The 71,922-nt window shown below is 43.3% G+C and overlaps 3 protein-coding genes across 6 annotated transcripts in view; all 3 read left to right on the top strand.

Annotated features, from left to right (window-relative positions):
• The first annotated feature begins 18,257 nt into the window (after positions 1-18,257).
• On the top strand, positions 18,258-51,391 carry LOC139552178 (ceramide transfer protein-like). Of its 3 annotated transcripts, XM_071363626.1 has the most exons (16): positions 18,258-18,907; positions 21,808-21,942; positions 34,394-34,510; positions 37,412-37,493; positions 42,297-42,400; positions 42,486-42,621; positions 43,432-43,515; positions 43,738-43,988; positions 44,113-44,199; positions 44,322-44,414; positions 44,962-45,057; positions 45,229-45,361; positions 45,486-45,556; positions 45,685-45,813; positions 46,049-46,178; positions 49,207-51,391. In XM_071363626.1, the coding sequence occupies exons 1-16, from the start codon at positions 18,791-18,793 to the stop codon at positions 49,332-49,334; spliced, it is 1,893 nt and encodes a 630-aa protein (XP_071219727.1). In that variant the 5' UTR covers positions 18,258-18,790; the 3' UTR covers positions 49,335-51,391. The 3 variants fall into 3 exon arrangements, with proteins under 3 accessions (XP_071219727.1, XP_071219729.1, XP_071219730.1); XM_071363628.1 differs by lacking the exon at positions 37,412-37,493 and having other exon boundaries at positions 18,259-18,907; positions 42,293-42,400; XM_071363629.1 differs by lacking the exons at positions 18,258-18,907; positions 21,808-21,942 and adding an exon at positions 26,978-27,122.
• A 5,875-nt stretch (positions 51,392-57,266) lies between these two features.
• atp6v1g1 (ATPase H+ transporting V1 subunit G1) lies at positions 57,267-66,082 on the top strand. Its single transcript, XM_071363630.1, has 3 exons — positions 57,267-57,735; positions 64,351-64,451; positions 65,293-66,082. The coding sequence occupies exons 1-3, from the start codon at positions 57,654-57,656 to the stop codon at positions 65,464-65,466; spliced, it is 357 nt and encodes a 118-aa protein (XP_071219731.1). The 5' UTR covers positions 57,267-57,653; the 3' UTR covers positions 65,467-66,082.
• A 4,096-nt stretch (positions 66,083-70,178) lies between these two features.
• Positions 70,179-71,922, top strand: part of slc31a1 (solute carrier family 31 member 1) — a 13,358-nt gene continuing 11,614 nt past the window's right edge. Inside the window, exons 1-2 of one of the 2 annotated variants that reach the window (XM_071363631.1) lie at positions 70,189-70,391; positions 71,204-71,312. The gene's annotated coding sequence lies outside the window, so the exon portion shown is untranslated. Of the gene's footprint in view, positions 70,392-71,203; positions 71,313-71,922 lie in introns of both variants that reach the window. The other variant, XM_071363632.1, reaches the window with a different exon arrangement.

The following is a 71,922-nucleotide window of genomic DNA, read 5'->3' on the forward strand; positions in this document are numbered from 1 at the left end:
CTTACTGAGATCCAAAAATACACACACAAACAAACACACACGCTTTCAACTACAGTAAAAACAAAGCGCTGATAACCGAATGAGAACATCTCACACGGACGGAGAAGATGGACAGTAACGCTCACGTTCCTGCTCAAGGATGTGGACTCACTCACCATCAATGATTACATCAACAACAAAACAGCACCATCCCAGCAGTGTGAGAACTAAATAATATATCTTAGGAGTAAGGGGCATAAGAAGTGTCTGAGGAGGGTTGGTGTGAGGTTCTCCTCCATGCTGTGATTGTTTAGGCAGTGTTAAAGAACCCTGAACACCCGCTGGGTGTGAGTCATTGAGCAGGAGGAGTGTGTGAACACACACACACACACGTACACACTGGGCCCAACAGCCAGCAAATTAGGAATATGCAATAAGAGTGGGGGTGTGATTGAATCAACCTGCTGCCTTTTGGCTCCCAGCTCTTGACTCACAGCCCATAACTGAATAACAATGCCAGGGAGTCCAGGGTGATTTGCAACTCATGGTGATTGATTCAGATTCTTACTCTCATCCACTCTACTACTACTCAGCAGGTAATTTACGAGCGCTCCCATTGGCTATACTATCAGTATCAGTACTATCAGTATTATTCGATTTTGGGAGGTTTTTTAGTGGCACAAAAACTAGAGCTGACTTCAGAATTTGGAGAGGTGATGTGTCTCGCTCTTCTACCATGAACTCTGGCCTGAAAATAGTTTTTGGATTGCAAACATTCACTCTGGCTTGCACTGCTCCTTTCTTTCTCTCTCTCTCTCTCTCTCTCTCTCTCTCTCTCTCTCTCTCTCTCTCTCTCTCTCTCTCTCTCTGTCTTCCCCCCTCTCAATTCAATTCAAAGGGCTTTATTGGCTTGGGAAATATACATTATGTTTACATTGCCGAAGCAAGTGAAATACATAAACAAAAGTGAAATAAACTATTTAAAAAATGCACAGTAAACATAATACTCACAAAAATTCCAAAGGAATAGAGACATTGCAAATGTCATATTATGGCTATATACATACAGTGTTGTAATGATGTGCCAATAGTTTTGATTTAAATTTGATTTGATGTACAAAAGGTAAAATAAATAAGCATAAATATGGGATGTATTTACAATGGTGTTTGTTCTTCACTGGTTGCTTTTTTCTTGTGGCAACGGGTCACAAATCTTGCTGCTGTGATGGCACACTGGTATTTCACCCAATAGATATCAGTTTTCCAACATTTTATTTGTTTTCAAATTCTTTTTGGGTCTGTGTAATCTGAGGGAAATATCTGTCTCTAATATGGTTATACATTTGGCAGGAGGTTAGGAAGTGCAGCTCAGTTTCCACCTAATTTTGTAGGCATAGCCTGTCTTCTCTTGAGAGCCAAGTCTGCCCACGGTGGCCTCTCTCAATAGCAAGGCTATGCTCACTGAGTCTGTACCTAGTCAAAGCTTTCCTTAATTTTGGGTCACTCACAGTGGTCAGGTATTCTGCCACTGTGTACTCTCTGTTTAGGCCAAATAGCATTCTAGTTTTTGTTCATTCTTTCCAATGTGTCAAATAATTATATTGTAGTTTTCTCATTATTTGGTTGGGTCTAATTGTGTTTTTGTCCTGGGGCTCAGTGGGGTCTGTTTGTGTTTGTGAACAGAGCCCCAGGACTTGCTTAGGGGCTTGCTTAGGGGACTCTTCTCCAGGTTCATCTCTCTGTAGGTGATGGCTTTGTTATGGAAGGTTTGGGGATCACTTCCTTTTAGGTGGTTGTAGAATTTAACGGCTCTTTTCTAGATTTTGATCATTAGCAGGTATCGTCCTAATTTTGCTCTGCATGCATTAATTGGTCTTTTACGGTGTACACAGATTATATTTTTGCAAAATTCTGCATGCAGAGTCTCAATTTGGATCTCAGACCTCACAACCATGAAGGGCAATGGGTTCTATAACTGACTCAAGCATTTTTAGCCAGATCCTAATTGGCAGGTTGAATTTTATGTTCCTTTTGATGGCTTAGAAGGCCCTTCTTGCCTTGTCTCTCAGATCGTTTACAGCTTTGTGGAAGTTACCTGTGGCACTGATGTTTAGGCTGAGGTATGTATTGTTTTTTTTGTATGCTCTAGGGCAACAGTGTCTAGATGGAATTTGTATTTGTTGTCCTGGCAACTGGACCTTTTTTGGAACAGCATTAGCTTTGTCTTACTGAGATTTACTATCAGGGCTCAGGTCTGACAGAATCTGTGCGGAAGATCTCGGTGCTGCTGTAGGCCCTCCTTGGTTCGGGACGTAAGCACCAGATCATCAGAAAAGAGTAGACATTTGACTTCAGATTCTAGTAGGATGAGGCCGGGTGCTGCAGACTGTTATAGTGCCCTCGCCAATTTGTTGATGTATGCAGTGCATTCGGAATGTATTCAGAAATGGAATGTATACAACCGGTGTATAACTTACAGTGAAATGCTTACTTACAAGCCCCTGACCGACAATGAAGTTTCAAAGAAAAATGTATTATAATAAAATAAAAAATACATATAAGAATGAGATATGAAAGTAACAAGTAATTAAAGAGAAGTATTAAAATAACAATAGCAGAACTATATACAGGAGGGTACCAGTACAGAGTCAATGTGCAGGGGGCACCAGTAAGTTGAGGGAATATGTACATGTGGGTAGAGCTATTAAACTGACTATGCATAGATGACAACAACAGAGAATAGCAGCGGTGTAAAAGGGGGGGGGGGGCACTGCAAATAGTCTGGGTAGCCATTTGATTAGATGTTCAGGAGTCTTACGGCTTGTGGGTAGAAGCTGTTTAGAAGCCTCTTGGACCTAGAAGCCTCTTGGCGCTCCGGTATCGCTTGCCGTGCGATAGCAGAGAGAACAGTCTATGACTGGGGTGGCTGGAGTCTTTGACAATTTTTAGGGCCTTCCTCTGACACCGTCTGGTATAGAGGTCCTGGATGGCAGGAAGCTTTGCCCCTGTGATGTACTGGGCCGTAAGCACTACCCTCTGTAGTACCTTGCGGACGGAGGCCGAGCAGTTGCCAAACCAGACAGTGATGCAACCAGTCAGGATGCTCTCGATGGTGCAGCTGTAAAACCTTTTAAGGATCTGAGGACCCATGCCAAATCTCCTGAGGGGAATAGGTTTTGTCGTGCCCTCTTCACGACTGTCTTGGTGTGCTTGGACCATGTTAGTTTGTTGGTGATGTGGACACCAAGGAACTTGAAGCTCTCAACCTGCTCCACTACAGGCCCGTCGATGAGAATGGGGGAGTGCTCGGTCCTCTTTTTCCTGTAGTCCACAATCATCTCCTTTGTCTTGATCACATTGAGGGACAGGTTGTTGTCCTGGCACCACATGGCCACCTCCTCCCTATAGGCTGTCTCATCATTGTCGCTGATCAGGCCTACCACTGCTGTGTCATCGGCAAACTTAATGATGGTGTTGGAGTCGTGCCTAGCCATGCAGTCATGAGTGAACAGGGAGTACAGGAGGGGACTGAGCCCCTGTGTTGAGGATCAGCGTGGCGGATGTGTTGTTACCTACCCTTACCACCTGGGGGCGGCCCGTCGGGAAGTCCAGGATACAGTTACAGAGGGAGGTGTTTAGTCCCAGGGTCCTTAGCTTATTGATGAGCTTCGTGGGCACTACGGTGTTGAACGCTGAGCTGTAGTCAATGAATAGCATTCTCACATAGGTGTTCCTTTTGTCCAGGTGGGAAACGGCAGTGTGGAATAGAGATTGTGGATCTGTTGGGGCGGTATTCAAATTGGAGTGGGTCTAGGTTTTCTGGGATAATGGTGTTGATGTGAGCCACGACCAGCCTTTTAAAGCACGTCATGCCTACAGACGTGAGTGCTACGGGTCGGTAGTCATTTAGGCAGGTTACCTTAGTGTTTTTGTGCACAGGGACTATGGTGGTCTGCTTGAAACTTGGTATTACAGACTCGGATAGGGACAGGTTGAAAATGTCAGTGAAGACACTTGCCAGCTGGTCAGCGCATGCTCAGAGTACACGTCCTGGTTATCCGTCTGGCCCTGCGGCCTTTTGAATGTTGACATGTTTAACTTCTTGACGCTAGGAAGCAGAATTTTTATGTTTGGAAAAAGAACGTTCCCAATGTAAACGGCCTATTTCTCAGGCCCAGATGCTAGAATGTGCATATAATTGACAGATTAGGATAGAAAACACTCTAAAGTTTCCAAAACTATCAAAATATTGTCTGTGAGTATAACAGAACTGATTTTGCAGGCAAAAACCTGAGGATATCCAACCCGGAAGTGCCTCTTATTTTGAAAAATCCCTGTTCCATTGCCTGCCTATCCTCCATTTAAAGGGATATCAACCAGATTCCTTTTCCAATGGCTTCCACGGGTTGTGAACAGGCTTTAGACATAGTTTCAAGCTTTTATTCTGAAAAATTAGCGAGATTTATCAAATCGCGTCAGTGGATAGCCAGATGTCCTTTGATTAGTTCTTGCGCGCGAAAGTGGTAGCTCAATATTTTCTTTCTCTATTGTATTGAATAGTTTACCGTCCGGTTGAAATATTATCGATTATTAATGTTAAAAATAACCTGAAGATTGATTATTAAAACGTTTGACATGTTTCTATGAACTTTACAGATACTATTTGGAATTTTCGTCTGCCCTTCATGACCTGCCTGAGCCTGTGGATTTCTGAACATAACGCGCCAAACAAATGGAAGTTTTTTGATATAAAAATAATCTTTATCGAACAAAAGGAACATTTACTGTGTAACTGGGAGTCTCATGAGTGCAAACATCCGAAGATCATCAAAGGTAAGCGATTCATTTTATTGCTTTTCTGACTTTCGTGACCAATCTACATTGCTGCTAGGTGTTTGTAATGTTTTGTCTAGTGATCGATAAACTCACACAAACGCTTGGATTGCTTTCGCTGTAAAGCATATTGTCAAAATCTGACACGACAGGTGGATTAACAACAAGCTAAGCTGTGTTTTGCTATATTGCACTTGTGATTTCATGAAATTAAATATTTGTAATAATTTTTTTTGAATTTGGCGCTCTGCAATTCAGCGGTTGTTGATGAAAATGATCCCGCTAAAGGTACAGAGTGGCAGGCAGGCCACTCTGTACCTTACGGACTCTGCCCTGGACTACTGACCTTTGTCTGCCCTTGACCTGTCATTTGCCTGCCCCCTGTTTTATAAATAAACGTATGTTATTCAAACTGTAGGCATCTGGGTCTTACCCTGAGTCGTGATAATTATGGGGTATTGTGTGTAGATTGTTGAGGAAAACATTTATTTTGATCAATTTTAGAATAAGGCTGTAACGTAACAAAATGTGGCAAAAGAAAGGGGTCTGAATATTTTCCAAATGCGCTGTATGTTGAAGGTGGGGCTCAAGCTGCATTCCTGTCTCACCCAATGGCCCTTATTCACACACGCATAATAACATGGTGTCAGAAATGAACCCAAAGCCAAGCGTTACGGAATGCTTGGGTTGTGCCGTGGGGGAGATCTTCGTTGGCTATACTCGGCCTATACTCGGTGTTTTGCTATATTGCACTTGTGATTTCATGAAATTAAATATTTGTAATAATTTTTTTTGAATTTGGCGCTCTGCAATTCAGCGGTTGTTGATGAAAATGATCCCGCTAAAGGGATCCGTGCGCCAAGAGGCGCTCTCACATCGGCTGCGGAGAGCATGATCACACAGTCTTCTGGAACAGCTGATGCTCTCATGCATGTTCCAGTGTTATTTGCCTCGAAGCGAGCATAGAAGTAGTTTAGCTCGTCTGGTAGGCTCGTGTCACTGGGCAGCTCTCGGCTGGGCTTCCCTTTGTAGTCTGTAATGGTTTGCAAGCCCTGACACATCCGACGAGAGTCAGAGCCGGTGTAGTACGATTCGATCTTAGTCCTGCATTGACGCTTTGCCTGTTTGATGGTTTGTCGGAGGGCATAGCTGGATTTCTTATGAGCTTCTGGGTTAGAGTCCCGCTCCTTGAAAGCGGCAGCTCTAGCATTTAGCTCAGTGTGGATGTTGCCTGTGATCCATGGCTTCTGATTGGGGTATGTACGTACGGTCACTGTGGGTACGACGTCATCGATGCACTTATTGATGAAGCCAATGACTGATGTGGTGTACTCATCAATGCCATCGGAGGAATCCCGGAACATATTCTAGTCTGTGCTAGCAAACCAGTCCTGTAGCTTAGCATCTGCTTCATTTGACCACTTTTGGCAGCGATTACAACCTCGAGAGTTCTTGCGTATGACGCGACAAGCTTGGCATATCTGTATTTGGGAGTTTCTCCCATTCTCTGCAGATCCCCTCAAGCTCTATCAGGTTGGATGGGGAGCATCGCTGCATGGCTATTTTCAGATCTCTCCAGAGATGTTCGATCGGGTTGTGTTCGATCGGGTTCAATGTTCGATCGGCTCTGGCTGGGCCACTCAAGAACATTCAGAGACTTGTCCCGAAGCCACTCCTGTATTGTCTTGGCTGTGTGCTTAGGGGCGTTGTCCGGTTCGAAGGTGAACCTTTGCCCCAGTCTGGGGTCCTGAGTGCTCAGGAACAGGTTTTCATCAAGGATCTCTCTGTACTTTTCTCTGTTCATCTTTCCCTCGATTCTGACTAGTCTCCCAGTCCCTGCCGCTGAAAAACATCCCCACAGCCTAATGCTGCCACCACCATGCTTCACCGTAGGGATGATGCCAGGTTTCCTCCAGACATGACGCTTGGCATTCAGGCCTGAGAATTCAATCTTGGTTTCATCAGACGAGACAATCTTGTTTCTCATGGTCTGAGAGTCCTTTAGGTGCCTTTTGGTAAACTCCAAGCGGGTTGTCATGTGCCTTTTCCTGATTGCTCAGTTTGGCCGGGCGGCCAAATCTAGGAAGAGTCTTGGTGGACCCTGACGTCGCCGCGTTCGTCGCCGCCTGCACTATCTGTGCACAGAATAAGACTCCCCGGCAAACTCCGGCTGGCCTCCTTCAACCACTTCCTGTCCCTCACCGTCTCTGGTCACATATATCCGTGGACTTTGTCACTGGTCTCCCCCCGTCTGATGGCAACACCGTTATCCTTACAGTGGTGGACAGGTTTTCCAAAGCCGCCCATTTCATTCCTCTCCTCAAGCTACCCTCAGCCAAGGAGACGGCCCAGCTCATGGTGCAGCACGTCTTCCGGATCCATGGACTTCCAGTGGACATGGTCTCCAACCGGGGTCCTCAGTTCTCGTCACGGTTCTGGAAGGCGTTCTGAAAGCTCATTGGGTCGTCGGCCAGCCTCTCCTCTGGGTTCCACCGCCAGTCTAATGTCAAGTCGGAGAGAGCCAATCAGGACCTGGAGACTCTTTGTTGCGTTATCTCCACCAACCCCACCACCTGGACCCAGCCCTCATCGCTGAGTTCCACCGCCGGCACTACAGTCAACCAGGTATGCACCCAGGTAGGACACCAGATGGCTTCCCTTGAGGAGGGGGGTACTGTCACACCCTGATCTGTTTCACCTGTCTTTGTGCTTGTCTCCACCCCCCTCCAGGTGTTGCCCATCTTCCCCATTATCCGCTGTGCATTTATACCTGTGTTCTCTGTTTGTATCTTGCCAGTTCGTCTTGTCTTGTCAAGCATACCAGTGTGTTTTTTGTTCTCCTGTTTTCTTGAGCCCCTGTTTTCTAGTTATCCCAGTTTTTATCATTCTGCCTGCCCTGACCCTGAGCCTGCCTGCCGTTCTGTACCTTTTGACACTTCCCTGGATTACTGACCTCTGCCTGCCCTGATCCTGAGCCTGCCTGCCACTCTGTACCTTACGGACTCTGCCCTGGACTACTGACCTTTGTCTGCCCTTGACCTGTCATTTGCCTGCCCCCTGTTTTATAAATAAACGTATGTTATTCAAACTGTAGGCATCTGGGTCTTACCCTGAGTCGTGATAATTATGGGGTATTGTGTGTAGATTGTTGAGGAAAACATTTATTTTGATCAATTTTAGAATAAGGCTGTAACGTAACAAAATGTGGCAAAAGAAAGGGGTCTGAATATTTTCCAAATGCTCTGTATGTTGAAGGTGGGGCTCAAGCTGCATTCCTGTCTCACCCAATGGCCCTTATTCACACACGCATAATAACATGGTGTCAGAAATGAACCCAAAGCCAAGCGTTACGGAATGCTTGGGTTGTGCCGTGGGGGAGATCTTCGTGGGCTATACTCGGCCTTGTCTCAGGATGGTAAGTTGGTGGTTGGAGATATCCCTCTAGTGATTCTAAAAATTCTCTCCCTCTTTTTCTCTCTTTCTTTCTTTCTTCCTCTCTCTCGGAGGTCCTGAGTCCTAGGACCATGCCTCAGGACTACCTGGCCTGATGACTCCTTGCTGTCCCCAGTCCACCTGATCGTGCTGTTGCTCCAGTTTCAACTGTTCTGCCTGCGGCTATGGAACCCTGACCTGTTCACCGGACGTCCTACCTGTCCCAGACCTGTTGTTTTCAACTCTCTAGAGACCGCAGGAGCGGTAGAGATACTCTTAACGATCGGCTATGAAAAGCCAACTGACATTTACTCCTGAGGTGCTGACTTGCTGCACCCTCGACAACCACTGTGATTATTATTATTTGACCCTGCTGGTCATCTATGAACATTTGAACATCTTGGCCATGTTCTGTTATAATCTCCACCCGGCACAGCCAGAAGAGGACTGGCCACCCCTCAAAGCCTGGTTCCTCTCTAGGTTTCTTCCTAGGTTCTGGCCTTTCTAGGGCATTTTTCCTTGCCACTGTGCTTCTACACCTGCATTGCTTGCTGTTTGGGGTTTTAGGCCGGGTTTCTGTACAGCATTTTGTGACATCAGCTGATGTAAGAAGGGCTTTATAAATACATTTGATTGATTGATGTGGATAATGTAGTCGCTGTCAGATAAACGCAAACAAGTGGAACAAATGAGCGAGGACGAAGAGCCTGCAATGTCTCAGTCAAATTCCGGTGCCTAGAGCCATGGACATGCCTAGCGCCAGGTGAGCTCCACCTGGTGGTGGATGAGTCTGTTAGACCAGTTCAACAGCTTCTCCGCTGAATCCCCATTCCACTTAAGGAAAAGATACTAAAGGCTGTTGATTCAATGGAGGAGCAGGGTGTCATTATGAAGGTCACCAAACCTACTAAGTGGATAAGCTACATGGTTGTGGTGGAAAAGCCTGGCAAAATAAGAGTCTGCCTTGATCCAAGTGCCCTGAACAAAGCCTTATGTAGGGAACATTACCAAATGCCTACCAAGCATGGCAAAAGCAAAAATCTTTTCGGTTATAGATGCAAAAAATGGGTACTGGCAGGTACATTTGGATGAGGAGAGTAGTTACCTCACCACATTTTGGATCCCCAATGGTAGATACCAGTAGACGAGGTTACCTTTTGGAGTGAAACCAGCTGCAGAGGAATATCAGCTCAGGCAACATGATGCGCTTCAGGGACTGCCAGGAATAAGCAGCAAAGCTGATGACATCCTGGTGTACGGCTGTGGTGCTACAATGGAAGAAGCAGTGCAGGACCATGACCACAACCTGACTCAGGTATTACAAAGAGAAAGGGAGATGAATCTACAACAGTGGTAGGCTTGATTACCAACAACAACGAGACGGCCTATAGGGAGGAGGTGAGGTCCCTCGGTGTGTGGTGTCAGGAAAACAACCTCTCACTCAATGTCAGCAAAACAAAAGAGATGATCGTGGACTTCAGGAAACAGCAAAGGGAGCACCCCCCTACCCACATTGACGGGACAGCAGTGGAAAAGGTGGAAAGTTTTAAGTTCCTCTGTGTACATATCACCGACACACTGAAACGGTCCACGCACACAGACAGTGGGGCTGAAAAAATGTGGCTTGTCACCGAAAACCCTCACTAACTTTTACAGGTGCCCAATCAAGAGCATCCTGTCGGGCTGTATCACCACCTGGTACGGCAACTGCACCGCCCACAACCGCAGGGCTCTCCAGAGGGTGTTGCAGTCTGCACAACGCATCACTGGGGGCAAACTACCTGCCCTCCAGGACATCTACAACACCTGATGTCACAGGAAGGCAAAAAAGATCATCAAGGACAATAACCACCCAAGCCACTGCCTGTTCACCCCGCTTCCATCCAGAAGGCGAGATCAGTACAGGTGCATCAAAGCTGGGACAGAGACATTGAAAAACAGCTTCCATCTCAAGGCCATCAGATTATTAAACAGCCATCACTAGCACAGAGGCGGCTGCCTACCTACAGACTTGATATCATTGGCCACTTTAATAAGTGGAACACTAGTCACTTTAATAATGCCACTTTAATAATATTTACATATCTCGCATTACTTATCTCATGTATATACTGTATCCTACACTACCTATTGCATCTTAGCCACTCTGTCATTGCTCATCCGTATATTTTATATTTACAGTATATATTCTTATCCCATTCCTTTACTTGATTGTGTGTATTAGGTTTTGTTGGGGAATTTGTTAGATATTACCTGTTAGATACTGCTGCACTGTCAGATCTAGAAGCATAAGCATTCCGCTACACTCGCAATAACATCTGCTAACCATGTGTATGTGACCAATAAAATTTGATTTGATTTGAATAAAGACAAAGTTAACATCAGGCTCTCAAGTATTACATACATGGGACATCTTTTGACAGACCCCAAGAATGTGGAGGCAGTACAGCAAATGCGGCCACCTACAGATGCAAAAGCAGTGCAGCGACTGCTTGGTTTTGTAAATGACTTAGCGAAATTCTTACCTCATCTGTCTGATGTATGTGAGCCATTGCGTCGGCTGACCAATAAAGATGTGCTGTGGGCATGGCTTCCTCAACATGATGCTGCATTGGAGCAAATCAGGAAATTGGTGAGCAACCGACCAATACTGAGGTACTATGACCTCTGAGGAAGTGACCCTCAAATGTGATGCAAGTGACAAAGGCCTAGGTGCAGCGTTCCTGCAAAAGGAGCAGCCCGTTGCATTTGCTTCAAGGACATTGACACCCACGGAGAAAGGATATGCACAAATTGAAAAGGAGTGCCTAGTCATAGTGTTAACCTGTGACCGTTTTGATCAATACCTTCATGGTAGGGACTTTATCACGGTGCACACTGATCACAAGCCGCTTGAGGTTATCTTCAAAAAACCTCTTCTGTCTGCCCCGAAGTGACGTCAAAGGATGATGCTAAAGCAGAAAGGAATAGAGCTTCACATTGCAGATTTCTTGTCTAGAGCAGCACTACCAACAAGTCACCCGCAATATCGGACAAATTAGACGGTATATGCTGTACAAGCTGAGTTTGATGATGTGAACCATGCTACAGATCAAAACATCTCCCCGCAGACACGGGATGCTATCAAAGCTCATTCAGCAGAGGAGAAAGACTTCTCAAATGCATCAGTCTTTTATCCTAAGAGGCTGGCCGGACACAAGAAAGAGTACGCCCATCCTGGTGAGGGACTGTTGGACATACAGAGACGAACTCACAATGCAGGAAGAGGTCGTCTACAAAGGCGACAGGGTGGTAGTGCCAGAAACTCTACGCCCAATGATTCTGTCTCGTATCCATGCAGGGCACTCAGGGGTCGAAGCCAGTCTCAGGAAAGCCAGAGACTCAGTATTCTGGCCCAACATGACCCAAGAAATTAAACATTTTGTGGCAGTGTGCAGCATATGTAATGCTAATCTACCAAAGCAGCAAAAGGAAACGCTGCACCCACATGACGTACAGTACCAGCACGTCATTGGTCGAAAGAGGGAATAGATCTGTTCACAGTAAAGAATGTTCCTTTTCTGATTATAGTGGACTACTATTCAGATTTTTGGGAGGTGGAGAAAGTGATTGACACAACAGCCGCTTGCATCATCGACTGTTATAAGCAGCAGTTTAGCAGTAGATATGGCATACCTGACAGTGGTATAGTGACGGATAATGGGCCCCAGTTCACGAGTCAAGACTTTGCTTTGTTTATCAAAAGCCTGGGAGTTCCATCATGTGCCCTCTTCACCATACCACAGTCAGAGTAATGGTGAGGCGGAGGTCAGCAGTGAAAATAGCAAAGACTCATCACAAATGCCCCACCAGGGCAGTTCTCTGCCGACCGTGCCTCCACAATTTCAGGAGGCTGTGGAAGAGGAAGGAGAGGCCCTAAGGCTCCCAGAGGTGCCCAACATCCCAGAGGTGCACAATATGCTACTAGTGCGACACACTAGGACAAGGGTGAACATAAGACCGCCCCTTCGGTACGGGGACTATGTCCCTTAAGAGATAAAAAAAAAAAAAAATTGTTTTGGTTTTAATTAAGTGTTGATAAGGTAAATAGGTATTTTCAGTGTGTTATTAAAATGGTATGAAGTGCTCGAGCTAATTATACATGAAAAGGAAAATGTTAAGATAAATGGGCATAATGCCAACCCAGAGATGGCGCTATTGGGGCACCTATCTAAGATATATAAACAGGTGCATTATGAGTGTTTGATTAGGATGTCGTGACCTGTAACATGTAATACCTGAGTAAAGGATTATGCAGTGGTGTAAAGTACTCAAGTAAAAATACTTTCAAGTACTACTTAAGTCATTTTGTTTGGTATCTGCACTTTACTATTTTTACTTTTTACAACTTTTACTTTAATACATTCCTAAAGAAAATAATGTTTTTTTTACTCCATACATTTTCCCTGACCCCAAAAAGTACTTGTTACATTTTGAATGCTTAGCAGGACAGGAAAATGGTCAAATTCAAGCACTTAGAGAGAGAACATCCCTGATCATCCCTACTGCCTCATCTGGCAGACTCACTGCAAAAATGCTTTGTTTGTAAATTATGTCTGAGTGTTGGTGTGCCCCTGGCTAGCCATAATTTAATAAAGATAATGGTGCCATCTGGTTTGCTTAATATAAGGAATTTGAAATGATTTATACTTTCTTTTGATACTTAAGTATATTTAAAACAATACTTTGACTTTTACTCAAGTAGTATTTTACTGGGTGACTTTCACTTGAGTCATTTTCTATTCCAGTTTCTTTAATTTTTTTCAATTCAACTTTTTCAAAACTCGCCACAGTCTGCATTACCAACATGCATATTGGGGAAACAGTTAATCTCACATCCAAAACTCACTCAAACCACCAAAACTCGTCATACAAGTCTCAAAATAAGCTTGTTCGACCATAACGCTGACAACAATTCTCACTCATAAAACATGCATCACTCATATCACACTGACCTACAACACACTACATAAATGAACTTCTCATAGCATTACATAAATGAACTTCTCTTTGAAGTTTGAATGATTTTTCACATAAATCAGTAAAGTATATGTAACAAGAATGAATCAGAAATGCAGCAATTTGTTTCAATAGCCTTTATTTGTTCTATATCTTCGCAAATAGTAATTTACTTGTGAAAAATAAAAAGTAAAAAATAAAAAATCCTGAAATTCCAGGGCTGCAATAATTACAAAAAAAACATCAACATGTATAGTATAATCACTCATAGTGTACAGTACTGTGAGGGTTCTAGTTCTCATCAACATGTAGTATAATCACTCATACTGTACAGTACTGAGAGGGTTCTAGTTCTCATCAACATGTATAGTATAACACTCATAGTGTACAGTACTGTGAGGGTTCTAGTTCTCATCAACATGTAGAGTATAATCACTCATACTGTACAGTACTGTGAGGGTTCTAGTTCTCATCAACATGTATAGTATAACACTCATACTGTACAGTACTGTGAGGGTTCTAGTTATCATCAACATGTAGAGTATAATCACTCATACTGTACAGTACTGTGAGGGTTCTAGTTCTCATCAACATGTATAATATAATCACTCATACTGTACAGTACTGTGAGGGTTCTAGTTCTCATCAACATGTATAATATAATCACTCATACTGTACAGTATTGTGAGGGTTCTAGTTCTCATCAACATGTATAATATAATCACTCATACTGTACAGTATTGTGAGGGTTCTAGTTCTCATCAACATGTATAATATAATCACTCATACTGTACAGTATTGTGAGGGTTCTAGTTCTCCCTCTCTCCTGCATTTGGCCACAAGTTCTCATCAACATTACATTGTTTGTCTTCTCTGGCGATGCATCTTTGAAAGTATCTTCTGGAATGTCTAATCCAACCCTGGCAGTCTTCAGGAGAAATGTCTTCACACCCCACATTCATGTCCAGTGAGGACATCTGGTCATGTGGATGGTGGTCATAAACCTTCCACCTCCACGCAGAGAAAAACTCCTCTATGGGGTTTAGGAAGGGGGGGTATGGAGGTAGGAATAGAACTGACATCCTGGGATGTGCAGCAAGCCAGTCTGACTGCAGCAGAGTGGTGGAATGCCACATTATCCCACACAGCAATGAAGGTAGGGGAGTTTCTTGCCCCTCTCTCCTCAGCTGGCACAAGTTGATTATGCAGGTCATCCAGAAAAGAAATGAGCCTCTCTGAATTGTAGGGGCCAATGAGTGGTTTGTGTAACAGCAAACGGTCATTGGACAGTGCTGCACACATGGTGATGTTAGCGCCTCTCTGGCCTGGGACATCCACATTTGCTCTCTGTCCAATCACATTTCTTACCCTGCGGCGTTTTTGCCAGGTTGAATCCAGCTTCATCCACAAAGATGGCAAACGGCAAACTGCACATACAGTCATCTCCATTACTCTCTAAAATACATTCATACCTTACATTATGCATAGCTGTGTATGTACCCTGTTTGGTTATTGAACAGACATCTTACCTGGACATATTGATACCGGACTTCTTTCACACGTTCACCGTTTCTCCCAAAGGGTTCAGTGTACAACTGCTTCATCCTTATTTTATGTTTCTCTGGGACTCTGGCAATTATCGTTGTGCTGACCGTATTCACATTCCCAAAAGTGATATTGTCTGCCTGCCAGCACTCTGTCCTGAATTTCCCACAGTTTTATTTTATTGTTGCCAATTACCATGTCAACAATGTCAATTTCCTGCGCATCTGATAATATTCTTCCTCTCCCTCCTGTGGGAGGCAACCTTTGGATCCTACTGAAAAACACAAAACAATCAATATATTTCAAAATGTCAGTACATGTACAAATGTGAACATACTGTATTGTACTGTAATATGTAGTTCAATTATCTTTGAAGGATGCACATCTCACCTGTTGTTTTGCCAGAAAATACTAACTTTTGACTGCTGCAGATTTGGTTGCACCCTTAAACCGGCCTCTCTCAAAGAGAGACCATGGTTTACAACATGGTCAATAATTGTGGCCCTTATCTCATCAGTGACCACCGCTCTTGGTCTTCCTCTCCTTTGTCCTCCACGCATTCTCCCTCTCCCTGCCACTCTTCTTTCCCCAACAACCTGTCTTCCTTGATCCATGTTTCCAAACTAAATCATTCCGAAGCCGTCCTCTTTTGTCTGTATGGTAATGAGACTTAAAACAGGACAGGTAAGGTTTTCAGCTGAAATTGCAATCAGCTGCGTTCGGAATGATTTTCTATATGTTTCAATCTGGTTACTGCAGAAATGCACGACATTTTCCATCATTCTGTTTTGAATGTGTTTTTAACAGTTTTGGAAACAGTGTGTTAGCGTTTGAAAACATGTGCTTCAAATATATAGTTTTGCAGTTTTGACCAATGCATCTTAGAAATTGAAATAAACTGTAACATATCTTTACTTTTACTCAAGTATGACAATTGGGTACTTTTACTACCACTGTGATTATGCTTGCATTTTACCAAACTCTCTGACGTGAGTTATCCACATAAGTATAATAACACTAACGTTGCTAATTTATGCTGAGCTTTGCCTGGAATCCACAGAGCTGGAGGTAATCTGCTGCTTCCTGTGAAGAGGGATGGTATTGTTGTTTGGCTAACAGAGGTGTGTGTGTGTGTGTGTGTGTGTGTGTGTGTGTGTGTGTGTGTGTGTGTGTGTGTGTGTGTGTGTGTGTGTGTGTGTGTGTGTGTGTGTGTGTGTGTGTGTGTGTGTGTGTGTGTGTGTGTTCAGCAAAGGGAGGTCTTGTGGTTTCCTCTCACGGGTCTCATGATCGCACTGAGCTCCAAGTCAGAGCCATGGAACCCATGACACAGTTACATGGTGACCTGCTAGTAGTGGAGAATGCCCTCAGGCTCAGAACTAGGATCAGTTCACCCTCTCTAAATGCCCATTTTAAATCCACAAAACTGACCCTAGATCAGTGTTTATGGCTAATTTAAACACAAACACGTACACACACTTGGCTGCATACCACTGTGATATACCACTGTGATATACATATGGTTCTAAGTAGAATAGAATCAGAGGGACCCATCTAGCTGAGCCATTCTGGAAATCATAGCATAGCATAGGCCATCTCATCTCAGACTGGAGGAGAGAATAAGGACAGGTATATCACTCAGGCATGTGTGTGTGTGACAGGGAGAGCAGCCCAGCCGAGCGAGCATGGATTGTCACATGACTGTGACTTATACTTAAAAATCTCCTTTGAGTCAGCTCATGTGTTCTTACTAATATGACTGGTGGAGTGAGGGAGGGACAGAGAGGGAGGGGGTGCGACAAGAAGATGAATGAAGTTGGGGCTTTGGGGATGTCATTGACGGTTAGAGGGGGGGCTTTAAGAATTGAGTAAGGGATGTTGTCGGTGGGTAGGCTATTTGTGTGTGTGTGTGTGTGTGTGTGTGTGTGTGTGTGTGTGTGTGTGTGTGTGTGTGTGTGTGTGTGTGTGTGTGTGTGTGTGTGTGTGTGTGTGTGTGTGTGTGTGTGTGTGTGTGTGTGTGTGCTTCTACATCTGCATTGCTTGCTGTTTGGGGTTTTAGGCTGGGTTTCTGTATAAGCACATTGTGACATCTGCTGATGTAAAAAAAAGCTTTATAAATAAATGTGACTGGTTGATTGATTACTAGGCCACATAAATCACTATTTTCCCACTTATATGACAACACAGATATTATACAGGTAGGTGTAAGTTTCCTCAGTGGGTCTGTTCTAATGGGTTGTTTCTGAAACACATACACACTAATCTACTGTCATCAACAAATAGTGGTGTACTGTTCCATTCACACCAGGACATACTGATCTCAAGTGACATTTTAATTTACAAAACCTGTTTGTTCATTGAGATGATAGCAAATAGCTAACTAGGGCTTGACCCTTGATCAGGGGACCCTCTGGGATAGTCATTCCCACCTGTGCCATGAAAATCCAGACCTCTTGGCAGATATGTTTGTTTGTCTGTCCTATAATAGACACATAAGATCAAAGGAGCATGGCATGTGAATGAGAAATAATGCATATATAGTCAATGACATGATATGCCATGCTATTTAGGCCATATCTATTGATCACTGCAGCTGTACATAGCCCATTGAGTGTCTGCTGCCAACACAATGACTCAACTCTAGCCACTTTAATAATGGAAAAATTGATGTAATAAATGTTTCACTAGCCACTTTAAACAATGCCACTTTCTATAATGTTTACATACCCTACATTACTCATCTCATATGTATATACTGTACTCTATACAGTCTACTGCATACCATCTACTGCATCTTGCCTATGCCGTTCGGCCATCACTCATCATATATTTTTATGTACATATTCTTATTCATTCCTTTACACTTGTGTGTATAAGGTAGTTGTTGTGAAATTGTTAGGTTAGATTACTTGTTAGATATTACTGCATGGTCGGAACTAGAAGCACAAGCATTTCGCTACACTCGCAATAACATCTGCTAACCATGTGTATGTGACAAATAACATTTGATTTGATTTGTAAATAGCCCTTCCAACTACCTACCTCATCCCCATATTGTTTTTATTTACTTTGTTCCTCTTTTGCACACCAGTATGTCTACTTGCACATCATCATCTGCACATCTATCATTCCAGTGTTGATTTGCTAAATTGTAATTACTTCGCTACTATGGCCTATTTATTATCCTTACACCATTTGCACACACTGTATATAGATTTTTCTATAGTGTAATTGACTGTACTTTTGTTGAGCCTGTGTTGTTGTTTTTTGTCGCACTGCTTTGCTTTATCTTGGCCAGGTCGCAGTTTTAAATGAGAATTTGTTCTCAACTGGCCTACCTGGTTAAATAAATGTGAGAAAAAATAAATAATAATAATAATTACTATATGTTGTACACGAAGGAGGGGCTTGCTTTATTTTTCGGGAATAGTTTAAGTGACGTCACCCCAGCAGCCAGCGCCCCTTCTACCCAAGCCCTAACACGCTCTCCACTCGAATTCTACAGGCGTGTGCATGGTGCTTGGTAGAGCTGTCAGCCGCAATATAAATACATATCTACTGGTATAGAGCGTTTTTTTGTCGTAGTAAAGTAGGGATTACATTACCAAATCAGTTAGAAGATCGACATTCTTTATTTAAACGAGCTACTCGTGTTTTGAATATTTCAAACTGGATCGTTTGCCGCTAGAAGAAGTAACATAAAGGGGCGGGTGCGATTCATTGCGAGCTCCAGTCCTGTGCAACACCTCAGCTAATCTGACGTTACAGTCTGGTGAGAAATACTGTCACTGAGCCTGCCAGGTGAAGAGCACATTTTGACGGAACACTAGCGGTGAAATAATTATTTAGGCCATTTTTATAGCTATATGTGTCTTTCCTAACACCGAGGTGTCACGCGGATGATATTGCGCTGTCATTATTTGACTTTCATTTTTTTGATATCTGTATTTATTCTATTGACTGTCAGATAACGTTAGCTTTGAGCAAGATAGCTAGTTAAACAACAATGTCGGATAACCAGAGCTGGAATTCTTCGGGTTCCGATGAAGATGTGGAGACGTCGGAATCGGGAGTCGGGCAGCCAGTTGTTGGTATCGCCGAGCTTGGTGGAATCATCAGCAAGGTAACTTTAACGTCTAAGCTGGTTTTTTGGCTCACTCCCACTCTTCATAAGATACAAAAATTAAACAGGTTGATAATTTGAGGGTACTTCGCCAGTACGGATGTGGGCTAGTTCAACGAAGCAGTGTTGGTTTCCCCCGCAGCTCAGAGCCAACTGTGGGCGAATGTAACCGCTGAAAGGTGTTACATGAAAGCTTTTCAATAGCTAACTAAGCTTTATAGAATCAGTTATTGCCTGATTGATCTAATTGAAAGCTGTGTGGGGTTGTCATTCTAAAGAGATTGTATGCCTGACCTACTAACCCAAGCATGTTGAGAGCATAAAAATGTAATTAATAAAACGCGTTTGGAATCTCGAATCCTGACATTTTGACTGATAAACTTATGGGTACACTTGCAATGGCTGCCTGGTATTTCCATGGTAATGTAGAATGTTCATTCAAATTATGCTAACTAATGTGGCTCATGCAATGGATTGTATACTGAACCAAAATATAAACGCGGCATGTAAAGTGTTGGTCCCATGTTTCATGAGTTGAAATAAAAGATCCCAGAAATGTTCCATACGCACAAAAGCTTATTTCAATGAAATGTTTTGCACAAATTTGTTTATATTCCTGTTAGTGAGCATTTCTCCGTTGCCAAGATAATCCATTCACCTGACAGGTGTGGTATGGTAATAAGCTGATTTAATAGCATGATCAATACACAGGTGCACCTTGTGCTGGGGGGCAATAAAAGGCCACTCTAAAATGTATAGTTTTGTCACACAACACAATGCCACAAGATGTCTCATGTTTTCAGGGAGTGTACAATTGGTATGCTGACTGCAGGAATGTCCACCAGATCTGTTGCCAGATAATTGAATGTTAATTTCTCAACCATAAGCTGCCTCCAACGTCATTTTAGAGAATTTGGCAGTACGTCCAACCGGCCTCACAACCACGGACCATGTATAACAACGCCAGCCCAAGACCTCCACATCCGGCTTCTTCACCTGCGGGATGGTCTGAGACCAGCCACCCAGACAGCTAATATAACTGTGGGTTTGCACAAACAAAGAATTACTGCACAAACTGTCAGACACAGTCTCAGGGAAGTTCATCTGGTTCTCGTCGTCCTCACCAGGGTCTTGACCTGACTGCAGTTCGGCGTCGTAACCAACTTCAGAGGGTAAATGCTCACCTTCGTTGGCCACTGGAGAAGTGTGCTCTTCACCAATGAATCCCAGTTTCAACTGTACCGGGCAGATGGCAGACAGCGTGTATGGCATCGTGTGGGCGAGCGGTTTGCTGATGTCAACATTGTGAACAGAGTGCCCCATGCTGGGGTTATGGTATGGGCAGGCATAAGCTACGGACAAGGAAAACAATTGCATTTTATCGATGGCAATTTGAATGCACAGAGATACTGTGACGAGATCCTGAGGCCCATTGTTGTGCCATTAATCCGCTGCCATCACCTCATGTTTTAGCGTGATAATGCACGGCCCATGTCGCAAGGATCTGTACACAATTCCTGGAAGCTGAAAATTGCCACGGTTCTTCCATGGCCTGCATACTCACCAGACATGTCACCCATGGAGCATGTTTGGGATGCTCTGGATTGACATGTACGACAGCGTGTTCCAGTTCCCGCTAATATCCAGTATCCATTGAGGAGGAGAGGGACAACATTCCACAGGCCACAATCAACAGTCTGATCAACTCTATGCGAAGGAGATGTGTCTTGCAGCATGAGGCAAATGGTGGTCACACTAGATACTGACTGGTTTTCTGATCGACACCCCTAACTTTTTTTAAAGGTGTATATATGACCAACAGATGCATATCTGTATTCCCAGTCGTCTGAAATCCATAGATTAGGGCGTAATGAATTTATTTCAATTGACTGATTTCCTTATGAACTGTAAAATCTTTGAAATTGTATTTTTATATTTTTGTATAGTGCATTTTATGTAGTTTGAGTTGCTTCAACAAATTACAGCTCAGAATGATGGGTGCACTTTCTGCTTTTACTTCCTGCTTTGCTCCTATGGGCTAGTTGAAAGATGACAATGGGATTCTAATATACCATAACTCTGCAAAACTGGTACCAGCGTTGCTAGTTAGCAACGTTGCTAGTAGTTATCAATAAAGGTCCAATAAATGTATTTATTTTCTAAAGCTGCTGCGTGGAATTATTACGTGGTCTTAATCTGTATATTTTAGACCTAGCCTAGTATCGGTGCACATAACAATGGCTGTCAGTCTTCCCATTATGCCATCATTGACTTGAATGGGGATGCCCGTTCTATTCATTCTATTTCTATGGCTTGGGAGATTATTGCACGTCGTCATGCTAAACTCACCTGCGCGGTCATAGTGAGCCCCTTACACATGATACATGAGTTTTAGATGGATGAACATTACATTCCTTATATTCTCTTGTTTTTATACAGCCGTGTGTGTGAGAGAAAGAGATTGTGCGTGAGTGCTTGCCACAGATTGTTACCTCAGATTGTTGCCACAGTAGAAGATTGCATCGAAACATTTTGTCAAGAATTGGATATGAATGTGGATGTTAGACTTAGCCAGTGAGCTCAAAGCACAGTAAGTTTACGGTTTGTGTGTCACACTGGCTATCCTAATCACGACTCTCCCTTCCTAGTGTTTCATCACCTACCCGTTGTGTGACTTGAAATGGTTGTTTTCATCCAATTCAAATGTCTCATTTAGTGTGTTTTTTCTTTTCAGATTGCTTGAATTGTCAGTGTTACTGTTGTAGCCAACTAATGTGTCCCAGACTATCGTGCGCATCCTCATTATCACTTTGTAAATCCCTCCCTCATAGTGAGGTAAATTCCTCCCTCATAGTGAGGTAACTTTTTTATTTTTATTTTACGTTCTCCTCTCCCTTCAGTGGACTAACTACATCCATGGCTGGCAGGATCGCTGGGTGGTCCTGAAGAACAACACTCTGAGCTACTACAAGTCTCAGGACGAGAGAGAGTTCGGCTGCAGAGGGTCCCTGTGTCTCAGCAAGGCTGTAATCACTGTGAGTATGCTACCCTGTTCTATAGACCAGTGATTCCCAAACTGAGGCGGGCCCCCTAGCAGGGTTCTACGCTGACCTTTTAAAAAAACTGTCCGATGACAGAGACAGTTTGCCTGTAGAGGTTCCCTCTGCCTCAACAAGGCTTTTGTCCCTGAGTACATATAATAGGTAATACTGTACCACGTTACTATTCATGGTTTCTGATATACACTGTTACGAAGAGAGCAATAGGGAACAGCTGTAGAGGGTCCCTGTATGTCAGCAAGGCTGTCCTCCTTGTGAGTAGATGTCCGAGCTCAAACCTACAAGACAAATTCTGTCGTTTTATGGCATAACAACATTCTGAGGAATGGTCTGGCTTTGGGACATTGGCCAACAGATCTGGACCTGGCTAGCACAAAATGGCAATGTTCCAAGGTGTAGGGATGGAGCAAGCCGAGCAAAGATTAGGGGCACAGTGGTATCTCCTGACTCAAGCTGCCTGCCAAGTCAACACACACACAGCAGGGCACAGTGCGGCGTGTGGAAGTGTGTTTGGGTCAGAGAATGACCTGACATGCAAGATCACAATTCAGCACATACTTCTGAGCTCTTGTTGATTTCTGACTCCAGTTGAATTAGTGGGTATGTGAATGATCTGGAAGTGGTATTTTATGGACAGTGTAACAAGCTAGTGAGGGATCAGCTATGGACAACGGCATACATTTGACATGGAATCTGAGATGTGCCTTGGATCCAAAATGTGCCCTCCTAATCAACTGAGAGAAACTAGCTACCAAAAGCATCTTATGGCTCAAGTTCATTGTTAGAATCATATGGTTCTAAAGATTAACTTCAACTTAAGATGCCCTTGGGGAACCGGGCGCAGAGCTATAGCTGAGTGTATGACTGAACAGAAGAAACTGTTTTCATTTAAAAACAAAAACAACACACAACTCCTGATTGCGACTTAGTGCTGGAGGGTAAGTAGCTTGTCAGGTGACTGCTGGTTTCAACACAACACTCTGAGCTGGGATAAACTTAAGCCCTACTCAGACCTACTCAGATCCTTTCACAATGCATCCTTCCTTCCTCCCTTCCTTGAAGTAATCACTGATCTAAGGCCTAGATTCAATCAGATCGAGCGTTAACCGGATATAGCCGACACGAGCATAGCTGATGTTTTGGTAGTGTCGGAGGTTTAACTGCGTTGGAGCTGTCAAATTGATGAGCAGCTGCTCTTGTGATTGTCACGAAGCTACACCCGTCCCACTTGCCTCAGAAGTTAAGAACGAGAAAGTGACGACTATAGGCCTATAGAAATAATGATGCGAAGATTGAAAATCGTTCAACGAAATAATGAGGATTTTCTATCAGTCTAATTGAGGTGTAGATTACATCTCACATTCCAGTGTTCGGACTTGTAAACGAGGGGAAATGGGATTTCTCTTAATGCAACCCCGTGCAGCCAATGGCAATGTCCACTTTAGGTATAACACCGGGAGCCACTTGTGGATCTGACAGCTCTAACGCAGTTCCACCTCCGACACCGGCAAAACAACCACTCTGCGGGTGTCGTCTAGAGTAGATCTAACACTATTTGATCAAGGCAAGGGGGAAAGCTATCATAGCTTTTACCAATCCGGTCATGTCATCCACTGACCATAGCAGGATGATGACACGAATGAGAAAAAAGGGTGGGTTCAAAGGTCAGGTTGTCATGGTAACTGATGAACGTTGAAGACTGATTCCTCAGGGCTTTGAACCCTGTGAACCGTCACTGTCCTGTAACTGGCAGCTCAGTGGTTTGCCAAGCACATTATCATATCCCACCACCGTGTGTACACACACACACACACACACACACAGCAGGATGAATGAGTGACTGTTCCCGGGCTGGTCAGAGTGGTCAATCCATTCAGTCGGTATTTATTCAGCTTCATCCATTCTCTACCACTGTAAATATTAACTTCCACTGTGTGTGTCATTTAGTCCATGTTCCAGACCTGGGGAGCAAACTTTCCATAACGGAAGCTTCCATTTGATCATAAGAAATCAACAATGGAAACAAACAAAACAAAATATGCCCCCTGGCTCAGACACAATATGATTAGAATGTAAAATGTTTGTGTGAGTGTGTGAGAGAGACACTCGCCAGTAGGGCTGTCCCCGACAAAAAATGTTTAACCTTATTTTTCCCATATAGACAGACAGACCCAATGTGTTTGAATAAAATCAACTACATATGTATGCACTGAGCTTGTCTGATGCTTTAAGCATACTGAGATATTAAATAACTAAGATGCACAAATGACTCAAGAAAGAGCCCGATAGTCACACTGTTAAAAAGAAAATGACAGCGAGGGCCTGTGTGGTTGGCGCACGTTGTCTCGCTCTCCTCCTTACTGCATCAAAAAAGCACCACAGCAAGTGTTTGTGCTGGAGCTCAACATTTCAGTCATTTAGTTTCTTACTTGTTTCTGACTGAAAGGTTATGTTACCAAAATCCGTCATTTGTTTAGGAAAACCATTCCCTCAACCCTTGCTCTCTTCACGTGATATGTATGCCTCGCATGCATGTGACCAATAGGGCCTTGACGTATAGCCTATCATAATCACATCAATAAATTGGTTATAACCAAACTCCGAACACAGTAACAAGTGACAGCAAAATGGATGTAGAAGACGTGAAAGAAACTCAAAGCGGGCGATGTTTACTGGTTGCTCAGGAGGGAAAGGGGACGTCAGATGTGTGAGACGTTTTACTTAGTTGTGGTACTACTGGGGATCAAGAAAAAGGAGGGTATAGGAGCAAGCGTTGCGTGAGTATTGTGTGCCAAACAGTTGCTGTTAGATTACAATATATATTTTTTTTAATTCTGACCATTTGTAACAGTGTAAACTGCACTAAATAAATAAGTGTAGGAGAGAGTCTGTTCTAACGAAACTAAAAATGATAACACCTTTATTACAGCAGACTAAAAACGATTGCATTCATGAATTTCTGTTTATTAATTGTTTAGGCTAATTATTCAAAGCTCTCTTTATTTAATTTTGAAACTAAAATGCCTGATTGCATTTCGAAGCATGAAGGTCTTGTATGCTGTGTGACGGCATGAACGAATGATTGATTGATACAGTAGCCTATATATTGAAATATAGGCCTAAGTAAGTTATGGTATTAAGACTAAACAGGCCTACAGCTCGATGGTGGTTATACAAGGATACTATACCAAGCCTACTAATGATAACGACATCACTGATGATTATAATGAATATCATTATAATAATTGTAATAATAGAAATAAGGAGGTCAAGAAAAAGGAGGGTATAGGAGCGAGAGCTGTGTGCATATTATGTGACAAACAGGTGCTGTTAGATTAAAAAAAAAATCTTTATGTAATACTGAAATATCACATTTACATAAGTATTCAGACTAATGCACCGATATGACATTTTTGGCCGATATCTGATATTTTCCTTGACAAAAAGAAACGGTACCGATATACATTTTTTTTTGCAGCCTTTTAAGCATTCTAGTACAGTTAAATAGTTAACACATGGATGCAGCGGTCTAAGGCGCACTGCATCTCAGTGCTAGAGGCGTCACTACAGACACCTTGGTTCGAATCCAGGCTTTATCACAACTGGCCGTGATTGGGAGTCCCATAGGGCGGCGCACAATTGGCCCAGCGTCGTCCGGGTTTGACCGGAGTAGGCCGTCATTGTAAATAAAAATTTGTTCATAACTGACTTGCCTTGTTAAATAAATACAAATTAAACGCAGGAGAAATCAATTTAGTTATAAAATGATATTAGATCATTTCAGTGTCACATCTTACATGCTGACCAGACCACTCGCTCGTGTGTGTCATCGCGAGCATGTGGGTTTTGTCCACCCACACCAGACCCAACTGATCAGGACATGCAGGTTGAAATATCAAAACAAACTCCGAACCAACTATATTAATTTGGGGACAGATTGAAAAGCATTAAACAGTTATGGTAATTTATCCAACTAGCTTGCTGTTGCTAGCTAATTTGTCCTGGGATATAAAAGGTCCTCTTCTCTGACAATTAATCCACAGATAAAACGGTAAACCAAGTTTGTTTTCTAGTAATCTTTCCTCCAGGCTTCTTCTTTTTTGGACTTTATATGGGGGTTGACAACCAACTTTAAGATGCATTACCACCACCAACTGGACTGGAGTGTGGACCTCAGTTCATCTTTCAATCACCCACGTGGGTATATCCTCCTAAAAACCTATGGGAGAAGCGGGACTTGCAGAGCCTCGAGCATCACAAATAGAACCAAGTTCTATTTTACCGCCTGGCTACGCGGATGCTCGCGAGCATTGTGGGTGCAATGAAAAAAAAACTGTGCACCATGGGGAGAAAAATAATAATAATAATTGCGACTGCTCGACTAAAGAAATCTCGGTCGACCATAACGTTTTTAACCAGTCGACTAAATGGGCTGAGCCCTACTCGCCAGCTAGGCAGTGGAGGACGATTGGCAGTCAGGACAATTGGGTTCCCAGTTATTGTGACCTGGATCGAATACGATCTACTGCTCTCAGCTCTATTCAATTGAACTGATTCCATTTAGTCTGGAATACACCGGGTTTTTCTCGCTCGGGCCTCCCTGTATGCATGTCCCTTTCTATATACGTCTCTCCTTTATGTGTATATAATATCAGCCCTTGCTACTCTGCATGTGGCTCTGGCGTACTCCCCTTGCCTTGAAATCACTGAGTGACTCCCAAAGAAGGTCCACACTCTCCTGTTACACAGTGTGTCTGTGTCTCTGTCACGCTCACTGAAGTGGAAGATGTCTGCTGGTTCGGCAGGCAAAATATATATATACACACACACACACACACATTGTCATTCTCCAGTGCTCAGTGATTGTCACCAGTCAGGTTAGGACATGCAGAAATGTGGCTTTACTTCCCTGTCAGTGTTAATAGACGTGTTATCATGTCACAAAGACACTGAGGTAGATGTGTGTGTGAGAGAGAGAGGTCACAGGGTTCCGCTTCAGATGACATCGCATCGTGCAGTGTGTGTCCGTTCCCTGAGGGAAGCAGAGAAAACAAAGAAGAAACGACCCAGGGAAAGAGGGAGAAAATCATAGAGGGGGCTGACAATGGGTCTGTCTGCTTTCTCCGCTGCTGCTCTGCACCGATTCAATGAGCCGTGTAAGCCTAGCTTTTTTATCCCCTCTCCGGTGTGTGTGTGGTAAATCAGAGATTTGAGCCAGTATATCGGTTGAGTGGTCAAGCAGCACAGATCCTTGTGGATCTGCAGCATGGGCAGTTGTCTAATTCTCGCTCTCGTCATTTTTTTTCTCTCTCATTCTTTTCACTCCCATTTTCTCTCTCTCTCTCTCCTATATTCCTCTCTCTCATTCAGTGGGGATTTAGACGTTCAGTTGAATGCTATTAAAACGTGACTGCTCATTGTCAGGCCACTGCTTAAGGTGTCTGCATGTATCATGATATTTCTTCTTGAGGCAAGCTGAAGTCGGTAGCCGAACCCTATGCCCATTCGTCTGTGATTAGTCAACAGTAAGAATTCTTCAGTAAAGTCTTTGTCGTTCATTTTCGTGCACATTTTACACCAAACGTCTTGTAAAATTGTCCAACTAAGATCTCGGCAAAACAACGTCAAAACTCAAGAAATCTGAAATTTGTCATTGACTATTTTGAGGAAGTTTGTACTGGCTACGGCGTCTCACAATAGACAAAACGTACTATTGCCTCTTTTTTTTCAGGTTTTTGAAGCGAATGTCTTTTAAGGGAGTATGCAAGCACTTTTGCTTGCATACTGAAGCATGCTGACTCCTTTAGCCAGTGCATACAAACGACTGAACAGAGCCAGTGTTTGTGTTGGTCAACCAGTTTCTGTTAGAACTGAAACCGGAGTTGCTCAAGCCCACTTTAGCCTGCTGTCTTGGCGCACACACACACACATTCCGTCCGTTCGACATTGAGGATAAATTTGAAGGAAAGCATCTTTTCTATTGTCACTCTCGCTTTTCATAGCCTTACTAGAAAAGCAAACGTGAAAATAGTATCCATGTAAATATTACAGCCATTCAACTAACATTGCATAATAATACCGTAATATGCAGCTACTGGCTGGATGTTCTGCGACTTTGGCCTATTTTATTTTTCATTTGAGTGGTCCAGGAATTAATAGGGTCCATTTGTTTTCTCAGGACAATGGGGAATACAATTTGTTTGTGTTTTAGGAGTTAGTTTACCCTGCTTAAGATAACAACAAAAGGACACTTTAGGTAGCCTTGCTTGAAGGAGCGTTGGGCCAGTAACCGAAAGGTTGCTGGATCGAATCCCCGAGCTGACAAGGTAAAAATGTAATTCTGCCCCTGAGCAAGGCAGTTAACCCACTGTTCCCCGGGCGCCGAAGACAAGGTTGTCGATTTTAAGGCAGCCCCCCGCACCTCTGATTCAGAGGGGTTGGGTTAAATGCGGAAGACACATTTCAGTTGAAGGAATTCACTTATCCAACTGACTAGGTATCCCCCTTTCCCTTTAAGGATCAATTCCTCAGTTCAAAAGGCTGGAGAGTAGCCTAGAGCCCTAAAGTAGTAGACCTGGCCTTTAGCCTCGCCACTCAAAGCCACTAGCATCCATTATTAGCTCCAGATTTAGCTTCAGCTCTCCTCTCTGCTCCCCTCAGGGGCTTGGAGACAGACCACACAACGGGGAGGGTCTGTTGATTGGTTCAATCTCTCTTTCTCTGGTTCTTTCTCTCTCGTTCCCTCGTTCGTTCTCTCTCTCTCTCGTTCTTTCTCTCTCTCTCGTATGTTCTTTGGTTCTCTTTCTCTCTCTTACGTTCTCTTCCTCTCACGTTCTTTCTTTCCTTCTCTCCCTCTTTCGCTATCTTCTCGTTCTTTCTATCGTGCTCATGTTCTTTCCTTCTCTTTCATTATTTTTTCGGACATAATTTTTCTATCATGTACTTTCTTTCCTTCTTTCTCGTTCTACCTCTCCACATCCTCTTTCTCTCGTTCTCTCATGTTCTTTTTCTTTCTCTCTCTTCTGCTTCGCACTCTACCTTTTTTTCCCTTCCCCCTCTCTCTATACATCCATCTCCCCCTTCTGACTCTCTCTGCATATTTGATCAAACCAAGGCCATTGGCAGTGATACTCTGAGGAAGGATGGCAAAGCAGAGGTCAAGAGAATTGAGAAATGTCAATGTGTGCAAATTCAGAAGTCATCTCTCTGCCCACCTCAAACCCTTCAGCCTATTTATGTTGCTATTGCAGAAGGAAGCTCTTTGATGGGTTTAATCTGTCCAATGAATGGCTGAATCTGTGGTTTATTCAGTGATATTGTAGTTTGAGGGAGATGGGGTGATGGGGAGGAATAGAAGGGGCAGGGGCAATCAGTGTTGATTTTCAAGGGTTTACTAAGAGAGATTGGAGGGTAGGATGGAAGAAAAGAGTGCGAGACAGAGAGCCGGAACAAAAGACAGGCTATAGGGGGAGGTGTTGAAAGTGTTAGAAAGTGTTAGTTGAAACAGGAAATTGGTCTCTTCCTCTGGTCTAGTTCGCATGACATCCTGTTGCTTGATATCACAGGAGACGAGTCGTCGTCTCTGGCCCGCTGTCCTATCCTGCTCTCTCCCGTCCTGCCCTGTCCTGCTCTCTCCCGTCCTGCCCTGTCCTGCTCTCTCCTGTCCTGCCCTATCCTGCTCTCTCCCGTCCTGCCCTGTCCTGCTCTCTCCCGTCCTATCCTGCTCTCTCCCGTCCTGCCCTGTCCTGCTCTCTCCCGTCCTGCCCTGTCCTGCTCTCTCCCGTCCTGCCCTGTCCTGCTCTCTCCTGTCCTGCCCTATCCTGCTCTCTCCCGTCCTGCCCTGTCCTGCTCTCTCCCGTCCTGTCCTGCTCTCTCCCGTCCTGTCCTGTCCTGCTCTCTCCCGTCCTGTCCTGCTCTCTCCCGTCCTGTCCTGCTCTCTCCCGTCCTGTCCTGCTCTCTCCCGTCCTGCCCTGTCCTGCTCTCTCCCGTCCTGCCCTGTCCTGCTCTCTCCCGTCCTGTCCTGCTCTCTCCCATCCTGTCCTATCCTGCTCTCTCCCGTCCTGTCCTATCCTGCTCCCTCTCATTCAACTAGATCAGTCTCTTCCATTATAGTCTCCTTTCCCCAGTGACCCCAACCATCTACCCTTTTAGGATTAGAGTTTTTGTACCAGAACACAGATTTATGCTCAGTGTTGTTGTATACGCCGCAGTAATACTGTCTGTGAAATGCTGGAAGTCTTGTTTATATATGTAGATATGTGGTGGGCTACAATTGTTTAGATTGGTTTCTCTTAGGGATGTTAACGGTTTACTGTTAATCAGTTAGACGCCAAAAAGACATTGCTTATTGGTCTATAGGATCATTTGCATAATTGAGTGGAATTGATGCGTTTTGTTAGTTTATCATGTAAATTCTTTATCACACGCGCACAGCATATGTTACAGAACCTAGTAGTCCGTGAGCTGAATAAGATCACCTGTCGGACAGTGCAGCTCTCAAACAGCTGGATGCTGCTGGAGTGAAAAGTGTTCTTATTCGAAGCCCAGTCATTGTGCAACAATTCTAAATGCAATCGCATGTTAAAAACAGGTTGGGCCGGCCGCTTCAAAAGCACAATGGGGAGTTTGTCTTGGGAAAGAGAGGCGTGAAAGAGGCCTCAGCCTAAAACCTGTCCTTTAGAAGTTTCTGGACTCCTCCCTACATGCTTCAGACAGAACTTTAAAGAGAACATTGGAGGAGAGTGGAACTAAGTATTCACTCGCGTGTGTATGTCCAAAGAGATCCACTCTTTGCCTCTCCAGAGGAATGGGTGTTTCTTTTAACCCTGTTTCCCAGTATACCCTCCCAGTTTACCCACGCCCGGCAGACCATTCCAAGGAGCCCTCTCACCATCGTCTCCCATTCCTAGCACCCTAGAGTAGGCTTGGGCAGAATATCGTCTTCCGGGATATTTGAAAATAGCCACGGGATGTTTTTTTTAATACCGTTGAAACTATTTTGTTGTTTTTCAGTACATTTTCATGTTTGTAGCTACTTTTTAAGTAAATACTTGCAGTCAACTTGTGCAATACGTTCGGCGATTGCGTTCTTCATTTCACCTGTCACATTAGTTTACATTATGAAGCTTACCGTAGTTCCCCAGAACAGTTGAGCCAGTCGCGTTTGTTTGTAAATAGCACAACGGGAAGAAGCAGGAGCAGATGAGTCCATCTGTGTATTGACAGGGGTCGCGTTTTATATTGAAAGTCAAGTGTTTTTTTGTTGTGTTTTTTTCCAATAGAGTGATCAGGGAAGTACAACTATAGTTTTCCTTCAGAAAATACATTAGTGCAACACATTTGGCTGGCAGCCACACAAGTAAATGAGCTTACAATTGAAAAAGTAGGGTCTTTTTTTTTCTTTTCAAAACGATGCATGGCCATCATATTTCTAATGTTTATCGTAGAAATAATGTAGACCAATATACATTTCCTAATGTTTTGCTTAAAGTTAATCTTGCTTAAGTCAGAGCGCTGTCTGCTGATATGCCTGTTCGTGAATTCTCATCCGAGTGGAGAAGTGCAACTGAGGCACAAAATCAGTCCGATGCCGAGCAGAAATTACAAGAAGCATTTTAGTTCTGTGTGTACAAAACGCTGGAGTACAAAACGCTTTACTTATGCTTTTTAAACTTTTTTTTCCTACGAGAAAAAACTAAGAATTCTGCCTTAACGCGACCCCTAAGTTTAACTTGCTAGTTATCTAAGCAAGTATCTGAATTATTAAGGGGACGTGGCATCATAATGTGTTAACTTTCATGTTTGAGAATTCGAAACCCTTTTGGATGAGTTATCGGTACAGCTGCCACTGCTATATTTTTGATTTCCTTACCCTCCTCCCCCGTCTTCTCCGAACAGAGCATGCAGGCTCCCGAGTGGCGCAGCGGTCTAAGGCACTGCATCGCGGTGCTAGAAGCGTCACTACAGACCCTGGTTCGATCCCGGGCTGTATCACAACCTGGCTGTGATCGGGAGTCCCATAGGGCGGCGCACAATTGGCCCAGCGTCGTCCTGGTTAGGGTTTGGCCGGTGTAGGCCGTCATTGTAAATAAGAATTTGTTCTTAACTGACTTGCCTAGTTAAATAAAGGTTGCCCTAGCGAGTCCAGACTCCAGAGCTAGTACTCTTCTTCCTTCAGATAAACACAATGTCTCTCGTTCACGTTCACTTGTAAATGTCCAAACTCACCAAAAATAACATTCGGTAGCTCTTATATATATAATAAGAGCTACCGATGCATATATATATATGCATAGTCACTTTAACCATATCTACATGTACATACTACCTCAATCAGCCTGACTAACCAGTGTCTGTATGTAGCCTCGCTACTTTTATAGCCTCGCTACTGTATATAGCCTGTCTTTTTACTGTTGTTTTATTTCTTTACTTACCTCTTGTTCACCTAATACCTTTTTTGCACTATTGGTTAGAGCCTGTAGGTAAGCATTTCACTGTAAGGTCTGTTGTACTCGGCGCACGTGACAAATACACTTTGATTTGATGTATAACTTTATGAGCTGGATTGCCTGTCTTTGCCATTTGTTTATTTTCATTTGCGCTCGTTAGCATATTTAGCTAGCAGCCTCCATGGAAATTCATTATTACTTGTGCCAATTTTGTTAACATTCTGGTAATAGATGGCCAATTGGCTTTTTTGTGTCTTTTGAGGCCCCATGTGTGCTAAACCGGTAATACCATAAATCCCGGGATGAGAGCAAGACGGTATGATGATGTGAAAATCTGGATACCACCCTAGCCTAGAGACCCCTTCTCCTCTCCCCTCAAACACACAGGCTAGTGGTAGATTATTAGTAAAAATAGAGAACAATAAAGGACCAAGACTGCTGCCTTGCAGAATACCACACTTTACATGTTTTACATTAGAGAAGCTTCCATTAAAGAAGACCCTCTGTGTTCTATTGGATAGATGGCTCTCAACCCATGATATGATAGAGGATGTAAGGCCATAACACTTAAGTTTTTCCAATAACAGACTATGGTCAATAATATCAACGGCTAACATTACAGCTCACACAATCTGATCAATTTTTTTCAGCCAATCATCAGTCATTTGTGTCAGTGCAGTACACGTTGAGTGCCCTTCTCTATAAGCATGCTGAAAGTCAAGATAAATTGTTCACAGACGAGGTTTGGCTAATAGTCAATCAGTCACTGAGTGTCAGTTGGTGTGTGACGTGGGGCTGAGGCTACTGAGCAACACGAAGACAGGAGATTGACGTTCTGCAGAAGTTAACTTCAGTAATGGACAGCAACATTGAACGTGTGTTTTGTATGCCATTTACTATTACGTTATTTCTCACCCAAACTGAGCATCTGGTCCTGTCCTCTCTCCCGTCCAGGTTTCAGCACAGCTAAATTAGACTCTTCCACTGAGCCCCCATTCTATAGAGCTGATGCTGGCTGGGCTAGAATGACTCTGCCAACTCACTAAAATAGTCCCGTTCTGCTGTGATGCACACACTCTCTCATTCCATTATATCTGCCAGTGTGAGGTGTGGTATTGGAAGTGGGGTGTTGTAAAATAAATTGACCATCTTACGAGGTACTAGTCTGGAGGGGCTTAACATTAGTTCACCCCCAAATAAATGTTTTTTGCCATAGCTCTCCAAGAATGTCTGAGCCTACTGTCAGTCTTTACAATTTATGTGGGATTGAGGCATGAAGATTTCTACTAATGAATGAATTACAGAACACGATTTATAAAACCACTTTTAATTAGCCTAATGTCTGACGTTCAGAATTTAGACAGGTTTTAGGGGTAAATGAAGGAGCCATCTTATGTTGTAGCTTGGTGATGTGGACATTTACCTTACACTCTATCGCTCGCTGTCCTAAACTGCCCTTGACCAAACCCCACCCCCACACACACACACCCAGTCCTCTGGCTGTGATTAGCCCTGGTTTGTGATTTAGCGTTTGGCTCCTAGACTCTCACTGCAGATGCGTCCTTCAGAGGGCCTGAAACGGCTCATAAACGCCACAGAGTGAGAGAGGCAGTGCCAGCACATCAGTTTCTCAGATTTGAGCAATAGGGAGAGGAAGGCCACTGGAGAGACATTAGGGGTCTGTTCACTTCTGCTGATCGGCTACTTCAAAAGCCCATTTGTCTCTCGCCTGCCTCATAAAATGGAGGATGTTCTGATTTTGAACTCTGATTTCTCTCTCTGCCTTTTTCCTCTTTCTTTCAATGGCCTGCTATATAAGCTACAAACCCGTACAGCTTCACTGTCCCGTGTGAATCGCAAAGAAGTATTCTTGCTGTTTTATGTTATTCCCAGTACTATGGCCTGTGCAATATTTAAGTGTTTTGTTGCTGTACATTTGACAGTTTTTCCCTCCCTTCGTATCTCTCTCACTCCCTCAGCCCCATGAGTTTGACGAGTGCAGGCTGGACGTCAGTGTTAACGACAGCGTGTGGTACCTGAGGGCCACAGACCCAGAACACAGACACCAATGGATCAACTCCATCGAACTACACAGGGTAAGACTTCTAATAATACACACACACTGGAGTGTTCAATGTCTTTGTTTTACCTTGGCTGCATGTTTCTTATCGTCACATCTAATGTCTACCTATGAGTGCCAGGTAATAAGATATCATGTAGGTCATGGTTGCACACAGTCCGATCAGGGATGTGGTACATATACTGAACAAAAATATAACCGCAACAATATTTCAAAGATTTTACTGAGTTACAGTTCATATGAGGAAATTAGTCAATTGAAATAAATTCATTAGGCCCTAATCTATGGATTTCACATGACTGGGAATACAGATATGCATCTGTTGGTCACAGAAACCTTAAAAATACATTTTGCTAAAGTAGGGGGGGGGTGGTCAGTATCTGGTGTGACCACCATTTACCTCATGCAGCACGACACACCTCCTTCACATAGAGTTGATCAGGCTGTTGATTGTGGAATGTTGTCCCACTCCTCTTCAATGGCTGTGCGAAGTAGCTGGATATTTGCGGAAACTGGAACACGCTGTCGTACACGTCAATCCAGAGCATCCCAAACATTATTAATGGGTGACATGTCTGGTGGTGAGTATGCAGGCTATGGAAGAACTGGGAGATTTTCAGCTTCCAGGAATTGTGTACAGATCCTTGTGTCATGGGCCTGCAGACCTGCCAACATGCACGCATTTTGCGTACCAACTACGCAATTCTCTGTACATATACGCAGGTATGAGATCCGAGTTAAAAGTACGCAGAAATGAATAAGGCCTGATTAGTTTTTTTAAAATGTAAAACATTTGAATAAAAAATAAATCCACTGAGTAAATCTGACATCCGATTCTCGAGTTGCAACACGCAGATGTACGGAGTTTGTGCCAACCGACATGGAGATTAGTACATAATTATTCAACGTAGCTACCCCGTGTCTGCCCTTCCTCCTGTTTGTTGTGTTGCTGAGTTTGCCGACTGTCAGCTGTACCTAAACACATGGACAAATCCCTTTTCGACTCTGTGTGTTGTGGTAAGGTATACACTAATTGTTTCAAGCTAACGTTAGCGAACATAAGATGGCCATTCGGTGGGCTCTAAAGTGCCAGCAGTTCACTCACATTTGCTAGTGAAAGAAATGAAATGCAAATAGGAAAATGAACTGTTCGCATCTGTGCGAGTGTGATGCATTTAATTCTGCATCCCATTAGTTGTATTTTCCACGTAACATTACGAAGATCACCCAACCTGATAGACTAACTAATTATGATCCACGTCACAAAAAGCATTATAAAAGTATTGTAATGAAACAGGCAGGGAGCAGGTCTCGAACCCTCGACCTTCTAGCCCCAATTGGGCTTCTAGCCCATGCAAAAGCATGTTCGTGCGGCAGAGTCGATATCCGCGGTTATAAACCCAGGGTCGTTACAGTATAATCTAAACATCTTGGCATTAAATGGAGTCTGGAGTTTAGAAGACTGCGCGATGAAGAGTGAATGAGTGTCCGGTATTAGCTATAGAGGCAATGCTTCTAAAATGCCTTTGCACCAGATTTGAGATTTTTTCAATTTCGAAAATCTGAAATGATGTTTGCGCTGCAAAGAAATCCAATAGGTACCTTTTACATCGGCTGAAACAGCGGACTCTTCTAGCGAACAGCGTTCAGATTCCCTTTGCAGTAGCCTACTTAAGCTTTGTGTAGCCAGTTTGCGGTCTGTGTCGACGCGATCATTTGTTTGTATGTTTTCAAAATGATTTGCTTTTAGTGTTGATTAGGAACCGTGTCTAAAAAGCCAATACTTGAGAACTGGCCCTGTTTGAGAGGTGACAAGCATTCTTCTACTATAGAGACGAAACTTGGGGGCATGTGCTAAGAAAAACGTTATAGAAAATTATCTCCTTTTCTATACTGTACATGTAATGGAATAAACATACAATCTGTGCTAATTCCACAACATTTATTTATTTTATATGTCCTGTACTTAGCAGTATGGATCTTTTATTTCTGTTTTGTAAATACCTTTTCAGAGGACTGAACTGAACCACGTGTGATCCATAATGTTTGTCTAAGCACATGAATCTCCAATTTGCCGCACACGTCTGGTACTCTAAAAAGTTGGACAGGGTTGTCAGGTCTGGGGCTGTGCATTATCGGGCTAAAACATGAGGCGATGGCAGCAGATGAATGGCACGACAACGGGCCTCAGGATCTCGTCACGGTATTTCTGTGCATTCAAATTGCCATCGATAAAATGCAATTGTGTTCGTTGTCTGTAGCTTATGCCTGCCTACACCATAGTGCCCATGGTGGCAGTGGGGTTATGTTCACAACGTTGACATCAGCAGACCGCTCACCCACGCCCACACGTCTCCATATACGTAGTCTGCGATGTGAGGCCGGTTGGAAGTACTGCCAAATTCTCTAAAACGATGTTGGAGGCGGCTTATGGTAGAGAAATTAACATTCAATTATCTGGCAACCGCTCTGGTGGACATTCCTGCATTCAGCATGCCATTTGCATGCCCCTTCAAAACATGAGACATTTGGCAATGTTTTGTGGCAAAACAGGAAACATTTTTGTGGCCTTTTATTGTCCCCAGCACAAGGTGCACCTGTGTAATGATCATGCTATTTAATCTGCTTCTTGATATGCCACACCTGTCAGGTGGATGGATTATCTTGGCAACGTAGAAATGCTCACTAACAGGGATGTAAACAAATTTGTGCACATTTTAGAGCAATGAGAAGCGTTTTGTGCGTATGGAGAACTTTTTATTTCAGCTCATGAAACATGAGACCAACACTTTTACATGTTGCGTTTATATTTTGGTTCAGTGTAGATGGTTTAGTTGGTTCATTCATTTCGTATCAACCTAGCACTCACTCCCTGTTACAGTTGTGTGTGTGTTTTACCTGTGTGTGTTTCTATCAGAGTCTAAGAGAGGGGAGGATAGACAGTGGAGTCATCCAGAGGACATCACTAGTCCCTCCAGCAGCAGTGTGTTTAATGGCAAGTTTACCTATACTAAACCAGATACTGTGTGTTCTACTACCATTTAGCACAGTGCCCTTAATCTAGTGTGTGTGTGTGTGTGTGTGTGTGCGCGCGCTTTATCCAGACTTGTCATTTTCTGTTCTCACCGTTGAAAGCAGGTCAGATAATGAGTGGCACCTATTGTTTACACTCCGGTGTTAAAGGATAAAGTTCCCAGGGAGGGGTTCTCACTGACACACACGCAGTAATAGGTTGTACAGGGCGCTGCATCACTGATCCAGTTTATAATTGTTTCCACAGACGCTCTGATCCTTCTGGAATTAGGTCCTGTTACTCATCAGGGAGGAGGAGGAGGGGGGAGAGAGCGAGGGGAGGAGGAAGAGGGAGGGCGAAAGAGGGAGTTGTGGATGGATTAGCATAGAGTGTAGGATAGAGAGGAGGGGTGGGGGAGAGGCAAGATGTGGAGGAGTGTACGAGTGGGAGGACAATAATAGACAGAATGGATTCCTCACTCTGACAGTCTGAGGCTATCTTCTAGGGAGGGATTTGCTTACGCAATGGTAAGGGTTGTGAAGGCTTTGGTGGGATTTACGGTATTACTGGCATAGCACACAAGGGGGTGCTAAAAATGCAATAAAAGCCCATTGTGCCTCGATTACCAGAATGCTAACAAAATGAGCACAAACTAATAGTGAAATCACATCCACTGTTAGCTAAATGCTAACAAGTGAAAACAAACAAACTAATTCCAAAGACAGGCAAATTCAGCTCAAAGTTATACAAGCTTAGCTAGTAGCTACCAAATGTCATTTTCGGCAAGTGTGGACATTTACAAGCGGAAGTGAACGAGAGAAATTGTGCAAGTGAACAAAGTTGTGATGCATGCTTTTCTGAAGGACGAGCAGCATGTGTACATGAAGCAGAGGGGAGAAGAACGGAGGAGGGGAAAAAACGCTAGTAGGAAGCACAGGGGAAAATGGCAACTCTACAGACAACTCATCCAGAGCTCTTTGGCAAAAAGCCATTTTAAGATATCTGATAGCAAACATTTTACTAGTGACTTGCATACAAGCGTAACTTCATCACCTCATGTGCACCGCTCAACAGAGACTCGCCGATAGATAGAACACTACGGACTCACCAGCTCCCGCAGTCTCCCGTTGTGCTATTTACAAACAAACACGTGACTGGCTTGACTGTTCTGGGGAACTACAGCAACCTTCATAATGTGACCAGTGAAATGAAGAAAGCAATATGTTTTTATCTCCTAACGTATTGCGCAAGTTGACTGCAGGTGTAAACTTTTTAAAAATTGCTACATATATTCACATTTTATTGAAAAACATCAAATAGTTTGGACGGTTTTGAAAAACCATCCCGTGGCTTTTTCTAAATACCCCGATTTACGGTATACCGCCCAAGCCTAGTTGTGAGGTTGCAGATAGTGTGAAGGAAAGGGTGTTTGTGAGAGCCCAGAACACAGCAGAACAAATAGTAGACCTTGTCCTATGAGCATGTAATGAACATATTTAAATAGTGAACATTGTGTTTGAATGTGGTGTCAGACACTAACGCTTCAGAACATAATGCTGAATTTGTCTTTGAAGGCAGAGTAGCCACTCCACCCTTAAAGGGATACTTGAGGATTTTGACAATGAGTCCAGTATAAAGGAAGTTGGAGGTAGTTTCGCCAGCCAAAGCCCGCACAATGACTGGAAGTCTATGGGTATCTGCTAGCGTGCTAACGCTAGTTAGCAGTTGCACTAGTGCTGGCTAGCGACTTCCTTCCAGCTGCACGCAAAGACATACAAATGGTATCCGCCGAGTTCGTCTGACTCTGGGGAAGAAGAAAAAAGGGCATCATTCTCAAAATCCCGAAGTATCCCTTTAAGGCATCCCCATGCTTCCCATCCGAAACAGGTTGCGTGTATATTATGACATTTTGTGACGTTTTGGTCTTCAAGGGTTTTTTTCAGCTGTTCGCGCACACATTTTGTGTCGAGGCATGCCGAAGTCGGTAGCCGAAGTCTATGCCCCTTCATCGGTGGTTGGTCAACCGTAGGGATTCTTCAATTAAGTGTTTGTCAATTAGAGACGAATGTTTTCATGCACATTTTTCCCCTTGAGAAATACTACACCAAACATCTTCATGTAAAATTGCGCAAAAATTTATGACAGATTTCTTGGATTATTTTAGATGAATTCAGACTATTTTGAGGAAGTGTATACTGGCTACAACATCTCAAGATGGAAAAATGAAACTTTTGTAGCTTTTTTTCTCGTTTTTCAAGCGAAGGTCTTAAGCGAGTATGCGAGCACACTCGTTGGGTTCGCCTAGGATGGGCGCCAGCTGAACCGAAGCATGCGGAAGGCTTTCTCCTCTCCCTCCCTCCTTTCCTCGCTCTCTCCTTTCCTCCTGACACATGTTAGTCATTCCTGGCAGTGGGTTTTGGGAAACCCCTCCGTGTCACACCCCCTTTCTCTTGTTCCTCCTAGCCGCAGGGTGACCCTCTGACTCAGCCAGAGCAGGAAGGAATGAGTCACACACACACACACACACACTACACCTTCTCCCCACAATGAGTCACCAGTCAAACTCTCGGCCTGTGAGGAGGCCCTTCTGTCCCCCTCTCTCGCAATCTCTGTTTCCCTCTGATCACTCTTCAGACTCACAGCAAAGTGTCAACTCTCACTAGAGAAAAATAATCTGGTGAGGGCTAAAATGTGGAAAAAAAAAAAAGATATAGTAAATAATATTATGTATTGCTCTTTGCTACATGAGTAAACATGGTCTGTGTGTGATTGTATGGAAAGTTCCACGTCTGTCCTGTAAAATATTCTTATCTGTTAGTACACCTAGAGAGACAGCTAGTTTCAAATAATCAGTCCACATCTCTCTCACACACTCTCACACACACTCAAACACTCTCACACACTCTCACTTACAGTCTCTCACTCTCTCTCTCACACCGACACACACACCGACACAGATGTTTAAGTACTTTAGCTATGTGTGTGTTTAAGTTATATTCAGACTCGGGGCATTGCATATTTACTCTTTCTCCCTCTCCCTTCCCCATCTTTCTTGGTTCTTGAGTGGCGCAGCGGTCTAGAGGCATCACTATAGACCCGGGTTCGATCCCGGGCTGTATCACAACCGGGAGTCCCATAGGGCGGCGCACAATTGGCCCAGCGTCGTCCGGGTTAGGGGAGGGTTTGGCGGTCATTGTAAAATAAGAACTGACTTGTCTAGTTAAATTTTAAAAAATGAAAATACAATTTCTGTTGAATGTGTTTGTATAGACTGATTACAAACACACCGCTTCTTTGATCCTGTGGGCGATTGTCTTTATCAACCAACCAGATAAGAAACTGCATTATATTCAATAGCAGCTCTTTGATTTGGCAGATAGCGGCTGTATTGAACGGTCATTGTTGTAATGGGTACAGAGGGCTGAGAGGGCGACAGTAGTATTGAAAGCCCTGGTGGAGGCAGGAAAATGGTTACTCCTGGTCATTGACCGATAGTAAGCTCTGGGTGGGTGATGCAGGGCCAGACAGTAGCCATGGGAACAGTCTGCCACCTGGTGGTGAGGAATGGAAGAACATGCCGTCTTCATCTTCGTTGGAAATACTTAACTAGGCTACACGCTCGGTTCCACTTGAACCCTTAACCCTGTGTTATGGCCCCACACAGTGTCTGTACTCTTTTCTGAGTGCTAATTCACACAGGGTGAATCACTATGTCCTCTCCAGACAGATCTTCCCTCTTTTCCCACCCCGCTCGCTCTCTCTATTTTAAGTATCGGGGTTAGGTAAGAAATCAGAGCTGCAGAGACCAGAGAGCTTCTATCCTCTGTTAGAGGATGTCACCCAATACTCCATTCTGTGACAGTGTTCCATGGTTGCCGTGGTCACTGTTGCCACGGTCCCACTGTGTTGCTGTGTCAGGGTCATAGAGAGAACTCTGTGTTGTTAGGGTGATGTTGTTGCACACACTCCTGAAACACAGGGGTGGTTGTGTAATGGTGAGAGAGGATGTGATTCTCATTTAACTTAAGACGTTGTTTTTAAGTAAAATATAGCGACGTTATAACACATCCTCTCATACAAGATGTATTAGCTAAACCTTGTTTACCACACCCGTAGAACCGTGGACATATGAAAAGACACGTGAATAACATGTACATTTACATTTACATTTAAGTCATTTAGCAGACGCTCTTATCCAGAGCGACTTACAAATTGGAAAGTTCATACATATTCATCCTGGTCCCCCCGTGGGGAATGAACCCACAACCCTGGCGTTGCAAGCGCCATGCTCTACCAACTGAGCCACACGGGACCGTGTACACAGAGGAAAGAGTCATGGGAAAATGTGTCTGCTACCATATCACAGAGGAAGTTACATTTGATTGATTCATGACTTGTCATAAACACAGGTAGTGATTGGGAGGGAAGGATAGAGGGAGGGATGGGACACACGGAGAAAAGAAATGGGGACGGAGAGTGTTTAACGTTCACCTCATACTCTGTCCCGGTGTGACAAGTACTTGAAGGATGTGAAGGTGCTTGGGGATCAGGAAGTTTACTGTCGGGAGTGTTTGACTGAATATACCGTGGGTCTGTCTGACTGTGTGACGGTGAGTTTAGATGTGGTAGATATAGTAGCGTGATACGCTGATTTGTATGTCACCTCCCCTTGCGGCTGCTGACGAAACGCTTAGGGCACTTCATGTTTGGCTAATGTGTTAAGTTGATAACGATGTGGATGTATACTTATCTGTTAACGTCACTCTCTTCCCTCCCTGTGTCTAGGCAGAGTCTGGGTATGGGTCAGAACCCAGTCTGAGGAGACATGGTTCCATGCTGTCTCTCACGTCTGCTACCAGCGGCTACTCTGCCACATCCACATCCTCCTTCAAGGTGAGACTTGACCTAACACATACACACACACACACACCCACAGAGTGTTTGCTGACCGTGCCGCTCCTCTGTTTGGGTCCGAAAGGGTCACAGCCTGAGAGAGAAGCTGGCGGAGATGGAGACGTTCAGAGACATCCTGTGCAGACAGGTGGACACGCTGCAGAAGTACTTTGACGGATGCTCCGACGCTGTCTCCAAGGACGAGCTGCAGAGAGACAAAGGTAAGACGATGAATTAATCGGTCAATCAGATGCTTATGTCAGACAATAAATTCTTAAGTGCTGGACAGCCACAGGTCTACGATCCTTTGTGTAACCGTGGAGGAAGATACTTCCACATGCACTCTGTGACAGCAAAACCAATACGTTCCTTCCTACTTATTGCTTAACTTGCAAATGAACAGAAAACACCGCAACAGCTACCTCAAAAAACAATGGCAAAGCGCCACAAGAATGCCTCTAAACATTATTTGGTGTTCCCAGCAGAAATGCTAAGCATGTGTGTGGATCGTGAAAATATTCAGCGCTTTGGGGAAACATTTGCAGAATCTTCAACGGAATGTGTTCCGTCATTTCACCCTCCCTCTCATTCTCTTCCTCCTCTCTCTCTCCCCTTCTCTCAACCTCTCCCCCCCTCTCTCTGTCTGCACCCAGAACATTTGCTCATGGTGGAGTTTGCGCTTTGTCACCGTGCCGAACGACGGCTCTGGATGACCACGAACAATCAAACCGTTCCTTTGTTACCCATCAAATCCCTTCCTCGTTCCCTCCTCTCATGCCCCCTCCCTCAGTCCGTCCATCCCTTACTCCTGAATAAGAGGCCAGGCCATTGTTGTGTTCTGAGGACAGTAGAGTTCTGTTAGCGTTCCGTGCTGGGTGGCTGCATAGGCGACTCTTGGCACTACTCGGGCTCTATTGATGACTCTTTGCAGGGGCTTTGTAGGGACTGGTGTACTACTGTTTGACGATTGCTGATCTCTCTCTCTTTCCCGCTCTCGTTCCCTCTTTTTCTCTCTCCCTCCTTCTCTCTAGTTGTTGAGGATGATGAGGATGATTTCCCCAACACTCGGTCAGACGGAGAGTTCATCCACAACAACAACGGCAGCAAGGAGAAGCGTGAGTACAGCAGAATCACTTCTATAGAAAGGTTACATAGCTTGCAGGTTCAACCTTTTTTGAGGCTATTTGTGCTTTTGAAAACTATTGTTGAAAATGAAAAACTATTTGTAGTCCATGTATGTAGTAAACATGAAAAACGATTAGTGTCCTGAAATAAATGTTTCAGAACACCTAGCTATGTTAAAACGTGTTTTTACACGCACATTCTTCTCTGTCCAGTGTTCCGATCTCTGAGCCCTAAGGGCATCAATGGAATAGACTTTAAGGGCGAGGCGATCACGTTCAAGGCCACCACAGCTGGGATTTTGTCCACCCTGTCCCACTGCATCGACCTGATGGTGAAGAGGGAGGACAGCTGGCAGAAGAGACTGGACAAGGAGACGGAGAAGAGGAGGAGGATAGAGGAGGGCTACCATTCCGCCCTCTCTGAGCTCAAGAAGAAGTCTCACTTTGGAGGTCCTGATTACGAGGTGAGACGACTGGGTCGGTGGGGGAAAAGACACCTGTCATTCCCGTTCTCAGTAGGTAATGAGCGCCGTGTTGCTCTTCCCTCTTCTTATCCTTCTATTCCTCCTCCCTCTCCTCTTCCTCCAGGAGGGGCCTAACAGCCTGATCAATGAGGATGAGTTTTTCGATGCCGTTGAAGCAGCTCTTGACAGACAAGACAAGATGGAGGAACAGGTACAGGAGCCAGGGCAAAACCCCACCGCCTCTATTGATAGAGATGAAATCCAATTCTATGATGATGATGATCAATCTTCGTATTACATTGAGTGTTTCATCCTGGCCGTGTGTGTCTCTAGTCTCACACCGAGAAGTCGAGGATACAGAGATCCAGTCCAGTTCCCCCGGGAGATGTCTACTCCACCATAGGATCACACAGATTCGCTGACAAGGTAATTAACAGTCACCATCACGCTATGCTCTCTCTCACTCTTCCTTTCCCCCTCATCTTTTTCTCCTTCCTTATCTCACTCTTCCCATTACCTCGCCCTCTTATGTTTGGTCGTGTTCTTTTGTTTTCCTTCCTCATCCCCCTCTTCTCATCCTCCCTGTAGCCCCCATAGTCACTGCCCCCTCCACTGCGCTTCGTGGCGGCGCAATAGCGCCCCCTTCACTACTGGCTGACTTACTGACCCCCCCCCCAAATCAGTGACACCAATCAGGCCCTCGAGGACTGGAATTGCCCACCCCTGCATTATATTATTGGTTGCCACCCTGAGTCACTACACTATATTTAGCTAGCATGCTTTTGTCTTCGTCTGCTAGTACAGAGATTGACTGGCCTTTGCAGTTTGCATGTCATAGCTGTTACCTCACCACAGTACAGTTGGTGGTTTGTCTTTCCTTTAACACGTTTGTGTTTGTCGGTGAGCTGTTATTTCCATCTGACATTTAACCCCATCTGTCCATCATGTTCCTCTTCCTGGTTGTTTTTAATAGGTGGAGGAGATGGTGCAGAATCACATGACCTACTCGCTGCAGGATATGGGCGGGGATGCCAACTGGCAGCTGGTGGTGGAGGAGGGGGAGATGAAGGTAGGGGGAGGGAGGAAAGAAGAGAGAGAGAGGAGTGATTTTGATTTATGCATGTGCCTTATGTGAAAGAAAGAACCTTTGTGTTGACAGCACTTCAACTAAGCCATTCTGTCTTCAATCCCATAGTTGAAGTAAAGTAGTAACCACAGTACCCCTCTCTGTTTTGTGTAGGTGTACAGGAGGGAGGTAGAGGAGAATGGTATTGTCCTGGACCCCCTGAAGGCCACCCATTCTGTGAAGGGAGTCACGGGACATGAGTTGTGTCACTACTTCTGGGACACGAACGTACGCAACGACTGGGAGAGTAAGTCTCATCTGAACAATGTAATATAGTGGAGCAGTATTTTAAATTCTGTCATTTCTTGCTATGTTCCTTATTTTTAGTGGACATGTTCTAATCTGTTTCTCTGTTCGTCTCATTCATTCAGCCACCATTGAGAACTTCAACGTTGTGGAGATGTTATCGGACAACGCTGTAATCGTCTATCAGACACACAAGGTAAGAGGGAACATGTAAAACACACACAATCTATGGGCTCTGAGAAAAGATTGGGTTTTTAAAGGAAGGAGTCAAAGCCAAAACCTGAAGACTTGTGATGTAAAACATACATGTGAACTGTATTGCAGAGGGTGTGGCCAGCATCCCAGAGAGACGTACTGTACTTGTCTGCTATGAGGAAGATCCTGGCTAACAACGAGAACGACCCAGACACCTGGCTGGTCTGCAACTTCTCTGTGGACCACGACAACGCCCAGGTCAATTGACCCATCCTACCACTTATGAGCTCAAAGATTTTTGGATGTTGTATTGATTACTTAAACTCTTATTCAGGTCTGTCTTTGGCCAGGTCTCTCTGGCAATAAATATTTTTGTCTCAATGAGACAACCCAAATAATGATTAAAAAAATGATGGTTAATTAAAATATTCAACTTGGTAAGAATCTCCTATGCTTGTAATTGATCTTCCTCCATGTCATTGTCGCCCTGCAGCCCACCACCAGGTGTGTTCGTGCCAAAATCAACATTGCCATGATATGCCAGACCCTGGTTAGCCCACCAGAGGGCGACAGAGAGATCAGCAGAGACAACCTTACCTGTAAAATCACCTACGTCGCCAATGGTGAGCTCACCTCTTTAACCGCTCAAATAGCCACTAGAGATGGCCATGCTGGAACGGACAAAATAAGCAGTATTACAATAGCCATGTAGTACATTGCCAGTAACTATGTATTCTTAAATTAGGATTTGAGTGACTTCCTTTTCGGAATACTAAGGTTAGGGTCCGGGTTAATGTTATAGGGTTAGTGAATGTTAGGCAAGCCAACAAGCGCCGAGGCAAGCTAGCTACTACTAGCTATTCCTGCCTCCCCGCGGTGGCGTTGCTTGGGGTAGCTCTCTTGTTTAGTATATGTAGCGTTAAGTCTCTTGGTTATTATAAATGGGCCGTGCTGCGGTCAGAGGCTAGCCAGCTTAGACCAAAGAGCCTCCTGGCTAACGTCCGCTAGCATGCACAACCTCCGGTGAATGAAGCTTATTAGCGTTCCCCCAGCGCTATGGCAACCCCATTCCTATTTTAAGGTCCTGGAGTTGGGGGGATTAGAGAGAGCAGGCTTTTGCGCGTAGCCCCCCGAGCAGCTGCACCGCTACACAAAAACATAGCTGTGATGACAGTGCCCCCCCCCCCCCCACACACACTTTTTATTACAGCAAACGGGGCACTGAGTCAGCCGGGCTTCATGCAGGCTACACAGTCTCACGGAAGCACAACGTGTTTTGGAAGTTTGTCCATGTTTAATTACCCTCTGGCACCCCGCATTCCATGGTGTTCACAGGGTTCATCAATCTCCCCAGCGTGGAAGTAATAAATTGGGCAATTTTGCTCTCTGTCCACAAGGAGGCATCCTACTCCATGGGTGGCTCATCACTGGGATTTATTGTGGATTCCTGCCTGTAGCTCTCCAGTCCGTATGAGGTGTCCAGGGGATGCAGGTTATGGGCCCTGTAGGCAATTGGTGGTTGGTAGCGGAGTTGAGGGAACGAGCAGGGTTGGACACGACGATGCTATTGTCCCACACGGTTTAGGTGGTTCATATGAACCCTGAAATGAGCAGTCTTTCTCCAGTTTAGCGCTTTTCATTCCTGGGAATTAGATTTGATTATGAATCACCCCTATATGTTACCATTCCAAGCTAGGTCGCCAGTACCTATGACTGGTCAGTAGGGTAACCTCTGTTTTTTTCACTGGGTCTATTTTTTTATTTTTACCGGAACGCATCTTACTAGTTTAGGCGGTAATCGGGGTACGTCACTGATCGCCGGAGCCCTTGTACCCAGACTGGGCCGAGCTTTAGGCAAACCTTGGTACATAAACTTCTTTTCAACCCCAAGTTCCATAGCGGTCACGTGACAAAAGTGTTCTCTCTCGCATGTGAGTTTGATGAAAAGTGTTCCTTATCCACGTTCAGACACACTTTTCGCAAGAGTGGTGGAAATGGAAGAATAAGCAATCTCTCCTAGTCCACAAGGTGGTGTCACACCCTTTCCGATGGCACTTCACGGGAGGCTCGCTGTCTGCTCCGACCAATGGCACGCATGCGCAGTGTCGCCCTGGATCATCTGAACAGTGACGTCAGGGTACAGGCTACAATTTGTTGTGGATCCCCCACGCTTCTGCAGCGTCACCACGTCGGCTGTTCCTGAGGCCTCGGCACCCGTTTTGTGGTAGGAAATGTCCTCCCGTCTCCAGAAGCAAGCAAACCAAATGGTTTCTCGAAGATCCAGGACGGCTGGTACAGACGGTATTTCCTGGTTCTGATAAGGGAAGGGACTTTGCGTCCCATTCTAGACCTACGTGCCCTCAGCAAGCACCTCAGTCTACAAACTCAGAAAGCTCACGAGCCGCCGGCTATTACAGCTGATTGGTTGGTGGTGGCAGAGTCGAGGGGGCATACGGTGTTATACGCATCTGTATTCAGTCTCTAGGCTTCATAAGAAACCAGAAAAAGAGCTGTCTGACTCCATCTCAGCACATCCTGTTTCTGGGTTTTGAGCTAGACTCACTTGTGGCTCCCCGTAACCCAGGCAGCCTTGGTTCGCTGAGATCATTCACCTTTTAGGTGAAGATCGTTGTGCCAGGAGCAAAAGCAGGTTTGGCAAGCGAGGCCGGAGATTTGGTTCCTACGGGCCTGGCCCCTGAGTGCCAATCTGATAGCTCGAGGTTTACCTCCGAATGTTATTGCTACCATTCAGTCTGCAAGGGCGGCCTCCACGAGAGGGCTGTATATGTACAAGTGACAAGCGTTTTGAGCTCTGGTGCCAAGATAAAGGACTTCCATTTCAGTGCTCTGAGGTTCATCCTTATGTTCCTACAGGAGCTTTTCGAGCAGGGACGGGCATTCTCCACGTTAAGTGTACATGGCTGCTATCTCAGTCCTGGTAATGCGGTTCCTGAAAGGTGTACGTCGTCTCAACCCGATCTCTAAACCTACATGGGACTTGGCACTGGTTTTGGAGGCACTGTGTGCGGTCCCTTTTGAGCCTCTGGAGTCGGTGGATCTGACGATCCTCTCCTGCAAAACCTCTCTGCTCATGGCTTTGGCCTCGACTAAACGTTTTGGAGACCTCCGCATTGTCAGGTACTCAAGTTCGCCCGGGGCGACTCTAAGGGGATGTTGCGTCCAAATGGGCAGGTTTGGCAAGTCATGGATATGTCCTACAGGTCCTTAGCTTTTGAGCTATAATTTTTTCACCTCCACCGTTTGCTTCTCAAGAACAACAGAGGTTACATGGCCTGTGTCCGTTGTGAGCTTTAGGCACGTAGATTGAACGGACCCAGGATATCTGGTTATGTGACCTGTTTTACTAATCCAACTCGCAGCATGGCGCTCCCTAAGCAGCGTCCCACTGGATTGTGGAGGCTCTCTCTAGTATATAGCAGCAAGGGTTACCTAGCGGTGTACGCACCCACTCCACCAAGGGTGACTATAGGAGATATTTGTACTGCGGCAAGTAGTTAACCACAGAAAACCATGTGATTAACTCGATTCTTTATCGTTTGACAGCCCTAATTAAATATGAAGGTGTTGTGAATTAAACTGTTCTCTGTGATATCCTGTGTAACGTGCATTTCCTCTTCCTGCCTGTCACAGTGAACCCGGGAGGCTGGGCTCCTGCCTCAGTTCTGAGGGCTGTGGCCAAGAGGGAGTACCCCAAGTTCCTCAAACGCTTCACCGGCTATGTCCAGGAGAAGACAGCCGGGAAACCTATCCTCTTCTGAGTCCCACAGGACTCACAGCACCCCTGTCCACCCAACAGACTGTTCCGAACATTGTGTACCATTTCAACCCAACTCTAGCTAGCCATCATGCTAAGTGCTAGGGTACAGCTAGGCCTTTTCAGACTAGCTTCCATGCGAGCTCTCTTGCTAGGTCTTCAGCTAGCTTCAATCTAAGGCCTCATGCTATCTTCAATGCTCGTATCCCATTCTATACCTCAAGCTAGTTCTTTATACTAGCTCGCTCCTCATGCTAGTTTCCTATGCCAGGTTTATGCTACGTCCTTTGCTAATTCTCATGCTAGTTCTTATGCTAGCTCCCATGCTAGTTTCATTAGCTAATGCAGAAAGACCTATAAGAAAATGTCAATTGTGTTCGCTTTTCTGGCAGAGATATATTAATATAATATATAAATGTACGTATGTGTTATAAGAAATGTATAAGAAAGCAGTTTAAGACTGGAAGACAAAACATTACTCTATTTTAGTCCTGCTTTTGTAGTTCTTTTTTAAGAGATGGAGTTTGTTCTGTTGATTTAGCTTTTTATAATAATCAGTGGTGTTACCGATTATTCTCACGCTGCTAATTTTCTTAGTGCAACAAAATCGGATCGCCTTTTTTCCAGAATGATCGTCTTGTTTGTAAGAAACAAAAAACGACAAAATTCCAGAGGGCTGTCATTGAACTATGACCCCTATGACATAAGACTTTTTTGTTCTGTCTCTCTGGTGAAAACACTACTTTGCTGGTGCTGATGGAGGGACGAGGCTAAAGGTTATTTTATTTTAAAATGTATTAAATCTTCACATTTCTTTTTTGGGGTTGTACTTGTGTTTCAATGTTATACTATAACACAATTTTGATTTGGGATTTTAGATATCTGGATTATAACTGTATATAATGTCAACCATTTCTGCTTCACAGCCAGCTGTAAAAATGTTTGCAAATGCTTTTTGTGACTGAATTGACTCTATGCCTTAGACTGGGTTAGATAATACAATACGTTTTGGGTAGGGGAGAGGGTGCTGATAGACAGTACACCCATATGAAATCACTAGAGACGTGCCAAGGGCCTAGTTCCAATACCTGATTATCGTCCCTTTCTCTCCTGCCATCCCTGATATGACTGAGTGGAAACCTGAAACTTGACCCTTACTTATCCAATCAGGATGATGTCAGGGCAGTTATTAGTAGGAAGGGAGGAAGTAAGGAGGTCCTTTTAAGCAAGGCATGGGTGGCAAACTCATTCCATGGAGGGCCTAGTGTCTGCAGGTTTTTGTTTTTTCCTTTCAAATAAGACCTAGAGGACCAGGTGAGGAGTTCTTTACTAATTAGTGACCTTAATGAATCAAGGGAGGAGCGAAAACCCCCAGACACTCTGCCCTCTGTTTAGACAGTTTCTACATTTTACAGCAGACTGAAGCTTTGTCGCCTGCTGGGTACTTCAGTGAAAACAATGATGGTCTCCACATAGTGAAGACTTGTCTTTAATTTCAGATAGACTACCTATTTATATGAAACTAAGGGGTTAATACGATGTCTAATTCATTTCATACCCCCTTTTAATTCAAACATTGTGATATTGCAATCAGCAGAAACTGATGTTCACCGAAAGGCCAGGTCATTGGAGGAGCTATATGCCACTATATGCCAGTCAACTTTTCTGTCCAATGGAGAGATTGGTTCAAATCCTTAGAGGATGATGGTGTGGCCTGTATGCTGGCTTTCATTCCAACTGATCCTTGATTTGGTCAAGTGATTTTACCTTTATGTTCACCCCTTTGTGAAGAAGTCCAATAAATTATTTCTAGACTAATGTATAAAGCCACGTGGAGAAATACCTGGTTAGAAATACATTTTAAAGGCTGGTTTCCCAGACTCAGATTGAGCTGACTTCTGAACTAAAAGCATGTTCTACATACACTTTAGTCCTGGAATCAGCATAATGTGGGTCTCGCAAACTGTCCCAATAAGTTGTCCCTCTCCTACGAATGAAGTTACATTTGCACTGAATGTAAAATGTTTGGAAAATCGTGTAAATAAAAGTGTTCACACTAAAGCTGTTGGGATTGACTTAACTGTACTGTGAAATTGTGGCACTTATTTAGTCCTGTTTAGAAAGAAATGTTTGCCATTTCTCCAGTTTGGTGTGCTTTGAATCATTGTTTTCCCTCTTCTCTCAGGTTCTAAAAACTCAGGATTTCACTAATTCTACAGAAAGCCAATCAGTCAAGGTTTTGATTGGAAACATATTGCATTGTTTGTGTTTGTGACAAAATACATTTGAGTAGAAAACCAGTTGACAGTGACGTGGATTCCAACACAAGCCATAAGACCAAGCGTCCCAACAATCGATTGAAGGCCACTAGCGAGCTACTTTACTTTGTAAAAAAAAAAAATTACAAACATGAAACCTTGTCATTTTTCAATAAAGTAAATGTCTATTGTTGGAGCCAATTTGGGTGTATCTTATAGTCTGGTAATATTCAGGCAATTACACTACAGACAAATGGTGGTAGTAAACACACATCAGGTGACGTGTGTGTGTGTGTGTGTGAGCTCACGGTTTTTACCGCCAGGGTGGCAACTCACTGGGGACATGTTCCCCCTCCCACATTCTGAAATTGCATTTTTGTTCCTTCCCAGTTCTATCATTGGAATGTGATCAAATCAAATGTATTTATATAGCCCTTCTTACATCAGCTGATATCTCAAAGTGCTGTACAGAAACCCAGCCTAAAACCCAAAACGGCAAGCAATGCAGGTGTAGAAGCACGGTGGCTAGGAAAAACTCCCTAGAAAGGCCAAAACCTAGGAAGAAACCTAGAGAGGAACCAGGCTATGATGGGTGGCCAGTCCTCTTCTGGCTGTGCCGGATGGAGATTATAACAGAACATGGCCAAGATGTTCAAATGACCAGCATGGTCAAATAATAATCACAGTAGTTGTCGAGGGTGCAGCAAGTCAGCACCTCAGGAGTAAATGTCAGTTGGCTTTTCATAGCCGATCATTAAAAGTTACTCTACCGCTCCTGCGGTCTCTAGAGAGTTGAAAACAGCAGGTCTGGGACAGGTAGGACGTCCGGTGAACAGGTCAGGGTTCCATAGTCGCAGGCAGAACAGTTGAAACGAGCAGCAGCACGACCAGGTGGACTGGGGACAGCAAGGAGTCATCATGCCAGGTAGTCCTGAGGCATGGTCCTAGGGCTCAGGTCCTCCGAGAGAGAGAAAGAGAGAATTAGAGAGAGCATACTTAAATTCACACAGGACACCGGATAAGACAGGAGAAGTACTCCAGATATAACAAACTGACCCTAGCCCCCCGACACATAAACTACTGCAGCATAAATACTGGAGGCTGAGACAGGAGGGGTCAGGAGACACTGTGGCCCCATCCGATGATACCCCCGGACAGGGCCAAACAGGAAGGATATAACCCCACCCACTTTGCCAAAGCACAGCCCCCACACTACTAGAGGGATATCTTTAACCACCAACTTACCATCTTGTGATCCAAAACAAGGCAACGGTGTACTTTAGGACCATGAGGACGCCACCGAGCGGTCGGGTAGACTGTTCGGAGTGTTATCCGACTGGATTTAGGACCACACGGACACCTGAAGGCAAAGCTTCTGGAAGGCTGGCTGGACCAGAACGGGAGAGTTGAGCATTCAGTGTATGCGCTGCACTTTTTCACGAGATGTAAAAAGAACAGAAACGGGCTACTCTGTAGTTGACTGATGTAGCTGGCAAGGTAACTGCTGTTTAACTTAACAGAAGAAACAAAACTGAACTAGTGTTTGCAGTGCTGAGCTACTATTGTAACTGACATGTAACTTTAGCTAATGTTTCATCCGCTCTTGACTGAGGTGAATGAATAAGCTATGCTAGTGAGAAGCAACCACAGCCAGGGCAGCTCTAGCCTCTAGTTATCTGTCAGATGGTGATTATTGCTGTCTAACAGCCGTTGTTTGTATGGACGTTTTGTAGCTTTTTTTTTCATGTTTCAGAATTAAATTAACTTGGCAAGCTTTCGCCAGTTGATGTACTGTTAGAGAAAGAGCTGGCCAAAAGTTGGCTTACATTTGCTATTATTTTTGCCTCAATCAAACTAGACCTGAATCAAACGATGAAACCATCAGCCAAACGATTGAAGATTTCATATTCTGATGTTTTTTCAGTGCAATATGAGTTGTATTACTCAGTATGCCAATGTAACGTTACTGATCTGTCAGTTTCCCCAGCTAATTCCCTACTTTTCACAGTGACACAGTAATAAACGGCTCTAACATTACAGGCTTCACTGTCATGGTGCACAGTAAAAGTCTGTGCAGGAAGATTTCTTCATCCTGCCCGCACCCGCTAGCTTTCTGTCCAACTCCCACTCGCTTCTGCAAGTACTGGTCCCAACTGTTGTCCAGCAATGTTATTTTAGGCATATTTGACACAGCTCACTTGCCAGCCATGGTCCCAGCAATTTTGTGCCCTATAAGCAATATCAAATGTGCAAAAATAACTTAAATAGGTTTGATTACCAGAGATTCTCACATGGCCCTTACATTGTATTACTGGGCAATATCATTCAATATGCTAGATGTAGTTTGAAGAGAGCAGAGTTGGAGAGACTTGCACTTTCTCTTTAGCTATTTTTATGACCTACCTTTTAGGAGTGGGAAGATTTCCAGACTGAGAAATATGGGTGAGCAATATTTAGGCCTATTTCTAGGCAATGTAGTAAACTATAGCCTAATAGGCCTATTTAGGAAGTATATTTCCGTGGAAAGATGACTGTCCCGTGATTCTCTGCCCATGTACAGTGCATTCGGAAAGTATTCAGACCCCTTGAGTTTTTCCACATTTTATGTTACATTCTAAAATGAATTGTTTTCCTCATCAATCTACACATAATACACTATGACAAAGCAAAAACAGGTTTTTAGAAATGTTTGAAAATGTATAACATTTTTAAAACAGAAATCTCGTATTCACATAAGTATGGTGAAGGTGCATCCTGTTTCCATTGATCATCCTTGAGCTGTTTCTACAACTTGGTTGGAGTCCACCTTTGGTAAATTCAATTGATTGGACATTATTTGGAAAGGCACACACCTGTCTATATAAGATTCCACAGTTGACAGTGCATGTCAGAGCAAAAACCAAGCCATGACTAAAGGAATTGTCCGATGAGCTCCGAGACAGGATTGTGTCGAGGCACAGATCTGGGGAAGGGTACCAAAATATTTCTACAGCATTGATGGTCCCCAAGAACACAATGGCCGCCATCATTCTTAAATTGAAGAAGTTTGGAACCCCCAAGACTCTTCCTATAGCTGGCCGCCCGGCCAAACTGTCAGAGAGGTAACCAAGAACCTGATGGTCACTCTGACAGAGCTCTAGAGTTCTTCTGTGAAGATGGGAGAACCTTCCAGAAGGACAACCATCTCTGCAGCACTCCAACAATTAGGCCTTTATGATAGAGTGGTCAGAAGGAAGCCACTCATCAGTAAAAGGCACATGACAGTCCGCTTGGAGTTTTCCAAAAGGCACCTAAAGACTCAGACCATGAGAAACAAGATTTTCTAGTCTGATGAAACCAAGATTCAACACTTTGGCCTGAATGCCAACCGTTACGTCTGGAGGAAACCTGGAACCATCCCTACAGTGAAGCATGGTGGTGGCACCATCATGCTGTGGGGATGTTTTTCAGCAGCAGGGACTAGGAGACTAGTCAGGAACGAGGCAAAGATGAACAGAGCAAAGTGCAGAGAGATCCTTGATGAAAACCTGCTCCAGAACGCTCACCTTCCAACAGGACAATGATCCTAAGCGCACAGCCAAGACAATGCAGGAGTAGCTTCGGGACAAGTCGCTGAATGTCCTTGAGTGGCCTAGCCAGAGCCCGGATTTGAACCCGATCGAACATCTCTGGAGAGACCTGAAAATAGCTGTGTAGTAACGCTCCCCAGAGCTTGAGGGGATCTGCAGAGAAGAAGGGGAGAAACTCCCCAAATACAGGTGTGCTAAGCTTGTAGCATCATACCTAAGAACACTCGAGGCTGTAATTGCTGCCAAAGGTCCTTCAACAAAGTACTGAGTAAAGCACAGGTGTCAAACTCATTCCACGGGGGGCCGAGTGTCTGCGGGTTTTCGCTCCTCCCTTGTACTTGATTGATGAATTAACATCACTAATTAGTTAGGAACTCCCCACACCTGGTTGTCTAGGGCTTTATTGAAAGGAAAAACCAAAAACCTGCAGACACTAGGCCCTCCGTGGAATGAGTTTGACACCCCTGGAGTAAAGGGTCTGAATACTTATGTAAATGTTATATTTCTGTTTTTTTTTTATATAAATTAGCAAACAATTCTAAACCTGGTTTTGCTTTGTCATTATGGGGTATTGTGTGTAGATTGTAGAATATTGACAATTTAATCAATATTAGAATAAGGCTGTAACCTAACAAAATGTGGAAAAAGTCAAGGGGTCTAAATACTTTACGAAGGCACTGTAGGTCAGATAATATGTCTATACTTAAAAGTATTTTAGGTGTGCTTGATATACATTGGAGTTTGCACTTTTGGGACTATTCCATTAGTTCCATTACACAGCTAAAATTATTGTTATTAATCAAAGAAATTGAAATAGTCAATTATGAAATAATTAAGTTAATACAGTCTCTACCAATGGGAATAGATCCCTTCGTTTCCGGGCTTGAGCACCTGTTTTTTCAGGCTTGTAATGATAAAGGCTATGATAATAAAAAAGAGTCACACACTATGCTCCCAGAAATGTATTGGGTGAACCACCAACATTTCAGCATCACATTGCCTACTTCAGGCTTAGAGTTCTTCACCCTCCCTGAAGAAAATGTGATGCCGAAACATTGGTGGTATACCCAATACATTTCTGGGAACTTATAAATAGTGTGCAACTCTCTTTATTTTTTATTGCCTACTGTTTATTCAGGCTGCAATAAGTTATGCATCCTCCAGGTGAGGCTGTTTCATATAATTTTACAATATTAGTCATTCTTTCAGTCTTTGGCTGTGCATACAATGTCCATAATGTGTTTGTTACAGTATAAACTGCATTCTGTTGACAGTTTAGATTACTGTGTACTCTATTTCAGAAATGGTTGTTTGTAGCCTATTCGAATGCATGCTGAATGAATGTACACAATGTGTGAAGAAACCCTATTTATTAAACAAACATTTTATGCTAAAGAAAGTCAAGGGAAACATTGTTGGAACAATGTGTGTTATGAGTGGGGGAAGCTACTACTGATACTCAGGCTAGATTTTTCTGCCCCAAACTGATGTAATATGGCACCTGCACCCACTGAAGGGATAAGTCAACAGTCTCCAGCTGCAGCCCCTTTCCGAGATTTCTTTACTCCTTTCATCACTCCATTTCTTTTCCTCCTTTCCTAGCTTCCTTTCCTCCTACCCTAACTTCCTTTCCTTCATCCTATACGTTCCTCTTTACTGGCCATGGTAAAGACCACATACATCCTACCACATACATCTGACCTCTTCCTTTTCTTTCCTTGATTCCTTTTCTCCTGTCCTAGATTAATTTCCTCCTTTCATAGATGCCTTTATTTTACTCCTTTCATCTCTCCCTTTCCTATCCTCCTTTCATAGCTTCCTTTCCTTCCCTACCTCAATTTCCTCTCCTTCCCCATCTTCCTTTCCTTCCCTACCTCCCTTTCGCGCCTCCTTCCCTATCTTTTATCTCCTTTCCTAGCTCCCTTTACTTGCTCCTTTTCCTCCTTTCCTTGCGCCCTTTCTTTTCCCCCTTTCCTAGGATTAACCACAGCCAGTAGAGAGGAAAGAAAGTTAAGAAATGAAGCTAGAAAGAAGGAAAAGAAAGGGAGCTAGGAAAGGAAAGGTAGTGAGGAAAGGAATCTAGTAAAGTCAAAGAGTTCATTATGTGGTATGTGGAAAGGAGGAAAGGAAGCTAGGAAAGGAAAGGCGGCGTTGAAAGGAAAGGAAGCTATGTAAGGAAAGGAAGGATGGAAAGGAATTTAGGAAAGAAAATGTAGTGTTCATATGTATGTGGTAGGGTTTAACCACTGTCAGTATATGGTTATAGTATTGGTTTTAGTGACAAGGCTAGATTTAGTCACAGGCTGCTGCGGGGTGCATCTCGGATACGCCGGGAGGCAAATCGACCGCACTCCCAGTCACGTGGTTTGAGCATGACAAAGGTATGATGCGTTGTCAGCTGACTGCAGTAAATTCACCGACCTTCTCTGCAAACACAGACCAGCAGCTGGAACCCCATCTTCTTGTCCATCTAGACCTCTCTCTCCTAACCGAATAATGGCTAGCCAGTCCCAAGGTATCCAGCAGCTACTGCAAGCTGAAAAACGAGCTGCAGAAAAGGTAGCAGAAGCCCGTAAACGTAAGTTAAAATCTGATATTCAACGGTTTAGGTAAGCTAAACTAGCTAGATAGATAGCAGTTAACTATCTGATTTTAGCTTGATTGGCTAACATTTTGCTGGAAGGTAACGTTAGCTAGCTAATGGCATAACAAACATTTTATCAATAGATAGCTACTCGAATATACCCCAGATTAGATAGGAATAAATTCATTGATTGGGTAACGGCAGAATGTGGAGATGGAAAGGCCTACAAAGCCTTGCTTCAATCCAAGCTAACTAGCTAGCAACATCTGATAGCTAAGTTAGCTACCAGCAGGTTAAAAAAACAACAACAAAATATACAAACTGGCTAACTGTTAAGGTCTCTGGTTTGTTTTTTAGCAAATTATTGCCACCTGCAGTAACTGTTAGCTACTGTTATTTCTAGTAAATGTCTATACTCAAGGATGTCGTGCACATGATGGATGCCAACCAAATGGGCCTGGTGCTGTGTTTTTTTTTACAATTGGCATTGGCTGGCTGTTCCATATCATACACAACTGAGCTAGTAAGATGTGAAATGTTCCATAGTGGTGGCAATTAAGCGACAACAATGGGTGTGTACGGTAACTAACCTATACTGTCCCCTTAGTAAATTATCTTGGGGAAAACACACCTAGCCTACATCTAGTGAAGATTCGTAGATATCATCTGATCTCACACTTACCGTAGGCCTAGCTCTCAAGAACCCGGCAAGAGGCCTGTCAGACCTAACGCTTTGATCACACCGACAGCGTCATTGCATTTTGGTACACCAGATCATGGACTACAGGAAAAGGTGCCATTTTTTTTTTTTTTTGCGTTTATTTAACCAGGTAGGCCAGTTGAGAACAAGTTCTCATTTACAACTGCGACCTGGCCAAGATAAAGCAAAGCAGTGCGACAAACAACACAGAGTTACACATGGAACAAACATACAGTCAATAACACAATAGAAAAGTCTATATACTGTGTGCAAATGAGGTACGATTAGGGAGGTAAGGCAATAAATAGGCCATAGTGGTGAAATAATTACAATTTAGCAATTAAACACAGGAGTGATAGATGTGCAAGTTAACCATTAACATCGACAGGGTTGTACTGGAGCGGGTCGAGAGTTTCAAGTTCCTTGGTGTCCACATCACCAAAGAACTATAATGGTCCAAACAAACCACGACAGTCGTGAAGAGGGCACGACAAAACCTTTAACCCCTCAGGAGACTGAAAAGATTTGGCATGGGTCCCCAGAAGGCCAGCATCCTGGAGTCGCCTCTTCACTGTTGACGTTGAGACTGGTGTTTTGCAGGTACTATGTAATGAAGCTGCCAGTTGAGGACTTGTAAGGTGTCTGTTTCTCAAACTAGACACTAATGTACTTGTCCTCTTGCTCAGTTATGCACCGGGGGCTCCCACTCTTTATATTCTGGTTAGAGCCCGTCTGCACTGTTCTGTAAAGGGAGTAGTACACAGCGTTGTACGAGATCTTCAGTTAATTGGCAATTTCTCACATGGAATAGCCATAATTTCTCAGAACAAGAATAGACTGATGAGTTTCAGAAGAAAGTTCTTTGTTTCTGGCCATGTTGAGCCTGTAATTGAACCCACAAATGCTGATGCTCCATTTACTCAACTAGTCTAAAGAAGGCCAGTTTTATTGCTTCTTTAATCAGAACAACAGTTTTCAGCTGTGCAAAAGGGTTTTCTAATGATCAATTAGCCTTTTAAAATGATAAACTAAGATTAGCTAACACAACGTGCCATTGGAACACAGGAGTGATGGTTGCTGATAATGGGCCTGTGTAGACATTGCATGAAAAAAAAAAAAAAAACAGCTGTTTCCAGCTACAATAGTCATTTACAACATTAACAACGTCTACACTGTATTTCTGATCAATTTGATGTTATTTTAATGGACAAATTTGCTTTTCTTTCAAAAACAAAGATGTTTCTAAATGTCCCCAAACTTTTGAACGGTGGTGTACATTTTTATTTATCATAATTGTCTGTGATTACACTAAAGACTTTTTATTCTCTCTTACTGCGGAGAACACTTGGTTCGGTCTTGAACAATTTTCTGTTGAGTTGAATTTTAAGAGCTGGATTAAAAACTAGCTCAGTTTATGGTATAAGCTATTTTCACATTAAGTTGACCAAAATGGTGCAGATCTCGGATCCTTAAAGCTTACATTCACTGCTCTTACGTTTTTGACTCATCCTGCAGTTTATACTTTTTTGTCTTTGTCTATAGTTTCTTTTAATACTAGGGCCTTACAAACAATGTGAAGCGCAAGGCCTTTTATTTGCTAAACAACTTAGAACAGATTTTTTTTCCCCCATAAGAGTCTCACTCAATTTTGGCTGATGCCAACTTCTGGAAGTCACAGTGGGGCAACGATATTTGGCTTTCTCGTGGCTCTGAACGCTCCGCTGGGGTCATTACAATGAAAAAGACCTTTGGTAATATTCTACACTTGGACTGTGACCCCTTTGGTCACTATTTGTCTTGTGATCAGTTACCATGACATTATGCTCATTACTGTCAACTTCTACGGGTACAACACCGAACATGAGAATGATGAGTTGCTTGAATCTTTAGAGAAAAAAACTTCATTGGTTTATCTAAATTTCCCAATTTGTTATCATTGATAGGAGAGCACTTTAATATTACTGTAGATAATTCAACTGATAGATGGCCCCCAGGTAGACCAACCAATCAGAATTTGGGTTTAATACTATTTATGGAAAAGTTTGATCTTTCTGATATATGGAGAGAGGTTTCCGGCCGACAGACCATTCACTTGGAGTAACAACAGGTTCCATACAGTCCATAATAGATTTGTCTTCTGTCGAAATGGATTGATGGTGAGTGTGTTGCTACAAATATTTGTCAAAATATTTACCCCTGATACTACCCTTGGTAGAGCATCCTACTGGAAGCTAAATAGCTCCTTATTAAATAATGATATAGTTAAGTTTGAGGTTAAAGATCTGCTCTCACACTTTTGGGAAAGAGCTTGTGGCGAGATCTTATTGCAAGAACTGGGAGCTCTTTACATTTGAAATGGCCAAATACCTTAGAAAATGTGGTACTAATCTTGCTAAGACCAGAAGAGCTGAGAAGGAAAAGGTGATCACTTAACTTCCCTTTTCTCAGAGGTCCCCAGCCAGCCTGTCGGGAAGAGGACATGTGAGTTAAAAAATAAACTGGATTTTATATATATAAAAGCAGAAGAAGCCTTTTATTAGATCTAGGGAAAAATGGCTTGAGGGAGAACAGAATCCATCCTATTTCTTTAGACTTGAGAAATGTCACTCTGCAAATAACACTATTCATAATTTGCGCCAGCAAGCGGTGTAGTCAGGGTATTAGGCATGCTGCAAGGAGGCATGAGGACTGCAGATGTGGCCAGGGCAATAAATTGCAATGTCCGTACTGTGAGACGCGTAAGACAGCGCTACAGGGAGACAGGACGGACAACTGATCGTTCTCGCAGTGGCAGACCACGTGTAACAACACCTGCACACGATCGGTACATCTGAACATCACACCTGTGGGACAGGTACAGGATGGCAACAACAACTGCCTGAGTTACACCACGAATGCACAATCCCTCCATCAGTGCTCAGACTGTCCGCAATAGGCTGAGAGAGGCTGGACTGAGGGCTTGTAAGGCAGGTCCTCACCATACATCACTGGCAACAACGTTGCCTATGGGCACAAACCCACCGTCGTTGGACCAGACAGGACTAGCAAAAAGTGCTCTTCACTGACTAGTTGCGGTTTTGTCTCACCAGGGTTGATGGTCAGATTTGCGTTTATCGTCGAAGGAATGAGTGTTACACCGAGGCCTGTACTCTGGAGCGGGATCGATTTGGAGGTGGAGGGTCCGTCATGGTCTGGGGCGGTGTGTCACAGCATCATCGGACTGAGCTTGTTGTCATTGCAGGCAATCTCAACGCTGTGCGTTACAGGGAAGACATCCTCCTCCCTCATGTGGTACCCTTCCTGCAGGCTCATCCTAACATGACCCTCCAGCATGACAATGCCACCAGCCATACTGCTCGTTCTGTGTGTGATTTCCTGCAAGACAGGAATGTCAGTGTTCTGCCATGGCCAGCGAAGAGCCAGGATCTCAATCCCATTGAGCACGTCTGGGACCTGTTGGATTGGAGGGTGAGGGCTAGGGCCATTTCCCCCCCACCCCCCCCACAGAAATCTCCGGAACTTGCAGGTGCCTTGGTGCAAATCTGGTGCAGTGCATGAGGAGGAGATGCACTGCAGTACTTAATGCAGCTGGTGGCCACACCAGATACTGACTGTTACTTTTGATTTTGACATCCCCCCCTTTTGTTCAGGGACACATTATTCCATTTATGTTAGTCACATCTGTTGTTGAATCTTGTTATGTTGATACAAATATTTACACATGTTAAGTTTGCTGAAAATAAACGCAGTTGACAGTGAGGACGTTTTTTTTTGAGTTTATATGGAATACGCTGGACATATTGTTTTAAATACTTCGTTTTTAGAATATTGGTGTCTTTTACTTAATTATAAGGAATTCTTATCATTTTACAAGATCCTAAAGATCTTGCAATTTATTTGGATGCCATTCCCTCAGGTGTTGCTTTATTGTTCAGGAACGTGTCAAGACCTGACCCTCAGAACATACCTACAATTAACCCTGTTGACTCATCAGATTTTGTTTTTATTTTAGTCCAATCAACAGAGCTATACAAGCCTCGTTTCAGCAGGATGTTGTATTTCTACCTTATGTCATGCCTTATTGGAAAGGTTTTATTGATAATATCTGTTGGGGGGGTGGGGAAATTGGATATTGCCACACACATACCTACTTAATAACAACATTTAAGGAAGATTATTTTTAAAGTTATTCATAAATACTATTCTGCCAACCACTATATGAAGTAGTAAAAAAAACATGAATTCAAGTTGTATCTTTGTGTAATGACCAACAAGAAACAGTGTTGCATCTTTCTTTTACATTGTATTCATGTAAGGAATCTGTGGCTAGACATCAGTAGATTTATAATTGAACATATTTATGAAGATTTACACTATTATGGAGAGATGTGCCGCTTGGATTTTTTACTTATGATAGAAATAAGTTGGAACAACTTCACTATTCCTTAGGCCAAATGTCATGTTCACAAATATACATTTACCAACAGAACACATGTTATTACCTTGCAAAAAGAAATTGAACTATTTTAAGAAAAATACTCTGAATTATAAATGTGTGTACGGTCCTTGTGATATTGTACCCCCTAGCCCAAATGTCCTTAGTATATTCTTTATATATTATGTTTTCCATGTACTTTTTGTATTGATTTGTTGTTAATAAGAAAAAGATGCCAAAAGTTCCCGGATGTTGTACTACATTCGCCAAAATACGAAGTGTACTAGCAGTGGACACTTTCTGTGCTTTTAGGGTCCTTAATGCAATTCTTCAGAAAATGGGCATGGCTTCGCATCATTTTCAGATTCTTCAGAAAATGGCAGAAAATATGCAGCCGATGTCCGAGTGCGGATACCAATTCATTGCTTTAACTAATTATGGCAAATGTTGAGCAATGTAATGACTTTTCAAATAAGTTACCTTATTTGACAATTTGTTAGCTACGCTATCCGTACGAACCACATACCATATCATTACAGCAGTATGTGGCGGTAGGTTAGCTCGCTACCTAACGTTAGTTGGCTACTAATACAAACTTGCCAGTATATGAACTATATGCGATCTAACTACCCAATGTTTGACTTGATTATTCGTGTCATTCTTAGTTTAGCAAAGTTGTATAGTTGAGTGTTCTCAATGGACATTTGGGTGCTTTTGTAAATTCGCTCTGGCTATCTGCTCTGATGTCAGAGCAGTCTTGTCTGACTGTACCAGAGCGCAGAATAACTGAATTTACAAACGCTCAACACCTGCTGAATATGGCCAGTGTCGGCAAAAAAAAGCGTAATTAAATTGTTGCCAGCAGCACAGTTAGTCACCAACCCTCTGGATAACATAACAGCCTAACCAGCTCTGCTAGAGCAAGTAAAATAGTCAGAGGTGTTCTCTCATTTGTGTCTGGAAGTAGCTAGCCAACGTTAGCTTGGGTGCTTGACTGCTGTTGTAAGGTCAGAACGCTCAAATCAACCCTACTCCTCAGCCAGAGCGTCCAGTGTGCGCTCCGAGATGAAACACCTTAAATTTGCAAACGGCCAATCTGACAATGCTCTGAATTTATAAACACCCAGAGCGCACTCTGGCACACGCAAAGTTGTAAAATGTCTAGCTAGTAATTTGTTATGCTAGCAAGATATTGCATAGCATCAACTTCCGGTAGACAGGCGAAGCGCTAGTACGCTCAACTGAAAGGATACAGTTTGTTTAGAGTATACTAAAATTAACTTGTAGTATGGGTATTCGACCACAGCGTAGGTCTCATTTCCCTAACAATAGGTTTTCCCACTTCCTCTTTTGCCAGGAAGCACACAACCAACTGCATAGTTATGGTAGACTTCATGGGACTGGGAATTCAGTGTCTGCTCCAATGCATTTGACTTACTAAGACTAAGTGCAGATTTGTTTGTGTTTTGATCAGGTAAGAACCGTCGGCTGAAGCAGGCCAAGGAGGAAGCCCAGGCAGAGATTGAGCAGTACCGTATGCAGAGGGAGAAGGAGTTTAAGACCAAGGAGGCTGCGGTGAGTCACTGGGGGGATGGTTTGAATTGGCAAAGGAGAAACGAGGCATATGCTTTCCTAGTCAAGGAACTGTAGTTGGTAGCGATCAGAGTGAGGGAAGTAGCAGATAAGCAAATTGTTTTTGCTACTTTATTAACCAGAGCTACGGAGAAAGGGAGAGGAGGCACAGAGCGAGCAGCTGTAGCTACTAAGGAGCAGGGGAAGAGGTTTGAATGTGTAAGACGCAGGAGGTTCAGATCACCGGAGGAAGAGGGAAAGCAACCAATTAACTTTCGCTAATAGACAAACTTCTTGCAAGTTATTTGTCGTCCCGTGCGATTACATAATATCTGTCGACAGGTATTTCCGTTCTCATTTTCCATTGATTAGAAATCTCCTGGCTTGCTTGCTACACAAGCATAGCAGCCATGCAATTCTCTGTGGGAAGAGCAAGGATCCGAGCACATGCCCTTTTGCAACTTTTTCCAAATCATTACTATTGAGTAGCATCATGCAGCCCATATGTTTTGATTTCTAAAACATTGTTCTATCACAACTAAAGTTACCAATTAACTCTGATTTAAGTGTAGCCTATAAGACCTGTTTCAAATTCTCATTTTTTTTTGTGATCGTGTATATTAAATGGATATGTTCCAAATGAACGCACCAGCAGCTTGTATACATAGACGCCTGGAGATGCTAAATGTGTGTTAATTTATGGTCAATGAACATTAGACTGCCAGTCATTTGCCTGAGTTACCTGTTGACTTTCATGACCGCCACCCCTACTTTATACTCACTGTATGTTTGTGAAGTGGTTTGTCTTGTAAGGTGGCCTTAATCGCTCTCATTCCTCCATTAGGCTCTTGGTTCTCATGGTAACTCTGCTGTGGAGGTGGACAAAGAGACGGTGGGAAAGATGGGCAGCATCCAGACTAGCTACCAGCGGAACCGCGAAGGGGTGCTGGGCAATCTGCTGAAGATGGTGTGTGACATCAAGCCAGAGATCCATGCCAATTACCGTTTTGCTGGCTAGACCCCCCCCCCCCCCATCCATCCATCCCTTAAACTAAGGAAGCACTGACACCCTCCCATTGCACTGCCATCAGTTTACATGCTTCATTGATACATTTACTATACCCAAGGAGCAAACTCCTTTCTCTGCCTGCTCACTTGAATGCTCTATTCATAAGTCTATGTTCTCTAGAAATTGAATCATCAGATGGGTATACGATTCAGATAGGTAGGCTATACATTTATCTAGTCTAATATAAAGCATTTTGACTCTCAATTGGTTAATCGAAGCAGGCAGAGTTTGTTGTGGTCTGATGCAGTGCAATGTCTCTGTGGTTCTGTCTTATTGGCTTCTAGTATCAATGTGTATCTGTGATGGTTAGTGTATATGTGTGTCTTGCAGTGTGACATTTATTTATATGGACTTATTTGTGGAGACCAATAAAGTACTTATTCCAATTAATAGAATTTTAGCCCAAAAATAAGCAATTCATTTTTGAAAATCAATCTGTTTTGTTTTAAATGTTTTCCTGCTATGAATATGAGATCCTGTGTGTGTGTATAGTGGACATTCTTCTGTTTAGACATTGTGACATTATGAAACTTTTAATAAAGTGTTCTGGTGACTTCAATCTCAATTGCTGAAATGACCATGTGTTTTCTTTCTTAATTTATACTCAACAAAAATATAAACTCAACAATTTCAACAACCAAATTCTCTAAAATGACGGAGAAATGAACATTCAAGGCAATAACATTCTCAGGCAATAGCTCTGGTGGACATTCCTAGAGTCAGAATGCCAATTGTATGCTTGCCAACTTGTGAAACTGCAGATTTTAGTGGTCTTTTGTACCCAGCACAAGGTGCACCTGTGTAATGATTATGCCACTACAGCTTCATATGCCACCTGTCAAGTGGATGGATTATCTTGGCAAAGGAGATGCTCACTAATGGATGTAAACAGATTTGATTTGTGCACACAATGAGAGAAATAAGCTTTTTGTGCATATGGAACATTTCTGGGATCTTTTATTTAATGGAAAAGAAAATGCTGCTGATGCTCCCAGGTGATATAACGTTTCCAACCTTAGGTCTTCTTTAGGCATCCATCTTTTATTTCAGCTCATGAAACATGGGACCAACACTTTCCGTGTTTATATTTTTGTTCAGTATGTTTCCTCAGGCTACCTTACTGGCTATTTGTTTCCTAGGTTACAGCTAATGTAGAATTAGCTAAAGGCTGTGTGATTTCTCCCTCCAAGTACCTTGATGTGGAACCAGCCAGAGGGGTAGCCTATGAAGCAGGTTTGAGGAGTTAGCGAGGTCATTTTCGCCAACTCGGGATAACCGGTAATACGAAAGTGGCTCACCTTTTAGCCAGGATAATTTCATAACTAACCTGCTACGGGGCGGGCTAACTCCACTTGGTCACTGTTATCCAGAATCCTTGGGACATATTTACCTTAATCCTTAACCATTTGAAATGTCAACTTCAATCAGGTATAGACCAACTCCATTTACCTTGAATTAAATGACTGAGCCACAAATTTGACTATTCCCTGCCTCTTGCAAAGATTTTCATCATCACCTTCATTTGAGGACTACAGATTTAAACATTTTATTAATCAAATGTTTTTTTGGTTAAATAGTAATGTTACTCACATTTAGTAATGACAGAATGCATTTTAAACTTCACGCAATGTAACACTTGTATGACTTAATTTTAAAAATCTATAGGATTGGGAAAATGTGCTTGTGCAAAGGCGGCATTAACGATAAAATAAAGACAGCACTTTTAAAAGCCTATTTCACACCATAGCCTCATTTCATTTGAAATAACTTTAATTTTTATTTGGGCACAAATTCTGTGGTGCTTAATTGCCCATGGATTGATGTTTCACTATTGTCTCAATGAAAATAGCTTGGCGTTCAACTAGCCACGTGTGATATGCACGTGCAGTTACAAACCTGGTAGGGTTAGCAGCAGGTGGATTAGCAATATCCACCGTCGTAGTACGAAGGAAGCCTGAGCTGGAATCTGAAGCTGGTTAGCTATAGAAAACCCTGAGTAGATCTAGCTTGCTTCGTACGATACCCCTCTAATTGCTGTGTTCACTGAAATAGAATGGTGAATGCAGTGATCAGGCTGCTTCCTCCAGGCTATTGTTCAGCAGCCCAATACAGGAACGGACCAAAGAAAGCAGAACTGCAGCCATGTCTGTGACTTGTTATGTACATCTAGGCAAACTCAATATCTGTCCCTGCTGAGGTTTACATGTCACTGTTGTTCTCAACTATTCAAGTACCCAAATTGTTCCTCCAGAGGTCACTACAACTTGCCTGACGACTCAAACTAAATTCTTCTACTGTTCTGTTTGTTACATATGTCAGTGAGACTGCCATCATTTAAGTCATTTGTTGTGGTGATGTCAAAAAGAGGGGTGTTGTACAAAACAAAGTCATCAGCGATTGGATCATCTCTAACCAATCAGAGTATCAAAGCCAATGACACATTTTCAAAACTCTGCTTTACCCACATGTGTTCTGGCCAAAACCATTGGTTTCAGGGACCAATCAGAACGGTTAGAATGTGTTTGCATTCTTGGGGAGGTACTCCGATCCAGACTCAACTGCGGAGAAGAAACTAAGGTCTGTGGTTGTGGCGTAGCGTTTGGCCGAAGCAAGTTTGGCCCGATATGTAGTTCTAACAAAGACAGTACAGGATGAAGATAGGCAGAAATCAAATAAAAATTGAATCAAAGAAACTGCTTCAATAGAAATCTCCAATAATGCTTGTAGGTGATGTCATGGCAACGTTGGCTAGCTAAGCCACAGAAACGTCATTGGCGTCGATGCATATGCGTTTTGTTTTGCCGGACGTTTAGCCTGCATTTTCCATACTTGACGCACATGTGCTTCGCTTTTCAACTAGCTAAACCCTAGCTAATTGGAGTCTGTGTGTACTTCCGTTTGTACCACTGCACTGTATTTTAAGGGCTTAATCTGTGTCTGGGAAACCGGCCCTTAATGAGCAAGTACCCCAGACACCAGTCGTGGGGTCAATACCAAGTGCATTTGACTGCTTGGCATATTGTTTCACAGTAAATTATGTGAACTGATGTATAGTACATGTAGTCTAATCCTTTTCATATTGTTTAACCAATAATTTATGTGACCTGATGTACATGTATAGTCTAATCCTTTTCTGTACAGTGAGGTTTTTATCCATGTGATTGAATCAAATTCTGTTCTTTACATGCTTACTGACAAAAGCTACATAAAGGTTAAAAATTACTGGCGGCTGTAGTGATGCTGACATGCAACCAATTACTGTACAGTAAGAATATTTGTGGACTGTTACAATTCCATGTTGCACAATCACAAATAATAATGAGGAAGGTACAAGGGCATGAAGTAATGGCAAACCATATGCTGCAAATCCCATATCCCATATCCTGCAAAAACACCTCATTCTAGTAGCCTATGCACTCACTACTACCTGGTTATATTTTGAGAAAACATCACAAACATACAAAACAACTCTTGTGAATGTTAGAGTTTGAGCTGGTATCTAATTTCCGTATTAAGATATTCATGCTTTGGACATGGTTGTTCATGTTCAGCTTCGTGTAGGAGAAGTGGAATTTCGATGGCATCCACTTCATCGGCAATAACAAAGGCGAATTCCATGTCTGCCATTTAACGTTTCCTAGAAGAAAAAAACAGAAGTTGTCAGACAGCAAACTGTCAGTGCATAAATATGTACCCCCCTGACTTTACTCGTTGATTTACGTCTACAGTCGGTTTATTACTCAAACGCGCGCATTTACTTCTCAATCCCAGGCCTGGTCTGTCTGCTTGGTCTGTTTCGCAGGCATTCCCGGAAGTCTCACAATGTTATGCCTCTGGTTTAAGAACGCTTCTTTCATCAAACAACAGTAGGCAAGCGGTACTAATATTAGTACTTGAAATTATTCTCATCATATATATTTGTTAAAATTAGGTAATTTAAAATGTGGAGTGGAGCAGCCTGGTCTCTAGACTAGACGTAACATAGTAAAAGTAGATCCGGAATTCTAAAATAGTATAATATGTTACGTTTCATAAAACAGATGGTTACGTGAGGAAAAAACGAAAGTAGATTGGTTGGTCTGAGGGGGTCACAATGCAAACGAATAGCAACCCAAAGATTGTAAATTAGTATCTCTTTCTGGACAATTTAAGCTTTTTAGCTAATTAGCAGCTTTCCAACCACTTACCTACTTTGCAACTACGTATTATGTTAGCTAACCCTTCCCCTAACGTTAGCCAACCAGCTAGAATTTGTAACATATAATATGTTTTGCAAATTCGTAAAATATTGTACGTTTAGCAAATTCGGAATATATCATACGAAATGGGTGATGGACTTCTACAAATTAATACATGCCATATGAAACGTAACATAGGCTAAACGGAGTGTCTCGGATTTACATACAGAATAATACGAAATACTCTGAGACCAGGTTGCCATCCAACCCAGCCAGTGAAGAGACCACCACGAAAATACATAAATTTTCTGAGAATATCTGTGAATAAAAAATTACATTCGGTGGTATTTTGAGGGCTACATTAAGGGGATACAGGGGATGTTTTAAGGCGTTATGTAGGCTTACAGGCTGCCATGTGACGGCGGAAGTGCCTACCCTGAACGGGTCGCCTGATAAGCTACTACATGAAAACATCCGTGCTACGTCTACATTTTCCTGCATTGTCAAATGTCAGCTTGCTGTGCTGTCGGCGTTTTGCCAGTAGAATAAACGGGAGTCTGGAAGTTCATTTGAAAGCTCATAGTTAATGATTAGGTTGTGAGTTATCTTGGCCCAAGCAAATCACGCTGGAACCACAGCATTTCTAAACGTACCGTACTGTCGACGTTGCTGGCACCGTGTTATCTATATTGTGAGGTAAGCGCGTGCGTGCTTTCCCAGACTAAGTTAAACTGTATCGTTCTTTTGGACTTGTTTGACCTCTGTAGCTACTAGATAAGCTAGTTGGCTAGCAAGTACAGCGATTATCTAGTTCATTAGCAAAGTCGTGTTTTGGTGTTTTGCAACTTGAGCCATCTCACAATTTCAAACAAATGTGCATATGTTCGAGATCCCATTTTTATATATATATATATATATATATATATATATATACACACACTTTTTTAAAAGACAACCCCATACAGCTAGTTAGCTGCCAACAAAACAGATTTCTAGCCTTTGACTATAATTCTACTATTCAGATGGTCAGTTATTGTTGAGAAATACTTGGCTTTTGTATTTGCTACACAGTTACAGTACACAAAATTCTACTTTGAAAGTTCCATGGCCTGGTGGTCATTATTTATGTCAATCCAAAAGTACATCAAAAAATGGTCGAGGCTGGTCAACCACAAGAAATGTATGGAACTTGTATCTCTTAAATGGTCGGTGCTCACTGATCTTATTGTGGGAAGTCTGCTATTGAGTGGCACTCAACAGCCACGGCAAACTCTGCCACAAGACTTGAACCCCAATGCACAAAATTCTATGCGACTTAGATGCTGTTTTAAAGATCTGCTTTTCGCATCTTTTGGATTTCACTCTCAATTCGACTGCTCTGGGGATAACAGGGTCACTCACAATTAACTGACTTTGTTATATTTTCATTTACTCTCAGATATGTGAATGGGAGGAATGTTTATGAGTGGGTCTGAGTGAAACAGTGCCCAATTGTCTTTATGTATCAGGAGGACAGTGACAGTATCCAATGGGCCAGGCTGTCCTCCAGCTATGCTGCTGTAGTTGGCCCTCCTTCCCTTTGGCATCACTCCTACATGACTGAACCTTGTTTGCCTGGTAAGGGTTCTCATTCTCAACAACCGGTTTACTTTACAGACAGACTTATACTTAGGCTAGTTGATGATGAAGGCAGCAGGGACCAAGTGTATTTGAATACAACTTGTCTGACCTCTGCCAAGCTTAACTGACCACCTTAAAAGTTGAAGTGGATTGTTAGTAATTGTTCTGATCTTGGTTATTGATTGAAATGGCGTCATAGTTACAGTAGAGAAAATCAATCCCCTCCTGGATCAAGATCCCTGCAGCCTAAAATCGTTTTTTTTACACTTGAAAAGTAATTGCGCCCCTTGTGTCCACTGCCAGTAATACAGTATACCCCGGGATGCTACAGGAACGGTATGCAAATCTGGTGACTACCCAACCCTAGTCACAAACAACATTCCATGAATGGAAAGCAGTGGATTGATAACACAGACATGACAGGTCAAATAAAACAAGGCTTAAACAACACCTGTAAATCAAAGATGGATTGATGAGTACGTGATCAGAATCTAATGGAGAAATTCAAGTTTGAATTGACAACCTTTTGGTTATTGTACCTCAACCTGTATTCTTCTGTACCATCTTGTTTTAAAAGTCGGAAAGTAGGCTAACTTTGCCATTGTAC

The sequence above is a fragment of the Salvelinus alpinus genome, chromosome 24, assembly GCF_045679555.1.
Source record: "Salvelinus alpinus chromosome 24, SLU_Salpinus.1, whole genome shotgun sequence".
Taxonomy (NCBI): Eukaryota; Metazoa; Chordata; class Actinopteri; order Salmoniformes; family Salmonidae; genus Salvelinus; species Salvelinus alpinus.

What these genes read in the sequence shown, in the direction of transcription:
- LOC139552178 (XM_071363626.1), top strand. Translation starts at nt 18,791, where the DNA reads ATGTCGGATAACCAGAGCTGGAATTCTTCGGGTTCCGATGAAGATGTG. An exon ending in TCAGCAAGGCTGTAATCACT is followed by an intron (nt 21,943 to 34,393) that starts GTGAGTATGCTA and finishes TCACTCCCTCAG; the next exon opens with CCCCATGAGTTTGACGAGTG. An exon ending in ACTCCATCGAACTACACAGG is followed by an intron (nt 34,511 to 37,411) that starts GTAAGACTTCTA and finishes TGTTTCTATCAG; the next exon opens with AGTCTAAGAGAGGGGAGGAT.
- atp6v1g1 (XM_071363630.1), top strand. Translation starts at nt 57,654, where the DNA reads ATGGCTAGCCAGTCCCAAGGTATCCAGCAGCTACTGCAAGCTGAAAAA. An exon ending in GGTAGCAGAAGCCCGTAAAC is followed by an intron (nt 57,736 to 64,350) that starts GTAAGTTAAAAT and finishes TGTTTTGATCAG; the next exon opens with GTAAGAACCGTCGGCTGAAG. An exon ending in TTAAGACCAAGGAGGCTGCG is followed by an intron (nt 64,452 to 65,292) that starts GTGAGTCACTGG and finishes TTCCTCCATTAG; the next exon opens with GCTCTTGGTTCTCATGGTAA.